The sequence below is a fragment of the Stigmatopora argus genome, chromosome 5 (genome assembly GCF_051989625.1).
Source record: "Stigmatopora argus isolate UIUO_Sarg chromosome 5, RoL_Sarg_1.0, whole genome shotgun sequence".
Lineage (NCBI taxonomy): Eukaryota > Metazoa > Chordata > Actinopteri > Syngnathiformes > Syngnathidae > Stigmatopora > Stigmatopora argus.
In genome coordinates, this window is record NC_135391.1 from 15,541,585 (window position 1) to 15,613,673 (window position 72,089).

General features: G+C 39.2%; 2 protein-coding genes across 3 annotated transcripts in view; both read right to left on the reverse strand.

Moving 5' to 3' along the window:
* Positions 1-24,172: 24,172 nt before the first annotated feature.
* LOC144074850 (uncharacterized) lies at positions 24,173-53,221 on the reverse strand. The gene is made up of 16 exons (XM_077601492.1): positions 52,797-53,221; positions 36,582-36,637; positions 36,382-36,494; positions 34,485-34,559; positions 31,492-31,629; positions 31,346-31,423; positions 30,597-30,748; positions 30,464-30,518; positions 29,967-30,041; positions 29,784-29,892; positions 28,367-28,897; positions 26,734-27,270; positions 26,549-26,638; positions 26,350-26,465; positions 25,232-25,283; positions 24,173-25,115 (listed from the first exon to the last, which is right to left on the reverse strand). Exons 1-16 carry the CDS (start codon positions 52,886-52,888, stop codon positions 24,979-24,981), a joined length of 2,406 nt encoding a protein of 801 aa, XP_077457618.1. The 5' UTR covers positions 52,889-53,221; the 3' UTR covers positions 24,173-24,978.
* Positions 53,222-63,757: 10,536 nt separating this feature from the next.
* The window catches only part of rhobtb4 (Rho related BTB domain containing 4), a 37,302-nt gene continuing 28,970 nt past the window's right edge, over positions 63,758-72,089 (reverse strand). For both annotated transcript variants that reach the window (XM_077600422.1, XM_077600421.1), the window contains 6 exons: positions 70,147-70,366; positions 69,237-69,355; positions 66,486-66,636; positions 66,307-66,395; positions 65,616-65,721; positions 63,758-65,545 (listed from right to left, as the gene is read on the reverse strand). In XM_077600422.1, coding sequence (XP_077456548.1) covers positions 65,367-65,545; positions 65,616-65,721; positions 66,307-66,395; positions 66,486-66,636; positions 69,237-69,355; positions 70,147-70,366 — 864 coding nt within the window. In that variant the 3' untranslated portion in view covers positions 63,758-65,366. The remainder of the gene's footprint in view (positions 65,546-65,615; positions 65,722-66,306; positions 66,396-66,485; positions 66,637-69,236; positions 69,356-70,146; positions 70,367-72,089) is intronic.

Below are 72,089 nucleotides of genomic sequence, written 5' to 3' on the forward strand. Positions count from 1 at the left end.
TTCTGAGAGAAAATGTGATAAATGAATAATAATGACTCAGTACCGCAATGCATCAATTGGCTTTATGCCCATTTTTTTTTAGAAAGAACCTACAGTACGTGTCCTATATGGCAAAAGAAAAACTAACTCCACACTGTAAAAACTCAACGGCCCATGTAGCAGCTAATGTGAAGTTTATGCATGTTGTCCTGACTGCACAGGGTGTAAGTGGGACAGAGGCGGACTTAAATTAAAGAGAGGGACAACAGTTGCACGCATGCACAAAACATTGAGGCTGGTTGCCTGGTCACAGCGGAACAAAGCGCTGCATCCTGGTCCCGCAGAGATGCTGACTCAACTGAATCCCTCAATTGAAGCCTGCAGTTGGCCTCCAGGAACACAGTCTGACCTACATAAGTCTATGTGAAACAAAGCATTGCCAGCGTAGCATAATACCGTACTGGAAATGCGATTAAACAATGGTTTGTATAGGAGCTTCTTACATACAATAAAGGTGATCTCATGAAAAATGAAAAGTGGGGACTAACAGCAGTACGTACTTCTGCATGCGAATCAAGCAATTCAAAGCTGAATTAGCCATCAGAGCAAGAATCATTTTAATTTGTCTCAGGTTGGCTGGTCATTGCATTTGGTATTAATTGAGTAAATTGGCTTCATTTTACTGTGAATGTACGGTACGTTCATCAGCACTCCTGAAACAAAAGCAGGGAAGAGACAGATGTGTGGCCAAAGGCTTTGAGCCCAAAGCTAGTACCCACACACAATCACCTCTAATTAACTCATTCGAAAGAGAAAAACACTGCAAACAGACAAGGGTAGATATTTTATATTTAGAGGTGTACAGCCAAGGCTCTGGTGCTGACCCTCTCCCATCATGGTGCATGTCTGAGGGCAGTGTTCACAAAATAGCTGCATTCTGGCAAGATGTTAGGACGGGGGACAGCAACAATATGTTCTGGAGCCGCTTGGGATACCTGGAGCTTTTTCAAAAATGTTTGCAAACATTCTTAACATTTTCCAACGCTGTAACAATGTGTAAAATAAATATTACATTTCAACATTTCTGTCAACAAAGATTTGCATCATAGCCTGCAACACATGTTTCTATCAGCAGGGCAAGATGGCTGGCAGGTCGCTGTTGTAAACGAACTGGCGACTCTGTGATGGGCCATGGATCCCAAGAGAAAAAGAGATAAAAAGCTGAGGGAAACATATGATTTGACATTTCTTGGACCATCATTTCCATTCATTGCAAATGCGGAATGAATGCCTAAATATTGAATTTGTTGCGAGAAGTTGTCGAATAACAAAGGGTCATGGGGAAAGACATTTCCAGATAAGGCATGCTACATTTGCAGCCAAGTACCCAGTTGGGAAAGAGAGAAAAAATGTGACTGCATTACTTCTGGAGAAATATATAAAATAGATTTAAGAAATGGATTACATCTGCAAACTCCTCTACTGCTACAAGTTTAGTTATAAACCCGGGAAAGAATAAAGCGTGAAAAAATGTTCAAAGATGGTTATGCACGTTCCATTTTGTTGTTTTTTCGAATACATAAAAATGACATAAATAATCGGATTTCTTTTGTATTTAATGTCATCAAAGCAATGAAAAGATTCATTAATATTGTAACTTGAGGTGACATCGTACAACAGCAGTCACGTTGTGCGTCATTCTCAACAGAATGCACTGCAGGGAAAATAAGCATTTAATCATGAATGCTCATGATATATTTGTAGCCTATTCATTTTGATAGTAGGCTAATATAGATACAGCATGTTTTACCTTCATTATAAGGCTTATATAAGGCTTTTAATTTTTTTGTAGCTCCAGGCATATTTATTTATTTATCTATTTTATTTTTGGGGGGTCCAATATGGCTCTTTCATCATTTTGGTTTGCCTACCTCTGGGTTAGCTATTTTGTTAAAGAACTATTTGCCTGCTAAATTCAATTCACTTAAGCTACTTCCAACGGCAAGAAAAGTCTCAGTGCAAGTGGTTGAAATTGCCTCCAACTGTAGAATCGAAGCAGGTGGGAAATGGAGGTCAAAAGCTCATTAGAGCATTAACTTCCTTTTAAAGGAATTAAAAGGAAAGAAAAAAACCTTCCTTGCATTTACTACTGTATCGTGTGATATTGAACTGGCCTGGATGACCACTTAACCCTTTTTAGGGCAATCATTTAACTTATCGGCTGCCATTGACAGCGCTAAACGTTCAATCAATTTTGCCTGGGGAGGTTGGCAGCAAATCATCGCTTGGAAAATACCCAGCCGAAATGGTTTGCATGGCTGCCACTTCCAATGCCACTAAAACGGGAACATTCACACTACTGCAGGTTGATTATGGGGGACATAATTATCTTCTTTTTTTTGTCTAACAACTTTTTTTAACCCATTTACTGGTGTGGAACTTAAAACTGAATTCAATTTTGGATATTTTTATTTACTATAAATCATGTACTTTATTATTGTGCACTCCCTTTCCCATTCTTCCAGTGTTTACTTTTGTGTACCACCCAAAAAAACTAAAGTTCAGTTTTATCATCTAACAAGCCAATTAATTGCCAACAGTTTGTTTGTTACTTCCTGAGAAGCTTTTTGTGTGTAATATTGTTCTGAAGGACATCTTTCCTTCCTTCAAATCAATAATTCAAGGTGTTGTTTGAGCAGTGAGTAAATAGGATCCAGATCTAATCGGCTAACATGACCTCCATTATCGTATCACGAAGGTCATCGATTGGTGGCGGACCATCAGCATACGTCAAGTACATTTATCAGCAGCTCATTTTAATAAGCACTGTTGCTTGTCAATGGAGAGTTGAGTACATCAAGCATAGAAAGATTGATACATAGAGCTGCAGCGTTAGTGAAACTATTTAAAGAGTGTTCTAAGAGCACTCCACAACTAATGCAAAACATCAAACAGGTAATGAGTGACATCATATAAACACTTAAAGTAAAACAACTAACTGTTTTATTTCTTAGTATGAAGCTTGGAAGCTTATGTGTACTTTTCCATGCCAAGTTTAATCAGAGTCCTCGAGGAAACGGTCATCTGGACTCTGTAAGGAAAACTTGTCTTAATTGTTAAAACTAACACTAACAAACTGGGCTGTGTTCTCCCAGGCTCGGCAGTCTGCGCCATTTTGTTGTCAAGCGCATGACGATGGAGAAAAACAACATGAACTTGTATTAGCTGCAAAAGAGAGGATACCTGGTATTGTTAAACTTTGCAGGCCCGTGACAGTGAACAGAAGAGAGCCTGTATGAGCTACCTTTTATTTCAAACTACCCCCCTCCCCATATATATAACACCCCCACCCCTGAATCCAATGAAATATGCACTAGCCAAACAGAGGTGGGGTTGATGCACGGACCTTGGTTCTCTATGACTAACCACTACACGTCCAGTACCATTACTTATTCATAAGGCATGCCGTGTGAGTGCCGGAGTGGCCTTGCCCGCTTCCCTCCACCCCATAAGGGCACTTTCATCACAACCCTGTTTACATTTAAACCTCCATAAGAGGAGTGATAACAAAAAAGGATCTCCAATTAGTTACAGTGTCCAGAGTACTGGCTAGACAGTGATCATACTGGAGGCACTGATAAAGACAGTAGTTGTGGAAGTCATTGGCCTGTGCTGGTAATCATCCAAATTTATTAGAGAAGAGGAGTTGAATACTTTTGTAGAGTATCTCCCTGTTGGATGTAAGACTAGGCAGACTAAGATCGGTACTTTAAATGTTCAGTTAGATTAAAGTAACGGGCTATTATTAGTGGGATTATAATGTTGTCGAGTAAGAAACAGTGGAAGTTAACTCTCTCATTTTCACTGGTGATGAAAGAACGTCCAATTATTTTGCTCTTTTTATGTGTATTTGTATGTTAATTTATATTAGTTAATTACTAGTACTACTAGATGTGTAAATGCTGCTAATGATTGCCAATGAGTTAAATGTATATATATATATATATATATATATATATATATATATATATATATATATATATATATATATATATATATATATATATACATATGTATGGAAAAAGTGAAAGTGGAGAAACAGACACAAAAAAATAATTTTCAAATATTAAACACTACACGAATTTTAGCTTCAGTAGAATGATGGCAGTTAATGAGTTTATATTGGATATTCATATTGCCGCTTGGTCTATAGTATTCTCATTATGCATGTTTGTACAATTATTCTAATGAACTCAGACAACATAATTTCATCCAATTCAAGGCATGGTACAGACCATATTAAAATATGAAAGCATCAAAAACCTAAACAGAAATCTCCATAAGTGAGCTTGGAAGCACTCCATTTAAAACCACTGGCATTAAAGTAGGTGGGAGGATTCATTGTTAGAGAGTAAACAAAGCCCAGTGACAAGCCAAATACCATTTCCTACTGTTTCTCTAACACAAAGAAAACAGATCACAAAGCTGAACTGCCCGTGGGGTTTTACTTGAACTATTCAATAGCAATCATCACCATGGTATTTACCATAAGGTGGCCATAATGATTGACAAAATTATTTTCAGGCATAGTATCACATGCAAATTTCACTTGTTTGAGTTTTCAATTAAGTTTTTTTTGGGGGTGCGGGAGGTCATTCCTTAGTCAAAAATACATCTGGAGTATATGTCTGGACCATTCACCTATTTCTGAGAAAACTTTGACTTTCTCTTCTGCTGGTGGCAGCTGCTGAAACTGTCGGTGGTACCCACTTCCATCTCACTTTACTATTTCTTTTTACTCCCCTTCACAAACCCCCACCTCCCGCTCAACAGAAGTCGCAACTAGTAACAACTCAGCCGAAAGCAACGCACACGGTTGGATTTTAAATCGAGTGACTTGAAATTGAATGACAAAATGTATATTTGGATGCAAAGAAGCGTGTCCTCTTCATATTTTCAAAGGAGTCGTGCGTCATCAAAAAGTGTCAGACTTCCTTTTGTAGACAACCATCCTTGTAAGAAGATTATGATTCAATTTTTTTAGAGGGAAAATAAAAAATGGAGCGGCCCGGTGGAGCGTATGGTTAGTGCGTCGGCCTTAAACCTCTGGGATCCTGGGTTCAAATCCAGGTCACGTCCACCTGTGTGGAGTTTGCATGTTCTCCCCAGGCCTACGTGGCTTTCCTCCCACATTCCAAAAACATGCATGGTAGGCTGATTGGACACTCTAATTTGCTTCGTGCCCTGCGATCGGCTGGCAACCAATTCAGGGTGTCCCCCGCCTCTGTCCCGGAGTCAGCTGGGATAGGCTCTAGCACCCCCCGCGACCCTATTGAGGATAGAGCAGTTCAGAAAATGAGATGAGAGAAATAAAAAATGGGAACAAAATGGATTTTTAGCAGACAAACTAACCACTACTACATCTTGGTTAGATTATTTTCTACGGTAAAAAAGATTGTGTTTCATACTCAAAATGGAAGTCAATGCGGTCAGGACTGAAACTGTTACCAAAAATAAACTCTCCAATATTGTCGTTTCCACTGAAAATTTGATTTTTTTTTTCAAAACCAGAGTAATAAAGTTGTGAATGTTCACTCAATATTAAATTGTCAAATAGAGAATCTCTTCTATAGGCCAAAATAGGTCACATTTTTCTTCAACTGTGCCTCTTGAGTGTCTCATTACGAGGCTAGTCTGGCCCAATCTCTGGACGCCACTAAACACAGACCTCACACTACCTCATGGGACGCACACATGTACTCTGACACAAGTTGAGCCAGGGAAGCCTCAGACATGTTCCCATACTGCATCACTGTCTGGAACCTGCATGGCCACTGTATCCCCAAACCACTACCCAAAGCCACGCCTCATCAACCCTGCCTTAGGCCCGACCAGACCCGGCTGACACGTCTACTCTCTGTCCTGTCAGCTGCTTGAAATCTCGCTCCAGATTTCACTAACCCCAATCTCTCTCATCACTACTGTCTCCAGCTTGAGAGCGGGCTTTGCCACCTCCGTCCTTGCCATCGCCATCTGCTTGGTGGGCCAAAGGAAAGAGAGAGGAATGGTTGTGTGCGCTTGCCAGCCAGCAAATCAGCGTCGCAAAAGGCTGCTGCGTCCAAAAACCCTGCGCCGTGCCACAGATCCTTAACACACTGTCACTGTGCCTTCCAGCATGATTGATCTGCTCCATTTAGTTGGAGCAACCAAATCTAGAGGAGGCCTGGTCATTCTTTAGCCCCATGACTGCCCTCGCATTACAGTCGCCGGGACTTCCCAGCTAGAAACCTGCCAGCTGGCTCGGAGACCTTAAAAGCATGTCTATTTTGGGGCTTCAGTCCTAAACAAGGCTTACGTGTAAGATGAGGATGCAGAGATTCATCACTTTTGGTTCTCCTTTTAAGAAACATTCCATAAATTTCAAACCTTACTCAAAGATGAGGGTACAGCACAATCAAACTAACAACTTCAACTCAGTTGCTACCATTGATTGTGAACGACAGACCAATCAGTTTCTTTAAAAATGAACCGTTGACCGCAGTCATTTTGGCATCTTTACAATTACAACACAGAAACTAATGAGGCACATCAGCAACATTCATATTACTCTAATGGCTGTAATATTATTTAATACATTAATTTACTGGATGGCGGCCCGGCCCGGCAGCCGAGTGGTTAGCATGTTCTTCCTGGCCTTGCGTGGGTTTTCTCCTGGTACTCTGCTGAGTAGGCTGTTTGAACATTCTAAATGAGTGTGAGGGTGAATGATTGTCCGTCTCCTTGTGCCCTGAGATTGGCTGACCACGGATTCAAACTGTCCCCCGGCCTGGTGCCCGTAGTTAGCTGGGATATGCTCCAGCACCCCTCGTATCACTTGTGAGGATAAGCAGTTCAGAAAAATGAATGAATGAATGAATTTACTAGATGCCAATGATAATGATAGACGGGCAATCCTTTTCGACAGGGAGCGTTTACTTCTATATATAACAAGAGGCATGGAGATACATTTGCTTACTCAACTTTAGGAAAATTGTCCAACATTTGATAGGATTCACTGTATATTCTTGTATGGTAAAAATGTTGTTGAAACAAGGTCGCATGAATAATCATATTTTAAATATGTTTATTAAAACCAACAATCCCACAGTTACAAAACAAGAACACAGAATGTGATAACATTGAATTTTAGCTGCTTCATTCCAGATCCAATTTCACGGTGAGGGTGCAATGAGAGAGAAATGCCATTATTTGTTATTTAAAAAAATCTGTTGTTGTTTGTTTCTCTTGAGTGTATTTTTGTCAGGACAAGTAAATTGATTCGAAGGATACATTTTTTTTTGTATTTTGAGGAATATTAAAAAATTAAGGGTGGTTTGTAGAATGTTCATGGATGAAATGCAACAAGGGTGAACACATGGAGTTTCTATATCTTGACAATGTGAAACTTCAGCACACTCCTCAGTGACTACATGGCTTTAGCATTGGAAGTCATATGAGGTCGATGTGATTTGTTGTCATAGATGCAACATTAAGCCGAAACATAAGCCTTTAAACTTTAACTGTGAACACTGAGGCAGCCCTTTTAGTTGAAGGCCAAGGATTGAGAGGAGAAATGGACTCGTGAGGTGAGTGGTTGTTGGGAAAGTTGCGTGTCCTCACACGTCAATATTTAAAAAGATCAGAGCTTTTTCTCTATAACTTTTAGGGCATCCTTTAGGACACTTTGGACATGTTTCTCTTATACTGGGACACTCCCTGTTCTCTCTCTCTCTCTCTCTCTCTCGTGCACATTCCTAACTCCGTCAATTGTCCAGATTCTGGAGTTAAAATCTGTGTAGAAGCCTATTGCTTTAATCCAGTGTGCCTAGACAGACAAAATAATAAATGTTAACATAAGATGTTGAGTGAAATGTCATTTATTTTCACTGTATTCTCCCTATCTTTACCAGAGCTGGAAGCCACACTGCTGTGTGACAAGGAAAGCAAACTCTCGATCCGACTGAGGAAGTTGGAACGTTTGTCTGCGAGCCGTCCAAAGACCACCACCATGGGAATTTTACGCAAAAGCTTGGCCCGAAGGATTGTGGGAGTGCAGTGACAGTTGGGGGACTTTTCTCATGTGAAAACAACCCAGTCATGCCATAGAAAAACACACCACTCCAAACAAAGAGGAACCATGACCTGATAATAAGGCACTCTGAGTTTGATCATTTTAGAAAGTAGTGGCACAACCCGCATTTTTCTCCTTTTCTCTATTCAGAATTTCAGCACGGTTAATTACATTTTTCCCCCCTGCCCAACTCCCTAGAATGTAATCATGACTGTTACACAAGCAGCAAGGTAATATGAGCTCTTATTTTTACTTTGGTGATGCTAACCATGCTGCTAAGTAGTTTTAAGCGTGTTTTCAACAGTGACATCTCATCACCGCACAGTAGAAAATGGTCCTGAAGTTGAATGAGACTCAAACAAAAGCAGGAGGGAATTAGCGCATGTGAGGCGCATTTCCAGAAAGTGTTTATGTTCTTCTTAAAGCCTTTCTCTGGCAGAAGCGATTACATGAACGTCTCCTACTTATTTGTTTTCATCTGAACATTTGGCTGAGGGGTTTATCCATCTTGACAAGCACATAATATGGCTTTTGGTGCTGTGAGGAAAAATGAGCGAGATTGGAGAAGAGCGAGGGAGCTGGAGAATATGTGAATGTTAAAACACAGGCTCTGTGGCGTGTATTTCTCACTTTCCTAGCTCTTCCCTTCCTCTCTTTTACAGCAGACTAAGATGTGTTGAAAGATCCCAATAATCCCCTCAAAATGACATTAGTCCTTACTTTCCTCTTTTGAGTAGGTGGAATGTATCCGAGCCAAATTACCACAGACACTCTAGGGTGTTGGGAGCGATGTGATAAAAACAAAGTTCCCGATGTAATTTGATTAAGTTGAAAAAGTATAAATATGGCATGTTTTCGGGATGCCATGCAAAGCCAATTAGAGACCCTACATTAACTACATTTCAGCTTATGGGATCGTCAAACTGGTTGGAAAGGCTTAAAAATTCATGCCGAGTGTTACGTCTTTGGCAAGACGTCATGGCAAGACCTCATGGCAAAGTAACGAGGAATTAGTACCCAATCGCAGGGAAGCAGGCGAGGACGATGAAGGTGGTGCTCAAATCAAAACTTTAATAACTTAAGCAGGATCTTAGAAAATAACAAAGACTTAGAAATCAAATCACATAACCAAACCTGACAAGGAAGGGCAGACACGGGAAAGCAAAGAACGAGGCGCTCGGGACATGGATCGAAGTAACAAGGAAACATGGCCAGGACAAACAAAAGCAGACGATCCGACTAATGACAAAACAATCAGTGGGTTTTAAATAGACTGACATGGGTTGACGAGACAATTAGGAACACATGGGAAACACACGAGGGAGCAAGCAGGGAATACACCAGGGGCGGAGAAAGGACAGCTGAACACAATGGGCAATCACTCAGACAGGACACCAGGAGGAAAAAAGCATAAAAACCAAGTAACGCGAACACCGGGTTAACTTTCGCTGCAAAATCCTCAGACTTCGACTGCTAGCAAGTTATTCCACCAGATCTTCGCTTTACAGTAAGTGGGGGAAAAAATAATTCTTTAGTTAGATTGTCTCCTGTCCTCTTTACTACTAACCCTAACACACACTACTTGAAACACATTTTAAAACAGAGCATTATAGAATACTTCTCCCTCCCTGCAACTGAGTGTTGCAGAAAGAGCAGCAATGTGTTGATTTCTACTGAAACTAATGGAAAGTCTTCAGAGACGGGCATCTTCAGGGAATCAAAATTATGGACCCCACTTCTTCATTTCTGGTCCTTTCCTTCTACCGACATACCTGCCTGACTCCATGTCTGACGCTGTCCTTGCCACACAGGCTCATGTGAGTGTTGCTTTGTGTTAGCTCATCCACTTTCCTTGGTGTGCAGACATGTTGGATAATTAGCCGCCTTATCAGCCTGGGACACGGCCACTCTCCCCTCTTCTGACAGGTCATGCAGCCCAGGACCAGTAGGGGGTAAGAAACAGGGGAGGTGTTGTGATGATAAGGCCACACGAGAAGAGACAAGCGGCAAAGACGGAGTAAAAGAGGGAGAAAAAGGGCTCGAGAGGAAGGGGGAGTAACCAAAAGATGGAGAGATGGAGCAGTTAAAAAGGGGTAGACAGCTAGGCCCCGCAAGGACAGAGCAGCTGCTCTGGCCTATCAGTTCTTCCATGAGATGTTGGCACTCATTAGCATAAATTCAAATGACAAATGTGGCCCGCTTTGGCAAAGACTAATTAATTCACAGAGGGGGGAAACTCACCAGAGTAAGAATTCAAATCATTCAATGCCACAGGCTTGAACAAGTACTAAGAGAGATGATGCAGAACACTATTGCGTTTTGGAAAAAGGACTGATCCTTAACAAGAGCTGAAAAGGTTTTCAACGCAGTACGTAGATGTTTTAAAAGTCAAAACCACGCAGTGTGTCCTAGAACACTCAAAGTTGCTTGAAAAATGACACTCTCCTCCATGTAGTGTGTTGACTTGGGTGTTATTTGATTGACTAAATTCAGTTTGTTTCCTCAAATGTAGAACCACTCATGACTTCTTGATTTAGAAGAGGAACAATGGGCTGGAAAGGATTGCTTCACTTTACACTGACAACTCATGTGCAGTAGCAGGGATAGGATTAGTGCGCCCCCGTGTGTTAACATGCGCATGGATGCATTTTGCCTCTGCCTAAAATTTCATTAGACTATGATTTGATCATAATTTTAAAGTTGAGATCAAGTTAACAAAATGTATATAGCATCAGAAAGCACACAATAAATTTGAATTCCCTCTCATATAGTTTTAATATTTCCACAATAGTGAACTGTTTTTTTCCATCTTTTAAATATTGATGTTGTCTGTGCTATATCGGTGGGTACAAAAACCAAGGACTCGCTACAGCCTTTGGTGAAATAACTTCCAACCTCTGCATTACACAATATTCTCTCCCATTTGATTGTTTTGTAAATAAAACAATTAGTCATATATACCGCTAAATGTCTTTTTCCTCCTAGAGTACAGAATACAGTGCATCTGAGACGTTAAGTGTCACAGTAAATGATCCATTAGAATGAGATTATAACTCTATGGACTCAGTTCCCTGACCCAACTTGGGAAATCCTTTTGTTTTCTCTTTGCAATGGCGCCAGAACATCTGGCCCTCATCAACTTCAGGTGTTCCTGGCAATCTCAGTCTCTCAACTTTCGCTTTGTCTACATCTTTATGTCTGTCTCTTCATTCTCGCTGGTCCAAAACGTGCGACGCTCAGCCAGGTGCAACCATTTGCGAGAGCAAATCCCCCCGTTGAAGAGTTTAACAGTTACCCAAGATCCCTCCCTGCTAAAGCAGGCTTTTCCTGCACCATAATTACATCAAAACAGAACATGTTGTGCAGCGTGAGGACTATTTATACATCCCCATCCCGAGAGCCAGCTTTCGCTCCTTCTGTTTCCAAGGAACATCTTTCTGTGCGTGTATGCACAAGGAGGAAAGAGCAGCGGTTAGCGGGAGCAATGTGATTCTCCAGGTGGCATCAGGGGGGCCCACTGCCACCGTCCATTACCAATTTTCCCTAGACTCCTTTACACCTGAAAAAAACATTAGAACTTGGCCAAATCGCTGGACGTATGTGGGGAGCTCTCGCTCTTGACAGCAGTGGACAATTTAAAGGAATTGAAGGAAACCCCCATAACCAACTGCTGTTTCAAAAACCACAACTATTATAGGGAGCTACTATTCATATCTCCAGGGTCATTTCCACATTAGAACTGCTCTCTGTCCGAAACTACAGCATGGTCCTTGTTGTGCAAATCTTAAAATGATGGCATGTTCTGAGCGGTGATGGACAATTAATATAGCATACACAGTAGTTTATTTTAGACTTGAGCTACCATGTCAGTGACATATTGAAATTTTCTGAAATACGGCAAGCGGATCGAAAAATGAATAATAAGTACAATAAGTAACGGGGGAAAAAAATCTGTATGTACTTAATAAAAATGCATGAAATTGGTGTGATGCTTAATTCTGAATTTAGGTTGCTTCACTGCAACAACCGAAATTTTTTGGGGTAGTAAATATTTCAACGTCGAAAGCACCTCGTTTGATGGCATTTTTATTCTGGGTCGTGTAACGCGATTGCGTCAGGTTAAAAGTCATAACATCACCATTACTTTTGCATGTAATTGTTCTCTGTTTAAAATGTTATGTTTTTTTTAATCAAGAGAAATTTAACCTGACCTGAAAAGAATCGAGAATTATTTTTTTAGATCAACTGACGCCTATAGACATTCAATTTATTTGCCCTAGTTTGGCAGAAACACATCATATTGCAATCAGAGCCATTGATGGCAAATGGCGTCACACTCCGTATGAATGCATTTTTTAAATCCGCCGTTGAGATTCCCCATTGAAAACTGGAACATCTCAGCTGGGATAGTGTAAATTTCACCCTGAATTCACCATGGTTACTATAATGTCAGCGTGTTTACTTTCTCACCATAACTTTCTCGAACTGTTGGCAGTTGCTCACGTTTGCCAATACGAACTTCAAAAATTCCCATTTTGGGGCGTCACCCTTACTATATAAAAATGCTGACTCTTTAAAGGCAAATAACAGTACAGTATTCTTAAAGTTCTGTAGTCGCTGGTCAGCACATTCAATCATTCATTCATTCATTTTTTGACCCGCTTTATCCTCATTAGAGTCGTGGGGGTCCTGGAGCCTATCCCAACTGACTCCGGGCCAGAGGCGGGGGACACCCTGAATCGGTCGCCAGCCGATCGCAGGGCACAAGGAGAAGGACAACCATGCACACTCACACCCATACCTTGGGGCAATTCAGAGTGTCCAATCAGGCTACCATGCATGTTTTTTGGAATTTGGGAGGAAACCGTAGTACTCGGAGGAAACCCACTCAGGCCCTGGGAGAACATGCAAACTCCACACAGGTGTATGAGTGTGAGCGTGAATGGTTGTTTGTCTCCTTGTGCCCTGCGATTGGCTAGCCACCAATTCGAGGTGTCTCCTGCCTCTGGCCCAAAGTCAGTTGGGATATTCTCCAGCACCCCCTGAGACCCTAGTGAGGATAAAGCGGTTCAGAAAATGAGATGAGAGACACAATATGCTGCACTTTTTAGCTGCTTCCACAAATAATGTTGGAGCCTACAACATTAAACAGCAAAACACTCATTTCAAGCACTTGATGTCACAAATACAGCTGGTTCAATTGAATAAGAATGTGTCACTTAAGGCAATGTCTATTCTGCTGCAGACTACCAGTCAAAAACAAAACAAGCTGTTGTATATAAATCAAAGAATCACTCCCATTCTTCATGCCAGCACCTCAGGCAGCACAGTAAATATGCTTGAGTTAGAATGTAGGCACACTAAACCAACAGCACACCGTATAATAAAATGAAATGAAAATAATAAGGCACTTATAGTATCAACGCTGAACATTTTTGGTCAAAATGAGATTGAACATTTTAATTCTGTAGGCCTGCTTCTTTTTGACAGTCCTCATGAAAACTTGGAAGCTCAATATTTCCCGCAGTTTGGGTCGCCCCAATATGATAAAAGGATAATGAAATGTGGACTTTGCCGACCAAGGTATGCTCCATTTCAGGATGCCCTGCTGACATGCGCACAGGCAGGAAGTCGAGGAATCCCAAGAGGGAATGGTTTCATGGTTACGCTGACTGTTTGGATTAGTCGTCTTGCAATGGGCATCGTCTGCTATCACTCTGACATGGTGTTGCTCTTGCCTTTGGCACATATCCATCCCTTTAGATACTCCTGCAACACACAAATCATACATTTAACGTGCCTTCCCCGACCACAGCACTCATGATCCTTTGCCTGGCGGACAGGGAGCTGCCATGCTGACGGGGATGAAGCATCCGACATGTGATGCAGAGAGATGGGATCAAATGTGTCATCGTCTTCTCAAACAAAGGAAGGAAGAATTGAGAAATTCCTTTTTAAACGGTTTGAAATGTAAGCCTGGAAGAGCCTTGCCAAGTCAATGTTTTTTTTCAGGCAATACGGATCAACAGATAAAGATTTTCCCACATTTATTTTCTGTTCATATCATTGATGGGATTGTGCTGAATAAAATGACTAATTACAAGGAATTCTTTACAATAGAAGTTTCTTGCAAGATAATGACAGCTTTACTAGAGGTTGACTTCAAAAACTCATTTTCTTTAGTTAATATTTTTCATTAAATGGGTTGTTAACATTCATCAACAAGTTTGTGGGTGCATGTCGAAATTTCTCAGTAAATGGTCATTTGTGTAAGTCCAGTTTGCTTAAAATGTTGAGTTCAAACTATTTAAAACTGAAGTCCAGCTCATTTAAAATATTGAGTTTAAGCGGTAACTTCACACCCCCATCTAACTCAAACTCTGTTTGACTTGAAATTGTAAGTACTGACATTATTTTTACAGTGTCGTGGTCTGACAAGCAGATAGCGGTTTGTTCAACTTGCCACATTTTGGGGAAATCTCACCATAGATCGTACATTATACTATATTGCTTGATTTGTATTACCTGTCCACCTTTAGTATTTTGCCATTTTACCGCCCAATCTTTGTTTTAATTACAGCACTTTTGCATTATCTTAACTTAGTCTGGAAATAAATCTATTTCACTGACATTATGGCCACCAAGGGGAGTGTTTTGGGGTCTTTAGTCAGACTGACCAGTCGCCCACTAAGCTCTTCCTGGAAGTACACGAGGGTGCTGTCATTTTCTGTTTGCTTCGTTAATTCTTCACAGGGTACCATTCAACCCAAGACTTCCATTACTCGTGGGTTTGGCCATTTTTTTGCCTGACTGCAACTTTCAGTTTTTGCTGAATGATGGTTGATATCTATAAACAGGTTTGCCTCCTACATTTTTCCATAATGTTTATTTATATTTTCTCCAAACTAACGTTCTGCTTGAAGTGAATTATAATCACAGCTAACACATGTACCGTTAATTCATTCCAAAAAGGCATTTGTACAAATAAAGACCTCCCATTTGGTAGGCATCCTGCCATGTGCAGTTGGGTAAATAAATGCCCGCGGGCCACCATTTAGAGAAATTCAGCTCAGAATCTTTGTCCAATGTGTCCTATAGTGTCCAGACCTGTGCTCTGCTAGCAGACCACACATCCACACGTCAGTTCTTTATTGTTCCTTCCACTGTGGTAATGGAAACAGTCAATGTGGCATGGAGGAGAGGAAGCTGTGGCCACGGGCTGCAGGCCCCGGGTCCTGAATGGTCCCTCCATGGTTGGCATCTCATTACTCTCTTTTACTCAGACACAACCTGTCTCTCTCTCTCTCTTTCTGTCTGCCCGCCATCATGAAGTAGGAAAGCCGCACTACAATGAAAACACATCCAATGAAATGGAAGGAAATCCTGGAAATGTCGAGCACATTTAGAAACACACTTGAGGTTTCAGAGAAATTGAGATCACCTCATCTTAGCGTAAGATGATGCCCCTTCTATTAAAAAGTGAAGGGGTCTCCATATGGAAAGCATTGTGGAGCCTGAGCATGCACATCAAAAACAAAGCAACTCTAGTCTGGGCGCTAATGAGGGTGACCGTAACGTGTTTACATTGTTATGCTGGCTTAGGTAATAGCAGCAAGGTTTCATCCACTTATACACATGGGGACTAAAGATATTTTATGCTCTTTTTCAACTGGGATTGATCAGTTTCTCGCTTGATTTACTCGAACTGTGTCACAGTTACCAACACTAACAGAAGGATCTGCCCTGTGTTTGCTTTGAAAATTCAAACACCATCTCATGACAACGCGTCAACACATGATAGGAACAATTTTATTGTGCTATGCTCCAGTTAAACTGTCGGAATCTGGATGTCATGGTGATAATTGCGTGAGCGCTTCCCTTTATTACTTTCAGGAGGTGCATATTTGTGCATCTGTGTGTGTACTTGCCTGCTCCTGCGCTATCAGTCTTGGTTAGGTTCCCAACCGGCTGTGTGGAGGTTTGTCTTCCCGTGTTGTTGCAGCTTGTGTAATCAGGGTATTAATTATTATCTGTTTGTCCCCCCAAGAGGCAGCGCACGGTGCCTGGGTTGCCCAGGGCTTGCCCTGCGTGTCTTATCTACTATCAATCCAGTCGATTAACTTCTAGTGTAGTATATCACCACCATAGCCATTTATAAAAGCAAGCACGTCGGGAAATATCATACAATTCCTTGACTTTTACATAAAGAGACATCCAATCATTCACCTCTTGATTTTTCTGCTATGAATTGGAATTAGATTGTAACTAGTAGAAGTCCAATCCATTCCACTTCAAACGAATTGGACGCTGACTGCTGCCATTTACAGCTAATGAGTTAAATAGATTAGATGTGTATTGTTATTATTATTTTTTAATCTCACAAACTATATAATTAATAGTTTTCATTTATTTCAGAATAGTTTTTTTCATTTTGTTTGTTTTAGTCATTGATAGAAGTCTTGGTAGGTATCGTCGCATTAACAGCTTTAAAACAAAGTCAACCACTAAACTTTATGTGTTAACTATGAAACACTCTAAACACACTTAGCTTTAATGAATAATGGAGAACAGGTCGTAAAAGTCAGTTTTAAAAAAAAGGGTTCTTTGATAAAAACTAATGGCATGTATAGCAGCTGACTCATATAGAAGATATTAGTAGCAGATGGTCAACAGAAGATTTTTTTTTACAACAACAACAGAATAATATTTTAAATTATAATTGGCATGGTGGCATTTCAGCCCTAGAATTTGCCTTTTTTTGCTGTTGACAAACTTCTGCTCCTCATTGAGTAAGCGCAGAGAAAATGCACAATTGAGTTGTTGAAATATCTGTCAGTAATGTAGTAAAAATGAGAGGAACAGTGGATATTTCTTCCCATGTCCATTTGCATTTGCTGAATTTTGTAAAAGGAAGGCATCTGCAAAATCTTAGTTTAAAAAAAATCAGATTTTGTGTACCATACGTTCTTTGGAATTTATGGTGCAAAGACAGAAAATGACACATTTACAGAATATTTCACCGCCCTCTGTATTTTATGGTATGATATTTCCTTTCATAAACTGACGTACACACACTGTATATACAGCCTGAGGTCATTTATAAAAAATAAATAAAACAATGCGTCCCCATGAGCGTTGCTTAAATGGTGTGAGAAAAGATGTCTCACATTATCCTGGTGTCCTCAGGCAAGGCTGTGAATGAGACTCAAGTCAACCTTATCCCACGTGTCCTTTTCCCGCTCCGCCAGTGGCGTACGGCCATCATTCACTAGCGCGCCTGTTTGTGTTCATTTGTCTCCCGCCAATACCACCGTCGGCATTGCCCCTTCGGATGTACTTGTGAAATGAATTGTCTTCGAGAAAGTCACAGCATCTGGCAGCATTTGCGATGCCACGGGCAGGGTGTATGAGGTTTCTTGAGTGTGTCACAAGGAGGACAGGGCTGATTAACCTTGCTGGTCTTTAAGGGAAGACACATTTCACCCTATTATGAGCAGTCAGTGCTGCACTCATGTTTTCGCAATGATTTTCATTTTAACCTTGAATTTGTATTTATTTTCATTTGGCTGTACTAACCATATTGTTTCAATACATGAAATAGATTGCATGTAACAGCAAGGGCAATTTACCGGTGACAAACTAAAGACCCGAGGGCCACATCTGGCCAGTAGCATCAGTTTTGTGTGATAAGGCAAAAGTAAACAGAAGATTACATAAATTACAGAATACTTGTTTTATATTTCAAACACACCCTGCAAGTTTTATAACCCCCTTTCAAAATATTGAAAACAAATCAATGACGGGATTCTAAATGTTTGTTTGTTTTTATAAAAGTAATGAAAATAATAGTTTATTCACACCTTTTTACTTTAAAAAAACACTAAAAATATGTGTACATACTACTTTAGTGTTTTGTAAAAAAAGTGAATATTTAGTTTTTTCCTTTCTTCATTCTAGTAATCAATCATTTACTCATTTTGTGAACTGCTTTATCCTCACAAGGATCAGGGGGGTGCTGGAGCCTATCCCAGCCAACTATGGTCATCAGGTGAGGGACACCTCGAATCGGTGACCAGCCAATCGCGGGGCACAATGAAAAAGACTACCATTCATGCTCATATTCATACCCAGGGCCAATTTAGTGTTCAACCAGCCTAGCATGCATGTTTGTGAAATGTGGCACAAAACCAGAGTACTAGGAGAAAACCCACACAAGCCTGGGGAGAAAACGCAAACTCCCCACAGGAAGGTCCAGACCTGGGGTCGAACCTTCGATCTCAAAACCGTGGGGCCGATGCGCTAACCACTTTACATCGGACCGTCTGCCTAAAAAATACCATCCTAAAAATCATTTTTTGTCAATTTACCGATAACAAAGAAAGATAATCCAAGTAATCCAATAAAGCTAAAAAGACTTTTTTTAAATTTATTTGTTTGGGAACCACAGCAGAGTTTCTCAAAGGAGCAAGATTTCACCATCCAAGATGAAGGGGGATGTGAATGCTCCTGTCGATGGATTGAATGAAAAAAAAATGTTTGTTTTCATCTTCGGAATCAGGAAAATAAATCATTTGTACAGAGTCTGTTGTATTAATTAACAACACCCAATGTTCCCCCGTGGTTCCCAACTGCTTTGAAGATTTTTCCACAATAGAAAGAGAGACTTAACCATGTATGCATGGTGGGGGATGAAATCCTGTGATTGGATCACAATGCCACATGTTGGCTGATTGCAAGCACAGCAATTGTGTCATAAAAAGCAAGAAAAAGAAGAGAAGCCTCTCGGGAATCCGAAGAGGAAAATGCTGCCAAACAGTATTCGCCGTGGACTAGTAAAGCTTTTTCCCTTCACTTGAAGATAGGGAGATCTTCTAATCCTCTGTTCATTGTCAGAGTTATGCGAGACTGGTCGAGGATAACAGTATGTTTGATGGCAATGGAGGGAGGTTTGCCAAGGAGGGCTTCATAAGTTAATGGAGCAGTTTTGAAGCTGACAGCTAAATCTTGGCTAGCGTTATCTATTTCAACCGTTTTGAAGATAATCTCGTGAAGAAACACAGAGGAATAACAACATGACGAACAAGAGAGATGAACAACAGCAAAGGCCTTAAACCACATGGAATTATCAGCAACGATGAAGCAGATTTATGTTGAGAAGCCATGAGAGTTTTTGGGCAATATTCTTCCAGGATAAATGGGACATAGCCTTGAGAAAGTGTCAAAAGTAAACAAACGATGCGGTGGATTTTGCAGCGGTGCCGCTTGAAAAGCAGCTCCTATTGGCTGGGTAATCTTTGATCCTGTGGATGACATGTTGCCTGAGGTAAACATTGCCCCGACACAAGCAGCCAAAATGAAAATGAGCACTCTCATATGCAGGTGCCTGCATGCCAACGCCAACCTTTACTCCAGCAAAGGAGAAGAACAAAACAGGAACTTCGTAGGTATTTTAAGAATACTGTGTTAGTGCCAAACAACAGCCGAGCAGAGTGGGAAGTGTAAATTCAATAGTGCTTCGTATCGGGGGTGGGAAAAGTGCAGCGCTTTTCCTGAAGGACTGGTTAACTCATTCGATGACATTGGCGGCGATAAAAGTCATACGCATTTAAAATGGGAGAGTTGGCAGTAAATTATATAAGGTTTTAAAAGCATTGGGGGTAATAGATGTCCAATTAAGTCGAACTGGGAAGAAGATGATCACTTCATTGACTGAGCAGAAATTTGAATAAGCAGCAAACGTGCAAAATATGCTAGAGAGGCTAAAAATCTGCAATATATATTAAATTAATCAAATAAAATTACATAAACTCATTGGCTTGCATTGACGCCTGTTGATTACCATCCATTTGAACTAGGAGGGTTGGCAACAAGTGAATATCTCCTGCCAACATCCCAGGTCAAATCGATAGAACGTCTACTAGTAACAAACTCATTTAAATATGAATGAAACACATCCCATGAATAGACATCAATTACATTCAACTTCACTGAAAGAGTTAAAAAAGGAAATGATGCAATACTGAATAAACAGAAGATTAAAAATGTCTATGTTAATAATTATTATGGGCGGCCCGGTGGAGTGAGTGGTTAGCATGTCTGCCTCACAGCTCTGGGGTCCTGGGTTCAAATCCAGGTCACGTCCACCTGTGTGGAGTTTGCATGTTCTCCCTGGGCCTGCGTGGGTTTCCTCCCGCATTCCAAAAACATGCATGATAGGCTGATTGCACACTCTAAATTGCCCCTAGGTATGGGTGTGAGTGTGCGTGGTTGTCTGTCTTCTTGTGCCCTGGGATCGGCTGGCCACCGATTCAGGGTGTCCCACGTCTCTGGCCCGGAGACAGCTGGGATTGGCTCCAGCACCCCTGCAACCCGAATGAGGATAAAGATGGTTCAGAAAATGAGATGCGCTGAAATGAGAATAATGATTATTAGACAAACACACAGACACCAAACTAAGCAGCCAAATTCAATGGGTCGCCAAATTTGGTGGGGTGGGCAATCTCTTTAATTACTATATATAACAAGTTCCTTTTCCGAACTATTTGAGCTTTTACATTTATTAGTCCAAAATTGTATCAACTCTTCCGTTTCACAATTCAAGTATGTTCGGCAAGTGTGAAAACACCTTTATTCATTCTTGAGTTATTGCGAAATTCCTTTTATGATGGTGTTTGACCTTTGACCTCATGACCCTAAAATAAACCCTTTTTTGAGTGTGGTTATACTAACTATGTTGTTTATTTAAAATTCCTGGTCTGAATGAAATTAACAAGGGGGCCCTATTATCCATCCATGACTGATATTGCAAGGCAATATGGCTGTAACCCACTTACTTACCTACAGTATTAAAGCAGGAGGAAGCACTAAAAGTCCTTTAAATGTGTATTTACGTGTGCTTGGTCTATTGCCAACGTTAGCTTCTTCCTTACACTCATGCACCTGTACGGATAGGAGATGTTTTTGCATGTTTGTTATTCATTTTAATACATTATTAAATAATTTTCTTATAATTTTCTCTCTTTTGTGTGGGTTTGCCACATTTTTCAAACAAAATAGGGACACTGATCATGTTTAAAGGGTTTAGTTGGTCATTCTTGAAGACCGTGGAACGAATTATAGAATTTAGATATAATGTCCTCCGCTACTTACGAAAAAAGTTACAAAACAAGTTCTGGAACCAATTAATTTCGTAAATAGAGGAAACACTTTACATTACTCAAGTTGACTGTAAAATTAAACAGAGTTAGAGAGTCAAATATATAATTCATATAATGAATTACCTAAACATCTATCACTATCGTTGGTGGCGAATGAGTTAAATGAGGTAAGGTTCCTTCCACTGGCCCCCAAAAAAGTGAAGAGTGCATGAGCACTGAGTTATGAGCATGCTGTTGTAAGCTAGTAGTGACATCTCTAGCAAATATAATTAATCACCAAAAGTTGCTGCAAAACATCACAAAGACAATAACAGGCCGGGGTTGAGGAGTGGCAAGGAGAAGGAGGTCGCATCTGAAACGCAAGCTAAGAATAGTCATGTCTGCGGTTGTGTGCGCATACATGCATTCCACGCACGTGTGCGCAAACGTATATGCTTATCCCTTCCCTTGTGGGTATCTTGGAGGCTTCTGGGGTCTGTTGGAGAGCAGAAATGCAGCCAGAGAGCCACGAGCCATCAGCAGCCAGGTCAGATTAGGTTGCTGTCGTTGGCCTTTGTGCTGATAAACAGAGCAATGAGTGGCACCTCCCAACCACCACTTCACCCCGGTCATCTCACACTTGTCAGCCCTCCACCGGTCAGATAGGCTTTGACAGTTAAGTAAGAGATAAAGGGAACGTCAGTCTGTGTGTGTGTGGTTTACTTGTAACAGATGAGGGTCAAAGAATGAAGGAAGAGCCCTTGGACAAAGGGGAAGGGGAAATTGACTGGCGCATTAGCCCGTGTCTTCCTATCAGTGGCTTTAATGAGAAGAGACAAGGGATCTCTTGGTTGTGGGGATGACCATGGGAACACGGATACGCGGGAGCAGGACACATCTGTCCAAAGCAATTTACCTTCTTTGTCTCAATGCCCCCTCTGTGTTGTCTTGGACGCATCAAAACAGTTTCTCACTCAATTTATAGAGTTCCAAATGCAAAAACTACAATGTTCTGACTCTTACGCGGCCCGACTTGCAAGTCTTAGGGGAGACCCTCATATTCCCCCTACTTAGAGGTCTTGCGCTAGGTGGCACATGATGACAGAATGACATTACAATAACAGATTAGAAAAAATCTCGATAATGGCCTAGGAGGAAGCAAAAAAAGTGTAGCCCATTCTTTGTATGACATCTGTTCTTTTTAGTGGGTGGGGCAAATGCAGCAAAAAACAAAGACTATAATTAGGATGCATCTTCATTAGGAAAATCGGAAATAACCTGATACCAAGGGGAAGTGACCACAAAATGCCCCCAAAACAATAGGAAGTGACCTAAAATCAACAGGAAATGACCCAAAATCTACAGGAGGTGACTCAGAAAAACCTTAAAATGTGATCCAGACAATATCGCCAAATGCACAGGAAGTCGTGCCGAATTCAGCAGGAATCTTACCAACAAGCATAGCAAAGAAGCTCCACAAAATTCTTAAGAAATATATTTTATTCATTTTAATATTAGTTTAAGTTTTTCAAATGTTATTTTTTGTATTGGATTGGATAACTTTATCCATCCCGTATTCGGGAAATTTCATTGTGACAGTAGCAGAGGATGATTAGACAGAACAAAAGCACAATATTACATATTATAGAACATTAAATATTATTTGTCTGTATTCTGTCAAGTAACGTTTTAATGTTGTCATTTTGAGGTCTGTAATTAAAGCTGCCTGGAATAAAATGCAAAAAGGAAGCGATGAAGTATCTTTAATTTCGATAGGTTTTACTGACTTTCATGAACGCACTAAACAGGGTTAGAGTTAGTTAGTTGTAGTACTCAGTTGTTTCTTCCTTGAAATTGTTATTTTTAATTGTAGTTTTCGTTCATTTTTTTATCACCTAAGTATGTCTTCACCTAGACCAGTCTTTGAGAGCTCACTGTGTCGGCCTTGGCAACAAAGCTTGGCTCAGAATCTCTTCGGATGCTGATGTCAAGGTTAGAGGTCAAGTTCTTCTAGTACAAACTGATCTAAGCATTCTTTTGCCTTATCCATTGGCGCAGTCATGGAACAGAAAAGGGCTTTCCAAAAAATTCACAGTCACAAGACCATTGTTCAAAATGTTTATGAATGCTGAATGAATATCACATTTCATTTGAAAACCGTGTTAAAAATAACACACAAAACATTCCTCATCACTCAATCATGTTCATTTGAGATTTTTACGGTGTTCTTGCAAGCCAATTAATATTTAATACGAAGCTCGTCACCTTTTCACACTCATCACTGATGATTAGCCTTGTTGAATAAGCGTGACAGGATAGTCTGCCGGATAGATGCATGCAGTCTGTCAACAAGTATCATTTCAGGCCAGGATGAGACCCATGTCGAACACTGACTTTCTTTTTAAACACAGCCGCATCTGCTAACACTCTTATTGAACTGGCAGCAAAGGAGCGTAACCTTCCTTCTGCTTCCCATAAATGTGAAAATTGTATGCTTAAGAAATATTAACGTCACATTCAATCAATCATTATTACCCGAGTACGGGGGAAATCCTATTTGAGGTGTAGCAGTATTAGGAATTTTTAGCTTTGAGAATTTCTGCAGGTAGCATTTATAAAGTGTGTCGAACAAAAAGAATCATTTATTCCTTGTCAAAATATTTGGTTTATTTGGTCCTTTCAATTCTGTGGGTGACTGTGGCTACTTTGTAAAAGTCATTGTCTCCATCTATAGGCCGTCATGTAAAACTACAATTGATATAATACACTGCAATAGCTTTTAGTAACTTTTACAAAAATAACCTTTTTGCATTTTTGCATTGTTGGAGTAATCAGATCCACAACTTATGTATTGGGAAGCAATGACTCTACCGCTGACCCCTTTATGTAGTTACATTGACTGACACTGGGGAAAAAAATCAGTTAATTGAAATTGATGAACATGTCAGATAGTTAAGAAAAAAATTTATTACATTTTTTTTTCTATGTTGTAAGTCTGAAGTAAATGCAAAGCAATTGACAACATACAATAAACAACCAAAGACGAAGTATTTGTTGCCGCTATACATATTTATATACACTGTGTGATTATATTTCAGCCCTTTATTGTGTGAAGATGTTTTTTTATATCGTCTGTGTTTACAAGATAATTAAAATCCAGAAGCAGCAAAGACAAGTTAATCAAACGATGTAAGTATAGACATCACCATGACAACAAAACACAGCATCGTCTCAAAGACTGATTCCGAACATTTCAACTCTGCTGTTGTTTCTCAGCAGTTAATCAAGGTAAGAAAGGCTGTCAGTAACAAATATAGTACTGTAAAATATCTCAGGAAACTTTGTGAGATGATTATAAACTGATGAGTACATGTATGTCAATCTTGATTATGTTGTATTGGTAAGAGCAGTGAATTTTTCAGGCTGGGAACTGAATAAAGACAACTGATATACACATGATAATATATAACGCAAGTTTGTGATCGTTTATAATTGTGATGTGATTCCGCCCACCGACATGCTTTCACTAACTCCTGAGGAAATAAGTTATTTTTGTCCAGAAAAAAACATGAAAAGTGTTGACTGTTTTATCTGAAAATATGTACTTTATACTAGAAAATATTGTTTATGCTCATTTGAATCAAATGTGAAAATACAAAAAAAATCTGGAAAATGCAAAGACTCAGAACATAGAGGTTAAATTGTGAGGGATGATGGTGTCCCTGAGAGTTTAAATATATGCGTGCGTATGTTCTATATGGTCTCCACGTAATTGGCAGGGAACAAGCCTTGACGGCCATCTTTGCTCCAGCCCCTCCACCAAGCTTTATCCACCGTTTCCACATCCCGGATGATGTCACCTGGTTCAAAAGAGATCTCGGAATCGTCCTCTGTGGGAACCGCAAGATAATATGCTGTGAAAACCCGCTAATCACACAGTCATTACGATAAGTGGAGGCACTTTATGTGCTCAGGATAGGAGATTATCCTATAAATGGTGCCTTACCTGCTTGGTAGTCGTACAGAGCCCTGACGCACATTTGATGCTCAGACGAAACCTGGAGTCGAGTGGAGAAATCACATTTGAATTAAAAAAGAGCATTCAAATTACATTGATGAGTTATATCAGTTTGTTTCTGCTATTAATAGTTATTTTATTCTTAAGATATGATTACTCTGTAATGTCTTTATCAATACATACAATTATAAATTAATAAAATGTTAATAAAATTCTATGATATAAACACAAATAGACTCATTATTTTTTTTGAATTTGAATTAAAAAAGAGCATTCAAATTACATTGATGAGTTATATCAGTTTGTTTCTGCTATTTAATAGTTATTTTATTCTTAAGATATGATTACTATATATTGTTTTTATTAATACATAAAATTATAAATTAATAAAATGTTAATAGAATTCTAGGATATAAACACAAATAGACTCATTATTTTTTGAATTTGAATTAAAAAAGAGCATTCAAATTACATTGATAAGTTATATCAGTTTGTTTCTGCTATTAATAATTATTTTATTCTTAAGATATGATTACTCTATAATGTCTTTATCAATACATACAATTATAAATTAATAAAATGTAAGTAAAATTCTATGATATAAACACAAATAGACTCATTATTTTTTTTCAATTTGAATTAAAAAAGAACATTCAAATTACATTGATGAGTTATATCAGTTTGTTTCTGCTATAAATAGTTATTTTATTCTTAAGATATGATTACTCTATAATGTCTTTATCAATACATAAAATTATAAATTAATAAAATGTTAATAAAATTCTATGATATAAACACAAATAGACTCATTATTTTTTTGTTTAAATATTATAGTATTCAACTATTAATTGCCTGCCAAATGAAAGACATGTTTATTTAAACTGCTGAAATGTCTGTGAATGCAAGTTATAGTGCCATTGACAATGCGAGGCGCCCAATCCCTTTGGACTGGGAGGGGCAAATGAGCGGATTGAGTTGCCCCTCCTAGTCACAATGGATTGGACGTCTCGCACTGTCAATGGCTACCAATGAGTCAAACAACTGCCAAATACAAAGTGTCTTTAAGAGTGAATTTACAAGGTTGGATATGAATATTGCATTATCACCTCTTGTCCATTTTCTGACATATCTATCTCATCACTGTCTGCTGTATTATGAAGGTCATAAGAGGCACTTAGCTCAGGTGAGCTGATTTCCGCATCAGACGGGCTAAGCGATCTCCCTGAAATAAATGCAATGTAGAAATAACAGAGGAATTTCAAATCAGTGCACATTATAGGTTAATGTGTTGTATTTGAAACTAACCTATTCCATTCTCCTGTTCCTCGTGTGTAAACCCATTAGTCGGCCGAACCAGTGTCTCAAGCTTGATGGTCTGACAAAGGTGGTCCTCATCTGAAATAATTATTTGACCTTCATCTTTTTATTAAGTAAGAATTTGTTTAGCAATAGAAAAGGGACACTGTTGCATAAACAGGAACCAGCGCTACCTGTCAACTCAGACTTTTCCTCTTTTTCCAAAAGATCAGCAGCTTCATCTGGGCTGTCTTCAAATTGCTCATTGTGCTTTGTTTCTTCAATGAACTCCTCTGTATCATCATGTACTTCCTCAGTTGTTTCCTCTAGGGATGCAGGCTTGATTTCTTTCTGGATTTCCTCCTCCTCCTCCTCCTCCTGTATTTGCTTCGGGGGTGCAGGCTCGATGTCTTGCTCAGATTCCTCCTCCTCCTGTATTTGCTCCGGGGATGCAGGCTCGATGTCTTGCTCGGATTCCTCCTCATCCTCCTCCTGCATTTGCTCCACTAAGACAGCGTGGACGAGTTCCTCAGCAGAAGCACAAATTTGCGGTTGTCCTTCAGCTTCCTCTTTTACATCTTCTTGCACCCCAGTCTTTTCTTCGTTATTCACCAGTATATCTTCTGCGTCCTCCTTCTCCTCCAAGTCATCTTCTTCTTCATCTACTTCTAGCAGGACAGCTTGTGCTTTGAAGCCAGAGTCAGTATGTACGAACAGGGTTGTGTGGAGATCTGTTGATTAGAAAACACGGGGTAAAAAATGTATTCATTCGGTTTTAAGTTAAAGTGGCATTTAGGTGACCATAGGTTTGTACTGTATTCCATTGCCCGGCACAAATGAATATTATGATTGATTAGTTCACAAATGACTGATTAATATTGCCAATATTTGACTGTTTATATAATTCAAGAGAATTTTGATAGAAGATATTTTTAATAATATAAAAAGCTATTTACTGCTTATTTGTCCCTGTTTTCCATTTTTAATGAATACAGCAAATAAAACAACTAATACAATATTTTTTGCTGGTATTTTGATTTTTTAAATTAAAAAAATTAAGAACAAAAAAAAAAAGAAGGCCGGCCCGGTGGTTGAGTGGTTAGGGCGTCGACCTCACAGTGGGGGACCTGGGTTCAAATCCAAGTCGGTCCACTTGTGTGGAGTTTGCATGTTCTCCCCGGGCCTGCGTGGGTTTTCTCTGGGTACATTCCAAAGACATTCATGGTAGGCCGATTGGACACTCTAAATTGCCCCCAGGTATGAGTGAGAGCCTGAATTGTTGTTCGTGTCCTTGTGCTCTGCGAATGGCTGGCCACCAATTCGCTGTGTCCCCCGCCTCTGGCCCGAAGTCAGCTGGGAGAGGCTCCAGCACCCCCCGCAACCCTAGTGAGGATAAAGTGGTTCAGAAAATAAGATGAGACGAGATATGATATTTGATTGATTGTCAATGACTTGAATGATCGGGGCTGCCCTAATGATGGCGATAGACCTGTCAGCCCTCCCGGTAAAAGTGGATTGGACATCTATCACCGTCAAAGGCAACTAATGAGTAAATGTTTTAAGTTGTATATTTTCACTGTGCCTGGCCTGTGGAGAAAAATAGCTCTGTGAAGAAGAACTCTGATTCAGTGTATTGGCAGCGTTAACGGTCTGGAAAGTTGTGGATTTAACTTTGGCACAAGCATCCAGACAACTTCAGAGTTTCACTTTTGAAAAGACAAAAATAGGTGACATGATTCTTTGGCAAAGTAGCTAGCGCTGCAAGTAGTTGGCTTAATGAGCGTCACTTATCAATTTCCCAGTTTATTTTCTACAGTTGTCACCTACCCGCATTGAGTTGGTGGATTTCAGGGAGGGGAGATGATGGTGGCTGTGGAGGTGGACCTTCAAAGCAAAAAGTTGAAAGCTCCTGATCAATTGGAGTATTTGGGGGGGAGGCTGGCAGGACCCCAGGAAGAGGCTCAGTGGGGATGCTTCTTTCAAAGCCAAATATTGGAGATGCTTCAGGATTAATGGTCGATAGTGGTGCAGAGGTCTCCGCAGGTGAAATAACTTCGGTCCAGACAACAGGTTGCTGGTTAGAAGGAGACAATGTGGGCACCGGAGCCGAAGCTTGAGGGGTGTTATGAAGCGGGGACGTGGGAGGTGTCACGTTCTGGACTTTGGTCTTGGTGGGAGAAGTGAGAGGACGAAAAACGGGACTTGTGGGAGATGTGGCCCCCACGCGGGAAGGTGAGGCCCGTAAGAAAGGGGAGACCAGGGGAGAGCTAAGTGGGGAGGGTGGCGTGTTGTTCTCTGCTTTAGAAAAGATGCAAGCGGTGTCAGTCAGGCTGCGCTGGTATCGTCTAAAAGGTTTGCCTGGAGGAAACACAAAGGTTCATGTGGTTAAACCGAAGTCAAGGAACCAAAAATGCTGAGTTAGCAACTGCTCAGGCCATTTTTCCACAGTACCATCTAAGCTGAACTCACTTTTAAGTACATGTCCTCAACTAATTTTGGGCTTTTCATTCCCCACTTGAAAAAAAATATCTCAGGAAGTGTTAAAAGGCTGTGGCACGCTAACAAACTACAACAGAGTAGCAGTTCCAGTAGTTGGTTGCAATTATACAACAAATTACCTTTAATGAGAGAATGAGTTCAGCTGTGTACTGTAAAGTCTAACAAACAAGCAATCAAGTATTTTATTTACATCAGGTATTTCAAACGTTTTTATAGCTCACAGGGACCATGTGTTATTACAACATATTACTCCATTTTATTGCCGTTAGGTGCAAGTTAAGTATCCACTTAAAATATTCACATATATCAACAAAAAGAGCAATATTTTTCGATTTTTTGACTTCCGATACATTTTTTTCTTCTAAATATGTTTTGCTCATATCGATTCAATGCCAAAGCAGCACCTATATATTTTTTTAATTTCATTTTCCGCAGCGCTTATTCTCACGAGTGTCGCGGGGTTGTGCTGGAGACTCGGTGGCATTGTGAGTGGTTGTCTGTCTCTCTGTATGCCCTACAACTGACTGGCAACCAGTCTAGAGTGTAGTCTGCCTTTCACCCGAAGACAGGTAGGATAGGCTCCGGCAAAACCCGCACCCCTTTCGAGGATGGGCGGTACGGAAGATGAATGAATGGATGAATAAACGACTGTAGCAGAATTATTTACACAGATTTTTAACACATGCAAAACAAGCACATCCAAAGGTTGAAGTATAGATCTGCTAGTAAACGCATGTATACAAACCAGCACGTGAAGATCCCGGACTGGTCGGACTTTGAGATGATGATGACGATAGCTGCCTGAAGAACTCACGAGGATTCATGGAGCGTTGGGACACTAACACTGCAGCCTCCTACAAAGACATAAAGTCACTAAAATGGAACATTTACCATTTAAAATAGCAATTCTGAGTGACTTTTGACTTACAGCAGCCTTTTCTATGGACTCACTCCTTTGCAAGCGAGCCCTCATGTCTTCTTCATGCTCTTTCTTCTGTTCTTCCTGTCGCCATGGACACATATTTAAAGACTATGTGAATTATCTTATTTTACAGCCATTGATGGCAATAGACGTTCAATCCATTTAAACTGGGTCAGGCTGTCAGCAAATAATCGCCATTTTAATTACATGAATGTTTTGCATTGGAAAACTTGTATTTTAAGGCACCAAGGCAGTAATAATGTCAATTATTGAAGCATAATTTTGTACAGACACAATAAATACAGTTACCAGACTTTTCTGTAACCTAGGAATGTAGTAGTAATGTAATGTATTTGTCAAGTCTTATGGAGTAATTACAGTACAGAAATTTGAAAGACCTTTGGTTATTAAAAAATATATATTTGGAGCCTCCAAAAAGGGACCCAAAAACAAATTAAAAAAAGATTAAATTGGAACTTTTTATCTTTGTTGAAAAAACTCACCCATCTAAATTTCTCCTTTGTACGCATCATTTCCTCTTGTTCTGCTTGCTTACGTCTGCAAGACAGTAAAAGTGATCAAAGAGTTGAACATTTCAAGTGTATGAACTTCACTTAGTCATCTTAGAAACTTCACCTTTGCTCTTCTATCATTTGCAGTTTCTCATTCATTTTTCGATCCCTCTCTTCCGATTCCTTGCGTTCCTTAAAAACTCGTTCTCGTTCAAGCCGCCGCCTCTCATCCAAGGTGCGCCTCCTCTCCTCTTCCTTCCTCAGTTCTTCTTCTCTCTGATGAATGATCAACAATGTACGATGTAGATAACTTTGTATAGGGCAAGTACCTATTTTTGTAAAGTAAAAAATGAACTTCCAAAAACCTGGTGTCCGCATATGTGGACATGAAGTTTTGCATCATGTGTGCTACAATATTAACATAGTATTATGATATATGTTTTATAACAAATATAACACCAATAATTTAGTTTATATGACATATTAACATGAATGTATTTTCAAAATTTAATCATTATAGTATAGTACTATATTTATAGTACAAACTTTATATAATTAATATTTTCATGATGAAATCATTTCATATATTAACCAAACATAATTAAAATAAAAATGAAACATAAAAACAGTATGGTTTAGGCCACACTTTAAATTTTTTTACTTGTTTATTTCTTCTTTTTATTTATCTCATTGTCTGTCACTGACTCCACTAGTTGTCTATTTCATTTGAACTGGAAGGAGTGGTTGTGAATGCCAATGTTACTGTACTGAGAGCGCATGAGATTCGGCAGCAAATGTTCATTCGCAACCCTCCTTGGCAAAATGGATTGAACGTCTACTGCAGTCAATGGCAGCCATCTCTCATAAAACTACCTCTTCACGAGCCCAAAAGGAGTCTCTGTTGATGAGTCTCATCTCCATAGCAGCATTCGTTTTCCTATAGTTTGTGCCCTGAAAGAGAAGAATTGTAAGTATTTGCCACCATCTAGCGGTTAAAACGAGGATTGCTAGCTACTCACAACTAAGTCTTCCCTTTCTGACGACCTGGAGCTCTTCTTGACCCAATGAGGATGCGTTTGGCTCTTGCTGAGCTCAGCTCTTATCTTCTCCTCTGTCACATCATCTGCATTGTGTGCACTAATGAAGGTGTGCGCCTCCTATATGTGAACATGGAGGACAGCAATTAGGGGATAACAGATGTGACTACTATGTTACATAGAATAGTTGCTCATACACGCACGCCAAAACATGACACACAAACACACAAAAAGGGCCTCTGGTAGTTTTCAGTTGGACAATTCTGAAGTTATTGCCCAACAATTGTGCAACTAAGGCTAAACCATTCCTCGTTTATCAGTGTGAAGATGTGAATGCTTATGGACAGTTGACGGAACAATGGAAAAATATTAGAGGGCTTGTTTAAGAATACATTTTGGGTTTATATGCTGGTCAAATATGATTTTAAAAGGACAACACCTTGTATAAATGACATTGTGAGGACCGGCGGGTAATTTGGCAAGGTTGATTTAATTGGCAAAAGTACCAAGATTGATTAAATGTCTGCATTCATGTTGGCAAGCCACTTACTGGCTAATGACTATTATTCTTCCACATTTACACAAAAAAAATAATGAAGTTCATTAACTTATTGGTTGCCATTGGCGCCGATTGACGTCCAATCCATTTTGCTAGAAGAGCAAGCAGTGAGTGTTCGATCAAATTGGGCTGGGCATCTACCAATGATGATGACTCAGTGTTAGTCATCCCAGTAATAATTACATTATTTTATGTCTATCCCTTTCAATAGCAATGATTGAGTTCAAAAACATTAGATTTGCTCGTTTTGTGTTTTTGCTGCTTTTCTGTCTTTTTTTATTGCATTTTGGTATTTAGTTTTTTTACCTAGGTCTTCAATGTCTTGTGCGTCTTGTGTCTGTCTTGCTACTGCAACCAATAAATTTCCCAAATATGGGATGAAATAAAGTTCTAACCTAACCTAACCTATCCTATCTGATGGACTGTGCATGATAAATGCAGTTCTTCAAGTATAGCCATCATTAATATTATCAGTGCATTTCTGGTAATGAACAGATTAATAATGTTATTATCAATATATGAAAAAATAATCTGTAAATATGATTCAATTTAAATGTATTTGCACAAACAAATTGAATGGTACCTAAATAAACACTAGCATATAGTTACTATATCTATTGTACTTGAGTTTAAGACGATTGAGCCTTAAAACCTCACAAATGCACTCTCGAAAGTAAGAAAAAAAAAACAATAAACAAAGACAGAAGTTCTTTTTTTGCTATTGACAAATGATGTTTGTGTGATTCATTAAATGCAGGAGGTGTACACATAAGACCAATTGTCGACAAAACATAAAGGTGTACCATTATTGCTAAGAGCACACTGTGGATATTGTATGTTTCATAGCTGCTAGACATATCCTACATCAGAGAAACAATGTATTGACCCTGAAGCTAGCTTTCTACTCAGCAATAAATTTCACCTTGCTTTTGCTCATGATAAAAACAAAGAAAACCACTTAAGTCAAATGCCCTTCTGGCTGGAATTTTCAGAGAGAGAAAAACATCTGAAGTCCCTCAAAGTCTGGATCACTGCCTGTGTTTGTCTTTTTGAGAAAGAATGGATGAATATGCGGTGAACTTTACTTAACATGTTATCATGTTGTTTATTTTCAATTTTTTTATGTAGCAGGGCCTAAGATACAAAAAATAAGTGACCTCATGCCAGGGTGCTACAATGTAGGAATGATAGAGTAAAAATGTCACCAATCATCCCATGCGCTCATTTTCTGTTTCTTTAGCCTTTTCATATCGAGGTTCTCATCGCCGACCTTTCTGCTTGGATTGTGTCTATTATTTGAGTTGAAACGTGCAACAATGAAAACACACCCAGGACTCGCCATGACCCAACTCCCCCTTCGACCAGCTGAAACATGCAGTATCAAAAGAAAGGAAAAATTGAGATGAAGTAAAAATAACCTAGACTTCAGAAAGGTGGAATAGTTTTGCTTTGTTTAACATTTGAGTTACAATTGGAATAATACATTTATATTTGCATTTATTTTGCTATAGTATCTAACTGTAGGGTTAATCTATTGACTGCCATTCATGATGATAGTTGTCTAATTCAATTTGACTGGCTGGCAGCAAATTATTGTAAAATTATCAAATTCACAGCAGAAGGATAAAAACAAGCACATGATGAGACGTTTATCATTGTCAATGTCACTGAAATAGTTAAAGGGAGTCCCAACTCCACCAAATATGGCGATGCTTTGAATTTGGCTGCGCTGGCGGCAGTCTGCTCCGCAATTTGGACAAACAAAAAAATAATAATTAAAATGTTCTCCCAACAAAATATAGGGATTTTTTTTTCTCCAAATGGAACATATTAGTATACAAAATATATATTTGTTTCAGTGTTGTACATGTCCACATACACACATTTCACACAAAAGAAGTTTGGGGAACTCAGACGGTTGCTCACAATGGGCCAGACATGACAAAACAACAACAAACATTCCAGAGTGTAGACTTGGTGATGCCTTTATATGGAAACTCATAAACTTTGGGGTCAGCTGCCTTCACGACTAAACAAACAGCGATCAAGATATAATGGTACAGCTACTATAGGACTTTTAGTTTCTGATGCGTGTTCGTCGTGCGCGTACTTGCTCTCTCATTCCTCTCAATCGTTCTAGATGAGGAGGAGAAACAATAAATCTTTAAACGCCAATGGTAGCCTAAATCTTCTCCTGGTATCAGTGGTGGCCACGTACCACCAACACAGGAATAGGACAGGATGTGCAGTCAACACAGGAAACTTGCAAAACAATACCTAGTCAACTTGAGAGTGTAAATATAGAGTACAAAGCCAGAAGGAGGGACTTAAGAGCCGCAACTGTCAGTGAAGCTAAATTGATTTGATGTTCGCATTGGAACTATTTCAAAATGAAGAAGAATTCATTCTACTGAACCTTGAAAAAGTGTTTGATGGCTGGAATGTGTCCGGCACATTCCGTCCTGCGGAATTCTTCCACGTGTTCACCAACCTGCAAACAAATGCAGGATACAAAGCCTTAGATACCAATTTCCTGGCAAGACTTCAAGAAAAAGGACAGCAGGAATTGTCATGGAATGACTTAGTTCATTCACTGCAAATGATAAGAGTACCCAAGTTGTTCTAAAAATGATATGATTTTATATTGACCACACATTGGCAACGTTGGCATATACCCACTTCCAACACTCAATAGAATCCTGGAGTTCAATTTTTCCTGTACAGTCTGAAGAAAAATCCTTTGGAACCCTAAAAAAGTATTAGCAATTCAAAACACCCATTGAGTTTAATTCCAAACATGAAAAAAATAAAAATAAAATCACAATATCTATAACAAAAAAACAAGCAGCTCAGCAGACGAGTGGTTAGCACATCGGCCGCACAGTTCTGGGGTCAAGGGTTCAATCCCAGGTCAGTCCTCACGGTGTGGCGTTTGCATGTTCTCACCGGGCTTGCGTGGGTTTTCTCCAGGTACTCCAGTTTCCTCCCACATCCCAAAAACATGCAGGTTGCGTTGGTTGAACACTCTAAATTGCCACTAGGTATGAGTGTGAGCGTGAATGGTCTCCTTGTGCACTGCGATTGGCTGGCCACCAATTCAGGGTGTTCCTTTCCTTGTGCCCGAAGTCAGCTGGGATAGGCTCCAGCGACCCCCCGACCCATGTGAGGATATGCGGTACAGAAAATGAATGAATTAAAAAATACTATATATATACATATATATATGGTGTGCCATCAGGGCCTTCAAGGCCTTCTCTGCTGGCCTAAGAAATATCTGAATCACAGACTGATGTTAATTATATTTTGTCCATGAATACTTATACTTGTAAATAATTCCAAATTGTCTGTTAGCTTCCTTTCATTGCTTTCCCCCCTGGTTGCACTGCTTCCAGATGTGTGTTTTCATTTTTCATATTGAAGCATTTAACCAATCACATTTCAAGTTTACATACACTTGTGAAGAACATAATGTTATGGCTCTCTTGAGTTTCCAGTTATTTCTACAACTCTGATTTTTCTCTGATAGAGTGATTGGAACAGATACTTCTTTGTCACAAAAAACATTCATGAAGTTTGGTTCTTTTATGACTTTATTATGGGTGAACAGAAAAAAGTGATCAAATCTGCTTGGTCAAAAATATACATAGAGCAGCGCTAATATTTGGTAACATGTCCTTTGGCCATTTTCACTTCAATTAGGCGCTTTTGGTAGCCATCCACAAGCTTCTGGCAAGCTTCTGGTTGAGTCTTTGACCACTCCTCTTGACAGAATTGACTGTTGCCCTTGGGACCTGCAGCTGCTTTGAAATGGCTCCAAGTGACTTTCCTGTATTGTTCAAGTCAAGGATTCGCTTTTTCAGATCCATGCTGAGCTCCTTTGACTTTCCCATTGTAGCATTTGTGGGCGTTTGCATCCAATGAGCCCTATTTAAATGGCCTCAGAGAAGTCACCAGCTGTCGTCACTCATAATCACTCACAAGAAGTTAAGAGGCCATGCTATGAAGCTTATTTCACTGACACAACTTTCTAAGTCACCAAAATTGCTCATTTGTGTTGCTGTATGTATATTTTGGACACAGCAGATTTGATCACTTTTTCTGTTAACCCATAATAAAGTCATAAAAGAACCAAACTTCATGAATATTTTTTGTGACAAAAAAGTATCGTTCCAATCACTGTATCAGAGAAAAATCAGACTTGTAGAAATAACTGGAAACTCAAGAGAGCCATGACATTATGTTCTTCACAAGTGTATGTAAACTTTTGACCACAACTGTAGGTTCAGTATTTATGTGTGCATTTTATTTATTACCCAGGCAATCAGAACGATTTGGGATCCTCCTGTGTCTGAATTTCCCAATCTGCACAGTCCATATTGTGGCTTAGATGCATGAAACTTGCTGGCCAGCTCTGCAACACCGCCCACTTTAACCAAAAAAAATGGGAGAATTTAAGCCAAAGTTAAGCTCCTCAAGAATGCAAAATGTGCATTTCTTCCGCGATCAAACTTACCTCCTGAGTCAGCTAGTTTGAGCTTGCTCGTGAGCCCTTCGTACACAAATAAAGCCCTGTGGATACACAGATGTACAACAAGTTAGGATACGCGACAAAAACATAGCAAACACATCCTTTGGATTGACCGTGTGACAAGATCAGCTTGACATCTTAAAATTATCAGCGTTCCGAAATGTCATCGCCATCGCATACGGACGCGGCACGTGTTTTATCTATCACTGCGTTCGTTCAATGCTCTTGTTTTGGCCAAAACATAGGGCATTGCAAAATCTCATCTCATCTCATCTCATTTTCTGAACCGCTTTATCCTCACTAGGGTTGAGGGGGGTGTTGGAGCCTATCCCAGGTGACTTCGGGTCAGAGGCGGGGGACACCCTAAATTGGTGGCCAGCCAATCGCAGGGCATAAGGAGAGAAACAACCATTCACACTCACAATCATACCTGGGGGCAATTTAGAGAGTCCAATCAGCCTACCATGCATGTCTTTGGAATGTGGGAGGAAACCGGACTCCCAGGGGAAAACCCATGCAGGCCCGGGGAGAACATGCAAACTCAACATAGGTGCTCCGGCCTGGATTTGAACCCAGGTCCCCCACTGTGAGGCCGACGCACTAACAACTCATCCGCCAGGCCACCTGCATTGCAAAATGTGTGCTAAAAACCCTGGCAAAAGACGTTACGTAGTTTCAAATTTATCACACCCACTTAATGCAGTGAGCACAAATACTTTTCTGAAGTGCCGCCATTTTTCAACATTTTTGCTTTGATAACAGCTAAAGATTTTGCAGCTAAAAACGTGTTTGGACGGCACACATCAGTCTCTCAGACACACTCACAGACTCAACTGAGCATCAAAAGTGAATGACAACCTTATCGGTGAGAGCAGTACTGACTTTTTTCTATTAAACATAAGAAAACAAAAGCTTGGACAAGGACTCGTTCATACAATCCTGTATTTGAGTATTCTTACAAGTTGTCGGACAAAATGATGAGCTGTCAAACATTGAACAGAAGTATCCCTTTATATGTATGAATGTGAGTTGTGGGTGTCCGTCGTTAGACAGAACGTAAATCTTTATGTAACTCATTAATTTTGGCTGAGAACTCATAGGAATGTGCATGTCTGCGTGTGTCAGTAAATTTTTTCCTATGACTCCGCCGGGAATGTCAATAACATCTGGAGCTGAGTAGTGACTATTATGGTGGGTCAAAGGTCAAGGAGATGCGTGGGTGTGTGCGTATGTGCATGTGAAAGGGTTTAATAACTATTTAGTCTTATGAAACAACTGTAAGAACTACTGTAAACAAAGAAGGGAAAAAAGCTCCTGAATTGTGAGTTATTACACTAATCTAGTATTATTAGTTCAATATTGGAGTACAATTAGGAATGGGCATTTGGCAAAATTTTGTACTATTGTAATATAGCTGGGGTTTTAAAACTACTTTAATTGCTACAGTATTACCATAATTAACCCTTTCAAATACAGAGGCACAGTAAGCTTGAGTGATCAGCAAAAATAAGGTAGAAGTTTAAGTTTCTAAAAATATACAAATTCTCCTTTTTGTAAGTCACTATAAAAATTCAGCAAAATTTGAAATTCAAATGTGTTATATGTAAAAAATCTGTAAAGGTTTTGTATGCAACTACTGTAAATAATTTGAGTTTGTTTAGGTTTTCTAAATTTCCAAAAAGAAGTGTATTCGTTCACTGGACTATTAATATTTGTCCACATTTGTATTTTGGTATTTTTATTTAGGCAGACATTCAGCTCATCACCCTGTTCATATTATTTAAACCACAGCAGGGTTCAAAAAGTAGAAAATATAGTACGAAAATTACAGTATAAAATTTGAAGGGATTCATTTAGTACTGTGTATTATGTGAAAATCTGTAGCACAATCCATTGGTGTGCACATCTGATTTACATGAAGTGTTCCTGGGTTTAAATTGCTGGCTTCCTCCCACATTCCTCTCACAGACTCCAAGTTGTCCGTCAGTAAAAACATAACACTGACTGGTTGTCTGTCGACACGTGCAATGCAATGGCTGGCATGGACTGATCCACAACTATAATGAGGATAAGTGGTGAGGAAAACAGGAGAATTTACCTCTGAATATTCTGTTCTCTTGAGCAGAATAACACCGCCTGTGGCAGTTTTGCCAAAGCTGTGCGGATGGAGCTCAACTTTCCATGCTGATGTCACAAACGAGTTTAGACTGCACCCACTGGCACAAGATGCTTGCGCTCTGTTTTACTTAAAGTTTTCTTCAAAGGATTCACAACCAAACAGAATTCTCTCCATTATGAATCAAATTAAAGCTCATCAATTTCACAGGTCTCTTCTGAGTATGCCACAAAACCTGTTTTAACACTACGCAATGATTTTGTCCTTATAGTACGTGAGAAAAAATAAGACGATGATACTAGTAAGAAATAAAAACGTGTTTGTTTGACTGACAACAGCTCCAGTATGGATGCTTGTGTCTAGGCAATCACACACTAACAGCCTGCAATAGCTTAATTAGCATCGGGATATAAAAGGTCAGTGTGAGCACAATGAACAAAGGGTGGCCAAAGTCAATCCTAGTCTATGTGTGTAGTTGCACAATTACCATATTGTTTGCTCTACTAAGCAAGCTGCATAACTAAAACCATGAGGATGATTCTTCCCACATAATATTCATTTTATAATTGGTGATAATTTTTCGCATTTATAGAATACACAGATTTATAGGGCACGATAATACTATAAAACTTTTACAGCAATGCAATAAATCTTGCCACTCGTAAAATGTAATTTTATAAAATGTCTTGTAGACAGAGGACCCACTGTTATATTGAATGTTTTGGAGGCAGCGATTTGTGGGTCTGCCAAATAGTTGACAATTCACTTGTGGGTTGAAAACAATGTCACGTGTGTGTCTGATCGTCTCAAGGATCAATAAGACAAGGTGTAAAGTACAACATTGATCATGCTGTTGTTCATTTATAAGAACATACAGTAATTGAGGTTTCATAACAACATGGAGTGGATTTTGACTTTTCACCCACAATAAAAAAATAATAACTGCAGGATCATTCCTCGGTCATTAAGAAGAGCCAGGAAATTTCCAGAGTGCATTCTTCACACGTCTCATACCATCTTAACTAACCTCATGTTTCCTGAGATCAGCCATAAAAACAACAAACACCACTCATGCATTGGTCTTTAAAGCATCCAAAATATTTCTCCAGTGCACTTTTACCCATCTTCACAACACGAGATATTCTAGAAGGTCAATGCTGACAAGATGCCGTTGAGGACAGTCGTGGCCAGAGTTCAGCATGCATTTGAGGGAATCAGAAATCCATGTCCGCATTTTCGACCTACAGTCAAGAGCTTGTACAAGACACAATGGGCCCTATTATATGGTGCAAATCTAGACAGATAATAGTGTACGCCAAGCGTTTTAAACTCAATCTTGGTCATTTTGTGGACACGCCAGTGCAGGATTCAGCGCTCATAGACATGAACACGGCCAGCTCTTGTGTAGTCATCAGGCTTCCTCGTTTAACACCAGATTAAGACTGTGCCTTAGGGAATGGAACTATGCACATTCTTAAATAAACATTTTAAAATCTTTACATATCTTTTATTTTATTTTTTTAGTGACAGAAAAACCTCTGAGAGCACTTAAATAAATCTGCCATCATGTAGTTGTACAGTACAGTATAGTAAAGTAAAGTACAGTACAGTACAGTAACGAGCAGTACAGTGCAGTAAAGCACTGAACAGTAATAAAGATGCAAATCACATCCGTTGCAGATGATGGAAAAGCAATTACATATAATGAACAAGAATGCAGGAAAAATCCCAGCAAGAAATGAAATCTTTCCTCGTGTAAGTCTTATATTACACCAACGATGGATTACATCAGTACTTGTTCCCAGATGTAATCCTGTTGCTCTCATTTTAAGTCGTAACTTTAAATAAAAGCAACTGCTGTTTAATTCTCCACGCACCTCCAATGATTAGTGTCATTATGAGAAAATAAAGTGCAGATGCAACCATGACAAGTCAACTTGCAAAATCCCCACCCAAAACATATATACAGTAGATGTAAATGTAGCTGTGCGAAGAGGAAAACAGTCATTAGACTGCGTAATGAAACCTAGCAGCTTTGCAGCGTGCCAACTATGACTTCAGAAGAGAGGAAGAAGAGAAGCAGGAGGGGCCAAAATGAGGAAAACACCGTGATGGCACCATATTAACAATGATAAATAAAACATGTAAATGTATGGCTTCCACCAATAGAGTCTATACAAATAACCAGCATTCATCTTGTTAAACAAAACAAACAAACAAACATAAATGCAATACACAAGCACATGTGCGCAGTGAGCCAGTAACAATCCGGATAGTTTGCTTTGGAATAAGGTGTAATACAGCAATTTAAATTACACTGCCTCCTTACCATTTCAAGATGAACATAACAGAAACAGATGTTGACCTGCAGTATTTGTGTTGGCATACAAAATAAATCAATTTCATAGCCCATGCTAAGCCTCTCGTCCATAAATTACACAATTCTTTTTCTGACCTCAATTGCCAGAGATCATTAAACCACCTTTAAATCTTAAATCTGTACAAGTGAAGTAAATCTTCATGCTCAGCCTTTAGAATGCATATTTCTCAATTACAACATCCTCTAAGTTCACTTAGTATATGATTCATTTAAGTCATATGTGCCAGCTAACGAAAAAATTAAGGGTCTTAGACCATTGATTGATTACATGTATACATGAAAAGAAAGATGTGAAAATGACTGCCAATCTAGTAGTTATGAAAATATCCTTCATTCACTTGGATGCCTTCATGAAGTAACTTTAGACGTTTATTCCTCCCACTCTCAAACCTAGTCACCTCTCAGTCTCGGTTTAGGGCCGACCTGAGTTCTCATCGCTATTTTTAACCTTCAGTCTACCTCACTGTCTGTGTTTCATTGGAAGTTTGAGACATCCCCAACTCCCCCTACTCAGTATTCATTTCCTCTCGCCAAACATGGGCAAAAGAAGTCCTGCCAAAATCCTACGCTGTCTTTCCTCTTTTTGTCCAGTGTGTTGCTCATGAAATGCCCCCTGTGTCTCATATAGGGTGTCTAGTATTTGGCAAGCCAAGCAGCTCATGCATTCCTTTCTGAACTACACAGAAATATGGTTTGAAAAATGTGAAGGGTAAACATAGATAACAGAGGAATGGGACTGATATATTTTAAGTTATGGCGGAGCCTCCTGTAGCATGCATCCTGTCACACAAGATTTAATTTAGAGGGCATCAAATTTATTTGCTCTTTGATTTTCGGGGGTTTTGTTTTCAAAGAAACACAAGTATAGAATAAGGAAAAAATAATTTACATTATTTTTCATCATATACATTGTAGTTGTATAAGATACGCAGTGACACACATGCACACTAAAATTGGTGACTATAGAAATAAATATGTAGATCTTCGCCGTCATGCATTTGTTATGAGGATTTTATGCTACCGGATCCAAACTTTTTTTTAACCTGATAGTTTCACATGCAGTATCAAGGATGTTTACCATTGCTTGGTTTGTGTCTCTTGTTTGTTTTGTCAAACAGAAGTACGTATTTCTCTTGTTAATGACGTATAGGTTTTCATTCATACAGTTTTGCGTTAATTCTAGAGAAGAGGCTGATAGATAGTATCTGATTTTCATTCATATATGAATGAACCAGGTTAGATCAGAGGAAAAAAAATGGCATTGGACTGTTAACACTACATGGGAAAAAAATGATTTCTGTCGCCAATGGGCAGAAAAATCAGAATTGACCTGCAGCGTGAACGTAGCCTGTCACATTTTTGGTTAGATGTATTTTCCAGAGACACAAATCAAAATAATAGATTGGATTGGATTCGATAACTTTATTCATCCCATATTCGGGAAATTTCATTGTGACAGTAGCAGGAAAAGGCATAGTTATAAGTTAGACAGCACAGTCGCAAAGGCCGCAGAACAACAAAGCAAAAGCACAAAGTACTAAGCAAATCAAAGTAAATGGGATCATTAAGAATCACCAAATCGAATCATTAAGACAGAAAAGCAGCAAAAACACAAAACGAGCAAGAGTGGACGGAGCTACCGCCGCTGGCTGCCACTTGAACGGCGTCATCTTGGTTGCGGTAGCTAAAACGGATACAGACTCAAAAAGACGTTGTAAAGTTGGACTAAAAATGGAACCACACACAGGAAGTCTTCCACAAGATGGGGAATATAGTCAGATAGATTTATAGTCATAACAACATAATTAAGAACAACAGGGAAACTAGGTGTCTGAGAATGTTACACATTAACAGTTATTCAGATTACTATAAAACAGAGATGTCAAAAGTGCCGTGACCGGACGTTTGGTCGCAGGACATTTGGTCGCCGGACGTTTGGTCGCCGGACGTTTGGTCGCCGGACGTTTGGTCGCCGGACGTTTGGTCGCCCGGGTGAATATAATTTTGAGAGCTGGTTTCAACAGTAGATATTTAGATATTAAACTCTCTCTCTCATGAATATAATTTTGAGAGCTGGTTTCAACAGTAAACTCTCTGTCATGTTGTGAAATGTCCGGCGACCAAACGTCCGGACGACCAAATGTCCGGCGACCAAACGTCCGAGTACCCAAAAGTGCAGCCCCAGCTCGCAGGGTTGTTCTGCCGGGCGAGCACTCAGTTTTTTGACAAGGGCCCCAAAAACAGAAGTTTGGGAGTTGTGTGATCAAATGTGTGCACTATACTGCACTTTCCTCAATTTCCTATCAGCAATCACATTCGTTCATTCGGCCCCCTGCCGTCAAAACAGCGCCTTTAATGATGGCCAATCAGTTAATGGAGAACCTTGAAATGGCCCAAAACTAACAGGAGGTAACCTGGAAATGGCCAAAATATTGGCAGGAAACGGCAAACAAACAATAAGCATGTGCAGTGACCTGCAAGTACCTTAAAATGGAAGTGAAAAAAAAAGTGATGCAAAATTAACTAATTGTCTGCTAATGACAGTGTTAGATGTCCAATTCACTTAAACTGGCTGTGGATGCTCATCTTTCAGTGTCATTGATGGCGTTATTTTGACTGGGAAAAGCGAATGAACATTCATTCATTCGCCCCTCCCAGGCAAAATGAATTAAATAAACGTCTAGTGCCGTCAATAGCGGCACGTTAACTTTTTGGATTGGATTGGATTGCCAAAAATAAAGTGGTTCGGCCCACATGAGATCTACTTGGTATTAATGTCAAATTGAGTTTGACACCCCTGGTATAAACTATATAAAACAACCAAACAACTTGTTTTGTAAACTCTCAAGCTCACTCCAAATTGCTACGTAATGTCATCTTTATTTTCTCGTTGCCATCATTGTAAGAAAAAAAGAAAGAATGGAGCTAGTATAAACTATGAAAAAACTGAGAGTACGGAAAATTGTGGTACACCAAATCACTGGATGTGATTACCCGCCTTAAACCTTCTCAATCGAAGCCGGAAATGTTTTACTTCACTCTTACATTCTCTTGCATGAATGAGCTGATGAAATGTGTATTTCAGAAGATGTTTGCCAACAGATGACAAACTTTGTTGCCAAATAGCTGCCCTACATCCAGTGAATGACAGCGAAAAGAGCTGATAAATTGCAGGCAGTACAAAGACTGAAAATGCGAGCAAAGGAGTGAGAAAGCGAGCGCCTCTTTCCATTGAGTCATTGACAGCGATTGAGGTGCAATCCATTTTGAATCGGAGGGATGAAAGCAAATAAGTGCCTACCCCACTCAAAGTAGATTGATCTCTATTGCTGACAATACCACTTAAACATGATCATACACAGCAAACTATCCAAAATAAAATGGCAGTAAATTTGTTTCACTGTATAGTCAATGAACTGCAACATGTCTCAATGACCCATAAGAGCTGCGGTCCACCCATTTGCTCACAGTGATTGATATGCATGATATTTGAATGGGTGGAGTACATAGCATCGTACCCTGGAGACGTTTAACCGACCACAGAGGCTCTTTGAGGCAAATGGTAATTTTTGGAGGGGCAGGGATGACAAAATTGATGCAAGATTGTAAGGAAGAAGAAAGATCTTTAAAGAGAAGGGAAATGTAGAAAATTGAACTGTGTGAGCAGTAGCATTGAAAGGGATTCATTAGAATGCTGTGGGGGAGCAAGAAATGCCTTTTTGGGATAAAATTAGTGTTTGGTAGCGGACAAAGAAAAAAAAGTAAATGTAAAAGTAAATGCCATTTTAAAATGTGTCTAACCAGGATGGCGATAAAATGAGATCTATGCTCTATTAATACAAGTCAAGTGGCCAATTGTGAGGCTATGCATGCCAAGCCAGATTTCAAACAGGGGCGCTTGTGTTTTCGCACTGAATTAATCCTCATTGAACAGAGAGGCCTGCGATTGCGTAAGAAAACTTTCACACGGACCAATTAAAGAGTGCACACATTTCTTTCTGAGTCATCCAACGAGGACGTCATATTTGTTTTCAAAGGAAAATGGACCATTGTGTTATTGTAGATTCATTTAAAATGGGATCAAATTCCACTGGCTACTCACTGATGCCTCCTAAAATCTGACATTCTAATAAGTCAACCACCACAGTGCCACTTTAACTCAGATAATATTGTACCTTCAAAAGAGGAAATGGGAGATGAGTGGGAAACAGAAGCGATAAACTCTCTAAAATTGTAATCTTCTGGGATTACACTGGCATTTCCTGTACATGGTGTCCCACACAGCTCACACACGCACACAAACACATCCTCTGAAATAAGATAATTAAGACATCTTATCTTTCGTCATTTCCATGTAAACAAACAAAATGTCTTCACTTCTCCCTAATCTTCCCTTCCTCCTCCACCTGCGCCCATCTCCTCCATTTTTTGATCGGCCTCACATTCCCTAAGGACCACCCAGCATCACTTCTCACATGTGGTCCTTTTCCCCACACTTTGTTACTCAAGTGTGCATTCATTTTACGACCCTGCTCTCACTCAATCTTCCTTAACAAACAACTTAATGTTACCGTAAGGGTCGTCACGACAACAGAGATCCTCAATTCCACCAGAAGCAAGTTGCGGACCAAACAACACATTGACCCCACTTCGCTACAGTTAAATTTTGCTGCATGATGACAGTTTTTTTATATATGTGTACTATGATACTTAGATACTATTTTGGATGATGGAAACTGTAATATCACATTGTTGGGAGGAGATTTCATCTAAACAAGTCCGAAAAAAATAATGTCTCATGCACAAATAGGCATACACATTTAAAAACCACATTTGGCAAGTTTAGATAGACTATATCTAAATGACAATAAATCAAGTTTTCTAGCAGAGAGCCTCAGTTTTGCTCTGCAAAAAGGAAGTAATAAAATTAAATTGTTGTTGATCTAAAAAGGCAACGGGCTATCATGGGCAGAATGTACAAAATCCAGGAAAATATGGGTCTTTGACATAGATTCAACCAGCAACAATCTGTAATAAGTATGCGAATGATAACTAATTATTTGTTTTATTAATTGTTGGTAAGTAAAGCTCAAGAAAGAAAATCTGTTAACTATCAGCCACTTGCACTGTTTAAGAACTGTAATAAATCTCAGTCTTTCCTCACTTGGCAGGAGCTAAAATTGAAAGTTTATTTTTTGTAGACAATAATGTGCCAAAATGGTTACGTTAAATACATTTCAGTAAGCCTGCTTTTGTTAAAACAGATAACTGCGACGCCTTTGTGGGAAAGGAACTGGTCAACCACAAAGATAATTTCCTGTTACACTGCTTAGCCAGCCCATCATTTTATTTAATGCATCAGCCAGAGCTCTACTGCTGAAAAAGACATTGAGAAGATAATTTAATCACATTGTTTGCTTTAATAAAAATTCAAAACCCTTCAAATGTAACAATTGACATATTATATATAAGACAAAGAATATCATATATGCAAATCATTGTGCAAGTGTGCCACTCGTTCAGATTGTGACCAACCCATAGACCTACACTCAACAACTGTCAGGAGCCACGCCCACTTAGGGTTAAGACCTACCATTATCCCACACACCTTCGTCAGAAGAACCTAGATGGATGTAATTAGTCTTTACGACAGAAAGTAGATGTTTAATGATTACGGTTGCCTCTGTTCTCTCTCTTCAAATAAACTTACATCTATAAGTTATCACAGCCATCACTCATTGTCATTGTTCTCCAAAATGCCACCCACATCTCATACAGCCATTTAAGAACTAGAGTTTAGTTCGATGAGTTTGATCAGGAGTCAAGAGAAAAGTCAACATCAAATCAACAAATACTTTTGGTAGTCAGTAATGCTATCCCTTTTTCAAATAACTACTGCCAACCTCCGTCGACCCTATTTCAGGAGTAGCCTTGTCCCATTTCAGGAGTTTTCTGTTTTCATCAGGAGTGAATGCAATTCGCGCAAATTCGATATAAAATGTTTAAAAAAAATAACAGACAATTTAAATCAAACTGTTAGTATCGTGCTCAGATGATTCACAATACACTTGTGTTACCGAATCCATCCGGTTTATAGTGCAGTTGAATCAAAAGCGTAATTAAGATGGCGGAAACCGTAGCGATGGTGTGAATTTCGAGGCATTTGAATTGGAAATTTGGCACTTTTCCGAAATGGTTGCTTAAAAAAATGTAGGTGACAACTTTTTGGATTTCCGGAGTTTAGGGAGGTTGTCAGGAGTTCCGGAACTTGCGTTGCTTGTCCGGCGTAAAATCCTGAAATTCCGGAGAAGTTGGCAGCTCTGGAAAAATACTCAAATCTCAAATGAGGGGGTGAATTTATTTTTTTTCCGCTACACTTTGAAACAATTAGTTTATAAATTATACAGTAAGCATGGCTATATGTGAGAAAAAAAATACACATTATTATTATTCTCATCTGATCGCGGGTGGTGCTGGAGCCTATCCCAGCTGACTCCGGGCCAGAGGCGGTGCACAAGGAGACGGACAACCATTCTTGCTCACACTCATACAATTTAGATTGTCCAATTAGCCTACCATGGATGTTTTTGGAAACCGGAGTACCCGGAGGAAACCCATGCAGGCCCGGGAGAACATGCAAACTCCACACTGGTAGACGTGACCTGAATTTGAACCCAGGACCTCAGAGCTGTGAGGCCGACGCGTTAACCACTCGCCACACCGGGCCGCCCTATATTATTATTATTATTATTATTATTATTATTATTATTATTATTATTAGACTTGTTTACCAATGTTTGGGACGCCTACTGATTTGAGATCATTATCATCATCATATCACTCAATGACGCTGTCCAAGCTGCACCTTCTGAGTCAAAGGTCAACAACATGGCATCTACAGGCACCAGGTAACTCTCATATGAAAAGCCCTAAGGCCTGTTCTTTAAAAAAAAATCTCCACAGTGATGGCACGTTGCGATAAACTTGAAAAGGCATTTTGAAAGTGATTTCTGTTTTCTAGTTTGTTAAATTGTCAACAACTGTGAGTAATCATTCACATGATCAGGGTGGATTTCAACCTGTCAGCCTTTAAGCAAAGAGTTTAGAATGACACGGCAGCTCTAGTGTCATGTACGTAACGCTCTGACAGGTGGATTCATAAGGAAGTGAGACAAAGCAGAACGGGCATTGTCATTTATTCTTCCCCATAGTTGCTTCCCCCTCCAGTGAGGAAATTAGCTTTGTTTGTGCACGCAAACGTGCTGATGTTACCTTATTTGTCCTCCCTTGCAGGTGTGTGATCATCCGACCTGTAACTTTAGACCTACTTCTGCTTAATCATGCATGAACATGGAAAATCTGGCACACAAACACCTCAGCTCAAAGAAACGCTCCGGCATAGAGAATCACCAACAACAACAAAATTGATGAGCATTTGCATGATGAATAGACAGTTGTACCCATTATCTGGTATTGATGGATGATAGATGACCAATCAGTTTGCAATGGGAGGCCTGGCAGCGATCAGTCACTACCAGCTTCTCCCTTTATAAATGTATAAATGGATTGGATGTCTATTACCGTAAATGGCACCAAAACATGAATCCCAGGCCAAACTAATCAGTGGCCTGAAGTGACACAATGCTACAAACAATTCTCTCAGCTGATTCACACATACGCACATTTTTTAAGGATTGACTAATCAGCCGTTGGACTGAGTGGTTTGCACTTGGCAGGAACATGTCTCTATTGGCGGCTGAGTTGAAAATTAATACAATGTGCAGAACAAACCGCTTTCCCAGGAATTTCAGAGACATGGAAAGTTGAAGAAAAGGAACTGTTTGGACTTGGGGTACTAACCTTGCACCATCCATCAGCCAATTCCTTGCTGGCATTGTGGAGTGTTGATTAAGGATGGAAATGTACAACTTTAGACATAATGAGGCATTGAGATCTGCACCTTAACCTGGATTAGGACTATTACAATTAACGATAACATAAATTATCAAACTGTTTTGATCGTTGATTAATTCATGAATTCATTTTCAACACTGCTTTTGTTTATCAGGTTGCGGGATATTGGAGCCAATACCCAGCTGACTGCAAGCGAAAGGCAGACTACACCCTAGACTGGTCACCAGTCAGTCGTACAGCACACATCTAGACAGACAACCAACACCACCGAGTGGGAATCGTTTCTGCGCTGCCCGCAGTGAATTCAGGCAAAAGAACCACGCCGCCATCAGACAGCTTTGTCGAATAATTCTTAAGAAAAAAATTGAACAAAAAATTGTGTGAATTCTCATTTTTGAGTCACTTAGTACTAAATAATCTTATCTAATAAAAAATGTTTTTTTTAAATAAAAATAATCAAAACCAATCGATCTTTTAATTTTTTTTTATTTTTGTATTTTTTTAATTGACATTTTTACAACAAAAAAGGAAAAGGTAAATATAAAGTTTTTTTTATTTTTTTTATTATTATTTTAAAATATACTTATACACTAATGGAGAAACACTCCTAGTGTTTTAACAGAAGTGGCCAAGAAAGGTGATTTTAATTTTGAAAAGACCCCCACAGTTTATAACTAGAACGGTATATCCTGAGAAATTGTCCTTAACTTACAGATGCACAATTTAGTTACTTCATGTAAAATGTATGTTTTTGGAACATGCATGTAAACACGCTAACAAATTTGTAAATATACAAAGGAAGGAAAGAGCTGATGTTTGACCAATTAATCTAGAAAACCGTGAGTCACATGTTAATCACATACAAAAAAAATACTCCTGAATCAATTCAAAAAGGCTTAGTCAAATTTATCCGTTCTTCTTTTTAATCATGAACTTGTGCAGATGTGCTTCATTAAGTGTCCTGTGAGTGTAATAAAAGATGAGTCATGAGACTCAAGTTGCTTCATTGTCCGAAGCAGCATATGCGAGCCCATCCCTTCTCCTAACCTGCAACCTGACCAACCTGACACCTGCACGTCACTATGGTTACACATCAAAACAAACAACAAGCTCTAATTCTTACACTCTCATCCCATCTTTATTTCCCCCTCATTTCCCATTCATCACACACAGTTTCTCCTCACGTGTCCACTCTTTTTAATACCAAAAGTAGCCTAAATTACAAGTTGCATCTCAGCCAAGAACGGCAGAACATGTGCGCTCTTGCGGGATTTAAACACGGATTACGTGCATCTCTTTTAGAAGTCTACCAACTAGTTCACTTTCCGTTCTTTAGCGCATTTGAGATCATCTTTTCCGAGAACAACGTCCATCATCATGTAGGCGAGCGAATTCTATGGGAATGTATTGAAGTTCCACTCGGCCTCTCATTGGATTGTTTGGCTTACAACGTCCCATCTGTTAAACAATTCCACGAACACAAACATCTTCAAAATGCTCAGAGGACACAATGTCACAACTCATCTCTCAAACTAGATAAAATATCATACTGTACTTAAGTTCACTTCAGTTGTATTAGCCTTTTAAATTTAATACGTGTCTTTAATCTCAAGGTGCATGGATCAATTTGTTGGCCAATCGATCAGAGCTGATTTTACCAATGTTGGGTGATCAGTTGATTGGTCAGCAAATAAAACATAAGAAATATTGTCCACTGAGTGTATCAAGACTCTAGGCTTTTAGCCACTTTAACTCCATAACATTTGACATACATGGTCAAAAATATGAGCATATAAGTGGATGTTGGATATTTTCATACTTTTGCGATCCAAACAATAATGTTTATTGTAATGTCTGTCCCTCTTTACAACATGTATGTGTAGTAATGAAATTTGTCTTGTTTCACGTAAGGTAATATCAGTATTTTAATTGGAATGTTAACAGTGCATGCTATTATTTATTTTAAAAAAAGATAATAAAAAAACAAACTCACACGGCATCCAATAAATTTAAACTGGGAGAGTGCCCATTCGTTGCCAAGCCCTCCCACTTCAAATGGTTTTGGTGTGTATTGCTGTCATCTGCAGCCAATGACATAATTTAATCAATCAACCAATCAATCATTTTCTGAACCACTTATCCTCACAAGGGTCAATGAGTGTGCTGGAGCCTATCCCAGCTAACTACGGGCATCAGGCGGGGGACACACTGAATCGGTGGCCAGCTAACAGCAGGGCACAAGCTGACGGACAACCAACCATTCACCATGTTTTAGTATCTGGAGAAAACCCACACAAGCCCAGGGAGAACAGGAAAACTCCATACATTGAGGACCCACCTGGGATCGAAGCCTCAACCCCAGAACTGCTAGGCCGACGCGCTAACCACTTGTACACTAGGCCTCTGAGATAATTTAATCTTTTCGCTGAATAAAAATGTCTGACTATTCCAAACAGTTGGTGCCATCAATCTACATAAGTCCGTTCAGTAAAGATTGTTCTCATGAATGATTAAAATGACATCAGTGTTTGCACAATTATATGAAGCAAAAAGGTGCATACATGTCATCATGATGTTAATAATATAGTAATAGCTGATAAGCCAATAACGTAATTGTCAGAGGTAAAAAAGATTGACTTCTTCATTTTAAGTATTAACTCATTGGCTGCCGTTGATATCAATAGACAATTTGTTTTTGCTGCAAAGGCTGACAGCAATCGAACCACGTCAAATTATTACTACTGTCTATTGCTGTCAATGGCAGTGAAACATGAACACTCACTGGTGGTCTTCGAATTTGACATGGACTTGAAGTCTATAACTGCAAATGCTGTGACTGGCTTAGCCCGCCTACTGCCCATTGTTCGCTGGGTGAGGCTCCAGCACCCCCGTGACCCTTGTGAGGATAAGCGGAATGGAAAACGAATGGCAGTAAAAGAGTTAAGGGCTACAAGTAACAAAATAATCTAGAGGTATGAGGGTATTGCATATACACGACTCCCTCGTTTTTCGCGGAAAATTCTAACTGTCAGGCTTGGACATGGTTGGCGAAGAGTTTCAGAGACGGAAGTTCATGTATGTGTAATTGGTATTGAGTTCCAGGTATGCCCGGCGCGGACAAAGAAGGTGCTTTGGCCAAAAGCACTCTTTTTGAAAGGAACTACACAGTCACCTCTAGAGCCAGCCTTTGTTGATGTGTTGGAATTTTTTGTACAAAATCTTGCAGTGGAGGAGGGGCTTTGTGTTTGCGTGTGTTTGTGTGTGTGTTGGTATACTATGTACAGACAGTACATTTTACACTATACATTACTATTAACACTGCTGGAACAAACTTTATACCAAATGTGTCTAATATAAAAATGTCCAATATAAAAAGTTTCAAAAAATAAATAAAAAAACTTAATCTTTCCTTAATTCCTTTACGATCTATTGATTTAGGATACTCGGATCGGCGGGACGTCAAAATAAGATGACTCAAATGCAAAAATATTCAATATGCACATCCCTACAAATGGGGGTTAGTGAGTCATGCAGGACTGCGCTCTGCATGCGCACTGGACGACCATCACTTCTCACGTTGGAAAACTTCAGTTTCATCTTCAATGTAGGACAATGAGTTATAAAAATAGCGCATGTTGCGTGCAGAGTTTTGCAGCGCAACACTTTGCCCAGTGGATTATTCAAATAAAGCCTCTAATTACGCAACAGCTCCCGTAGACGTCAGCGAACGCCTCATTCGGTAACACGAAACTTGTAACACAAAGGGATGGCTATGTGTTGAATTTGTTACCAGTTCGTTGAGGAGCGATGGTTGAGGATGTCCTCCTTGGCCGTAAGCAGTGACAGGCTGTACGTGTCGAGGTTCACCGTACGCATGCTCATGATGCCTTCAAGTGTCCAAACTTCGTCTCTTCACTGGTCCCCCGCTTGTGCTCGGGGTAGGACTATTTGCTCGGATCCACTGCGGGGGAGAAGACGACCAGAGAGGGAGGGAAAAAAGAAGGGGGAAAAAAGTCCACGGAAGGTTTTACACGCAGGTTGCACGCAACGTGAGATCAAGTTTCAAAGTGGAACGATCCGTCGTGAAGGGGGTGCGCACTCCCAGCGTGGATGAGGCGAGTTTGAACACTCTGTTGGGCTTTGTGTCAGACCGGAGAGGGGGCAGTGGAATAAGTTTGCAGCAAAAAAGCCCCACCTCCTGTTGAATGAGTGGAAAGCCTAATGACTTCAGTGGCTGGGCACACAGTGCACAATGTCAATGTGAGCAAGCATTTTTTTGTAGTTCATTTGAGTTCAAGGGTAATAGGTATTCATATCAATAGTTAACCCATTGGCTGTATCTGATGGTGATAGAGGAACCAAAGTGGCTCTAAAAATTAACTGTTTGTTAGGATTGACAAATATTGAAGTATTGATGCTGAAATGTTGTACATATTTGATTTTTTGATGGCAAAGTTATCCATAGTTGTTTTATTTTGGGCTAGATATTTGTTGTTATGGTGTAAATTTGATTCTGCACGACTACTTGCTTGTAATGAATGGAAAGGGGAATAATTTTGTAATTTTCCTTTTTAACTCATTGGCAACCACTGATGACCCGATACGTCCAATCCATTTTGATGAGGAAGATAGAATGACACCATAAAAGTAATTTACATTTCTGCCTCCAGGTTCTAAACAAGTTTGTTGCCTGATCAACATTACTTCGCATTGACAACAACAAGAACTTGAAGTCGTAGGCTAATTGGTTAGCGCTTCAGCGTCACAGTTTGGAGGTCGAGGGTTCGATCCAAGGTGGGTCCTCACTGTGTGGAGTTTGCATGTTCTCCCTGGGCGTGCGTGGGTTTTCCCCGGGTACTTCCATTTCCCCCCTCATCCCCAAAAAGATCCAACGTTGAACACTTTAAATTGCCCTAAGTATGAGTGTGAAGGGTTGTCCTTCTCCTTGTGCTCTGTGATTGGCTGGCCACCGATTAAGGGTGTCCCCTTCCTGGTGCCCGTAGTTAGCTGGGATGGTCTCCAGCACCCCCCTTGACCCTTAGGATAAGCAGTTCAGAAAATGAATGATAAAAAAGAACTTGAAGTTGATTAATTGCTTTCCCATTCCCAGAAGTCTTTCAATTCCTGTTTTATTATAACCACCAGTATTGTCACAAATGGCTGAACATTAGCTCATTGGCTCCCATTGGCAGTAATAAATGTCCAATCCATTTTGACTGAGAGGGGGATAATTACGTATATCACTGTTAATGTTAGTGGATGAACTCAAAACTCTCATCACTATGTTGACATTACAATGTATGACATCTGCATTGTATTTTACATTTACGCTTGATTTATGTGTGGTTTTAATTCAAGTTAAAATTAAAATCATGTTTTGTGAGGTGGCCTGGCGGAGAAGTGGTTAGCGCACCGACCTCACAGTTCTCGGGTCGAGGGTTAGATCCTAGGCCGGTCTTCACTGTGAGGAGTTTGCATGTTCTCCTCAGGATTGTGTGGGTTTTCTTTGGGTGCTCCGGTTTCCTCCAACATCCCATAACATGCAGAGTAGGCTGGTTGAACACTCTAAATTGCCCCTAGCTCTGAGTGTGAGCATGAATGGTTGTCCATCTCCTTGTGCCCTGTGATTGGCTGGCCACCGATTCAGGGTGTCCCCCACCAGGTGCCTGTATTTAGCTGGGTTAGCCTCCAGCACCTCCTGCCACCCTTGTGAGGATAAGCGGTTCAGGAAATGAATGACTGAATGTTTTGTGAATAAAGTGTGCAACATGAAAAAGGGGTATCATTTCAAAGGTTAAAAGGGCAATGTGGCCACTTTGAACTGCCAGTCTTTCTGGGGTTTTTTGTCTTCATCTTTTCCAACACCCTCTAACCACCAGAGTAACCACAAACATGCCTAAATGAAGCCATTTACTGAAAAAGGAGCAATTTCATGGGAACTGAGTACGAAGAAGCCCGTGTGTGGCACAAACAAAGAAAAGGGGGAGGTTGCGCGGGAGTCCGATTGTGACACATGCAAAGGTTGCACAACCCCGCGCAAACATTGGCATGAAAGAAAGTAATACAAACACACAATCCCACACACTACTGTTGGAACATTGTGTGGGTCTGAATGTCCGACTTGTGGATGAGGAAATACTTTCCAGAGCTGTCAAAGATTATTGATGCCTGTCTAACCTCAGGCAAATTGTCAATAATTACATTGACAGTTTTTTTTTATTTCCCACTGGAGAGATAAACCTTTAAATTAGTAATGCTTCATCGATTCCTATTTGATGTGAATTGTCAACCTTTTTTAAATGACTTTTTAACTTATCTAATAACTTGAGCTTGTATTTAGGAGATTAATGATTTTTCCAGAATCAGGGGAGCTAAAAAGCACTTATTTAAATTTGAATGGACAAATGATGTATTCTGTTGTATGCATGGCAACGAGTGGATTTACTCATTTATTTTACATTTAACATTTAAATCAATGATATTTATTAATTATGCGTGTCACTATTAGGCCATGGCATAATTAAACAACTTCACTTATTGGCTGGCATTGATGGCAGTAGACATCCAATCATTTTGACTGGGACAGGAGGCAGCGATCATCAACCTATCCTTATCAAAAATACATTAATGCATTCAGTTCCAATTTAAATGAATTAAACCTAGCCTGTCATTTTCAATTGCAGGCACTGATTTTATGGAGAGTATTCTCTTATTAATATTTCTAATTCATTTGAACCAGGGTACTGGCTGTAAATATTCTCTTTTTCAGTGATATTTAAACTTTTACTTCTCTTAGTGAAAATGGATGGACGTCTGGTATGATCCATGGCAGCCAATGAGTTAAAGGATTTAAATGTAAGAAGGGCACTTCATTACAGGTGTGGTTGTTTTCTTAAGTGCTGTAAATACAGTAAAGAGTGAGTGAACATGCCTTTAGTGTTTTCAATCAGTGAAACAGGTTTTGTAACATTTTATTAATCTGAATAATAGTAGTAGAAATGAAAATAACATAAAATAGCATACCAAACCTCCAAAATGTAGCATCACGTTTCCATGCATTCATGTTTTCTATTTTTTTTTACCTTTATTACAGTTACAGGTGTGGTGGTACATTCCCCACCTTCAAACACATGATGAACATACAAATGTTAAGTCATTTTTCAAAGCTGTTACCCCACTAAAAAACAGGAATTCATTATATTGTCATGCAAAAAATAATGAATAAATTCATTTCCGCATAAACTGTATTCACAGGTGTGGTACTGAAACAAATACTACGAAACAAATAACTCAACACATCCACATGCTGCTTTTGTGAATCAAGCCCGCGGGGGATGCTGGTTCTGGAGGGCGTCCGTGACATCCTCATGCTGCTATTATTCTTACAACTTCCTGTTATTAGAGCCTCTACTGGCCTTGCAAGCCTCTTGGTCCATATCTGGACATGTGAACGACACTGTTAGACTCCACTTTAGAGGGCTCTGGCATTTCCTCTGCAAGGGTGCGGCGGTTATTGGTCGTGGGGTCTGATGTAGGAATGTGCTCGGATGTCCAGTGGGGGCTTTGTCCACGTTCGTGTGTATTGAAATGGCCATTAACTTCTAATTTGGTCCTTTGCTAATTGCCACAAGCTCTTTGTCCAGCCCCCTACTTTCCTAAGAGTCTAGACTAACAGCCTGTGGTCGACAGCTTGTCGAGAGCTCCGTTAACTCACAAAATCCTCTCCTGGCCTCTTAGAGTACACTTAATTTACTGTCCATTTACCAATAAGTCGCTCAGATCAGTTAGTTGACTTGCACTAAGCTGATATACATGCTTCTATGGTTCGGGATGGGGTCTTTGAACTTTCAAATTGACACTGTTGAACACTGCATGTCAAGTTTAAGGGAAAAGCTTAAAGTTGTGCTATTGCAAAGCGGTTCAACCTTCTCTTTCTCATGATGTTGTCATTAGTCTTTACTAATTATGTGTTGTTGTTGTTTTTAAATATATTTTTATTTTTTTAGCCTAAATTACTGTTCTTATCTAAGCCTGCAGGAGGTGGTTATATAATTTTCGGTATAAATGTGGCATTCCTGCATTAGCTCATAGACCCGTAAGTTCTCTTATAATTATTATTATTAACGTCTAACGTCCTTACACACAAATTGCACCCAACTTAAACGCCACTCAAGATTGACCTATTGGGCTTAATTTTTAGATCCAATGTTCAACATCTTGTTCCTTACCTGCAGGGGTTATTAACTCACTCGCTGCTCAAAATATGCACGTTTTTAATCAATACATTTATTTATTTCACATTTTTGCACCCAAATCCAAGTCACCTGATTTTGAGGATCTAATGATACAGAGCCAGATATGGCAGCTATTTATTGAAGGAAATATGGCACATAAAAAAATAAACTTATTTTCTAACCTTCCCAACATGAAAGTCATTGAAAACAGTTGGTGCCCCAATCAGTTATGTTAGAATGTAATTACACAAAAATAAAAATAAAAAACTACTAAGTATTAAAAATTCCACAAATTGCACTAACAACAAAAAAATCTGCAAAGATCAAACAAGCAAATTTACAACTCTGACCAAGTAAAACTGAAGTCTTAACTCAACATAAAAAAAAATAATTTAAAGCCCAATATTTTTCATCATATCCCTTTGATAATAAATAATGCAATTGAGCCTGCTTTCTGATCAGGTAATCAGAATAGGGATTTTCAATTTGGGAAACCTTAGCATATTACCACTTACGACATTGAAACAAAGGAAACAGATCAACAACCTTACGACTGTTCAAACCTCATCCATATTATTTCAAGAATTAATTCATTGGCTGCCGTGACATTGAAATCAATTTTGACTGGGAGGGGCGACAACGATCACATTAGACGTCTATCGCCACCAATGGCAGCTAGTGACTTAACAACTCCACAGTTAAGATTTTTAAAAATCATTCTTCGATACTTTGGAAAATCAAAAATGAAATGTGAGTGAGCACATTCATCTGACATTAGTAGACATTTATCCCGTGCATGTCCCAATCATGTCAACAGCTGACTCCAGATGATGAAATGTTGCATACATGTGCATGTCATAGAGAACATGTGTATGTCACTGTGCCCTTGTGCATGTGCTTGCCTGCGGGTATGAAAGAAGCAGAGTCAACATGTGCGAATATGTGTGTGTGTTCGCAACAGTATTCCAGATGAGGTGACTGCTCAGCTATGCGCCTTGACAACAGCCTTGAGATATCTTCCCCTTGGGCCTATGTGTGCACCTCTTGCCAATTTACACACACATGCGAACGATGAGTGTATGTTATTAGTTTAATAACACAACAATACATTAGTATTGTTAATCGTCAGATGTGTCATTGCTACTAAGCAAATGTTTAATCCCGCCTTTCAACTCAATTGTCGGATGAGCATTTCCATGGCAACCTCAATAACAACAATATCTTGGGAAATTCCCCCTCTAATAGACAAAATAGCAGGACTCTGTTTTTCTGTATAAGGACTTTGTAGAATGATTCTATGGTCTAAAGGTGTGTCAATTTTGTTCGAAACCCCCATGTTTAAAGCATGTATTTTCTTCTGGGTTTTTCACCCTCAGAGACAGAATTTTTTTTTAATCTTCTACAGAGGAAACCGCTAGAAATGAGAGCCAGATGTGATGATGTCATAGCCCACGTAGGCGAGGCGTTTGAACATGGAACAGCTGACATTGAACGAGTCAGTCTTCCTTCATAAAAAAGATGCAGTAGTTAACTCATTGGCTGCCATTGACCCCTATTGCTGGTTAGCTTGTTTTGACTGGGAGTGTTAACAGCGATCATTCGATGGTCAAATTGGATTGGACATCTTTCACCGTCAAAGGAGCTGAAACACGATCACTCGATACCACACTCTTAAATGTGATACTGCAAATGACTTGGTAATTAGACACTTTGACTCACCAATGTTTGCTTAATGCCCTAAAATCGGGTCAAAGAAAGTATGAATAACGATACTAGTAAAGTCCAAGTAATATTTTTGAGTACATTCTGATTGAAGTGACTTGGCTCAATTACTTAATATAAATTAAGAAAATTGAACTGAACTGGTCTCCTTGTGCCCTGTGATTGGCTGGTGTCCACCGCCTCTGGCCCGCGACCCTAATGAGGATAATGGGGATACCCACTAAAACAAACATTAAAAAAAATATATAAAATATATAAAAATATATTCAGGTTACAAAAACTCTCAATGGTTAACCCTTTGTTCCAAGCTAGGAAAAAAATGTAAGTTACAAAATGTCAAATGAAATCAAACATCCCCCCAAAATTAAGAAAACTTCCTGTGTCTGGTATTTTGGTTTCTCATTGGCTTCCTCCCAACAACGCACTGGCCTCCCATTGGCAAGAATGAAGTTGAATCTCCAGGATGTAGAATCCGATGTTAACGTGCTGCAGGTGAACATTACAGCTGGAGTATGAGTGCGAACATACGACCAAAATCCCCTTTTTTGCCACATTTTTTCTTTTTTCGGGGCCATGGAGAAGCATCTCTGGCGGTTGGTGAGTTCCTGATTCATTCGTCTCTGAGTTTTTCCCCCCGAGTTTTTCTTAATGTCCAGAACATCATCTTAAATTGTAAGTTAACGTACATGTGTACTTATGTTTCACTCAGCTGCCACTTGGAATACAACCCCATTGGAAAATGTCTTCGCATTCCCTATGAATTATAATGGCTGAATAAATATTATTCTCACCAATTTTGAATACATACATATTTCGTACAAAATGGCTATAATTTTATAATTTTTTAGGCTTTTGGGGGAATTTTTGAAGAATTAATTATACTAAGGCAATGTAACTAATGTATCTTATTCCAAAAGAAATCCAAGTTATGAAACCACATCTGGAAAAAAATCATTTTGTAAGTAAGGTACCACTGTGTACTTAAATTCTACAAGTTTTAAGACATTGATTTCAACGTCGATGTCAAGTTTTGACCCCTGAGCTAATAGAGAAGCACTGTTTAAGTGAATAATTTCATCTAGTGTTGAAGTTGAGAGGTGCAACATTCTCGGCTTCTTTTGGTGGCCATATTCAATGCTATTTTCATAATTTTCTGCTGGCCAATAAAAACTGGGCAGCTGGCCGCAATTGACGTGGGCTGCACTTTGGGTACTCCAGCTCTATAATTTCTCACCAGTGTTATCCTTCATACGCTATTGCGTTGTAATGAAAAAATCCTCAGTAAAGGACATCCGTAATTTCACTCTCAAATGAAATTATATAATAATTTATAATGACTTCATTACTTTATTTATAGAAAAAAACAACCGAGGAATAACATTTAAAAATAAAACACAAACAACACAAAACTCCAAACTTCGCAGTAATGAATAAAGCCAATAAATACCCTATTAGTATAGGTTTTAAGAGGCCATGTTTAGTTCTCCCGATTTCTAACGCTATCAACATGGAGTGAAATTATGGTTCAACAGTTCCCTCTTGTGGATAAAAAGAGCTATTAACGTTTTCTGTTGGAAGACAGAGCAATCTCCTCTCCTTCATTAATTTGATTGGACGTTTACTTGGAAATTTCCCTCATTTCCTGAACCGCTTTATCCTCACTAAAGTCTCGGGGATGCTAAGATCAGATGAGATTAAAACAGAAAATGTTTACTCCTTTGCCCCTTTGTTTATTGATGTCAATAAATAAATTAAAAATGCTATATTTACAGTTTTTCCCCTTTTAATCAAAACACAAACGATTGAAAGATTTTTTTAAAAAAATCTTGGTAAGTTAAAAATAAATATTTAATGTTTTCCCCTGTAGAAAAAATGATAACAGAAATATTTCCTATTAAAAGGCCCAAAATGAAGATTTGGACAAATCATAATGTCTATAAATGATCTATTGACCATCAGAAAAGTGGTAAATTCGTTAGTCTTTTAATTTTGGCAGCCTAGTTGTCAGTAAAACAGCCTGCTGAATGAAAGCGTAACTTTGGCATGGCCCATTTTTTTTTTTTAAATGACTTAAACACCTGTGCTCTAAAAGGTGATAGCTGTGTAGCAATGGTGATAAATGTTCAATCCAAATTTTTATCCCAGTTCAAAATGAATTGGACATCAGGTGACATCAAATTGAGGCAATCATTCAGAAATCACAATAGACAATTTCAAAAGATTAATTGTTTTAATAAAATCCATGTCAAACAATACTGAAATGGCAAAAGAAAAGAAATTTTATACAAATCATAGTATTTCAAAAGTATTACAAACTGTTTCAAAAACAGCAGCAAACATTCTGATTGTTTTTTAGTTGTTTTTTTTTGAAAGCCCTTAATTGCTGTAGTTGAAGGTGTGCTCTTTATTATACCGTAATACACATGGTGGAGGTTAATAATCACATGAAAACCAAAGTGCACAATTCTAATCAGTCAAAACAATCCTCCACAGCTCCATCCACCTCCCAAAACACTGGACTTAATTTTGGATAAAAAATGATCTTAATTCATTAAAGCATCATATTATACATGTCACAGCGAATGTTTACATGGTATAATTATTCACACTCCCTCTAAATAGCGGTTTAATACTGAATGTGGAGTCCCAATGTCAGAGTAAAAACAGTCCCTAAGTGGAGAATGCTTGCAATATAAAGACTTCAGCGTATTGATCACAAAATATTTCATTATAGGCTACATAATAGAAAGTGCAGGCACCTAATAAAGAGTGCAGAGGCCTCATTTGAGATCTGCTGGTGTCCAGGGTTGTTTCACAATTGTGAAACTTGAGCAAATAATACAAAACAATAATCTCCTGTCACCACCACTGCTTTAGCAACAAATAAAACAAAAAATACGTAAAGCTGCCTAATGTTAGTCTCCATGTCTTGACTTTTTGGCTTCATTAATTTAAGTGGAATATGGTATTTAGTGGTCAGCCAGCCTGTACAGGGCTACAAGTGTGAATGTTTCACTGAAGGCACATGAAAGGAGACCCACCACAACCACAACTACTATTAGTATACAAAAAGTATACGATGACGACAAACCACTAAATTTAACATCAGCCAGTGTACAGTAGAACCTATGACCTAAGACAGCTCACCATCTACCAATGGCTGACTGGCACGCACGATATTCGACTTTTTTCCTCCTTTTAATCAGGATCATTAATAAAGGTGCACTGATTGATAAACCGATATAAAATTTAGGTGCTGTGTTCATAACTAAAAATAGAACCTATCTTTGCGTCTAGTGTCACTTATGCGCTTCTAAGTGCACTTGTTAGGTCATTTTATACTTTAGCAACTCTAATATGTTTCAAATTGGAACATTTGCGACTAAATTAATGTAGGAAGGAATTTATTTTATTTATTTATTTTCCGTTACGTGGAGTCTTTTGCAGGCACTAAATGGCCTCATTAATCTGTATTTCCTTTCTGTGTCAATTCAGTCTAACAAAACCTGTTCAATCGAAGCACACATTCGGCTTACATCTAAAACGTAAAAAGGTGATACGTTCTAAAAAAAAAAAAAAAATTACAAACCTGATATAATTTAGTAGTTGGCTTCTCCAGAAAACCTATGAAAAATTACTCGTTCGTTCAGTGTTTAAAAATACAAGACTGCATGGTTTTCTGTTGAAAAAGATCGTCAGGATCAGGCTTTTTAAAAATAGTTGATCGGCAAGAAAATTTTGATTGGTGCACATCTAATTATCATCCATTAGATATTTTTTTGTGCCTTGACTTTAGAAATAGTCTCTGGTGTACTTAACAATAAATATTCTTGATCACATGCAAATCAACTCATTTAAACATTTATAAATGAGTCTGTAATTTCCATCCAATTTAGGAAAAACAATTCCGCTCAAATGTTAGTTAAACATAAATTACTTGCAATGTTGAATTGAAAAACAGTTACACCCTGTATTAATAACTGCACAAAGGCCAAAAATATTATATCATGTACTACGATACAAAGCCTATTGGTACCCTAGTTTTGAAGCATTTTTATATTGCTCTTAGTAATGTAAAAATGATCTGTAAAAAAATGGACTTCAATTAATATAAAGTGAAAAAATGTGCTACAATCAAAGTCATGCTAAGCACAGAAACGACAAAAACAAAGCAGTATCTGTGATATCAAATGCAAAGTGGCTGTCCGGGAATAGAAATCATATCCATTTTACCTGCGTTTGGAATTATATCACCATTAATGGTGGAGAATCATTTGAGTTTTTTTATTTTATTTTTTTACTTACACAATATTCAACCTTGTTTTCTCCCCATCAGAGTCACTTTTAAACATGGCCTTCTGTGCATGAAGCAAGTTCTTTCTTTCACCAAATAATTCACACAAAAACAATAATCGGAGGCCTTATGGACTCATCATGGAATTAATTCAAAATTATCTACTTGGAAAAACAATTTCTGGTTCTTGTGTGGGCTGACCTGTACCCAAAAATGTTGACTTATTTTGTCTGTTGTAAGGCACGTGGACTGAGAGAAGAGGCTAATTGGGCCAACAAAAATTAATAAGACAAATAGTAGCCATCAAACTCTGTTCAATTCACATCTCTTTGGGTCACCATCATATGACCATCCCTATCCAGGATAAAATCACAGAAAAAAAATTAAACCAACAGATCAACCAATCTTCCAAAGCACTGTGTGGGTGTCGAATGGGAACGCTACACATTCTAAAAATCAATGACATACTTCCATACACAGTTGTCACATTTCACTCAAAGGTCTTATTGAAAAACGTCTGTACTTTTCCTTGAAAACAAACACTGGAAACCAAGGACTTGGTTATTATACGTGTGACATGAGCACCATTTTTAGATTACAGTGAAAGGAACGGAAGGCAAAGTGAGTTTTTGTCAAATTCCATCACATGCCAAACTCCTAACCACTTGACCGATGCACCACCCTCTTTGCAGCAAGGATGCAAAGGAAGCAAAAATGAAGCAAAGTGAGGAAGAAAGAGAATCACAGCTTTGGTATTCAGAGTGTGGCGAACAAAGTTCATAAATGCACTCAATATTATGTTGTGTTTTCTCATGTTTCCTTTGAACACGCCTCACATTACACAGCTACAAAGGAGTACTCGGGCCGTGATGAGAACAAAATAAAAAGAAACAGTGGAATTTTATCACATAAAAAAAGTTCTGTTGTGAGTGTAAAGTCCCTTTCCAGGAAAAAATATTAAATTTGAATATTACGAGACAATCTCAAGATTAATTGGTTTAATTGGACATGCCGTTAATGGCAAAGACACATGGGCATCGAATGCCAGTGCTACCAGTTTAAATTATTTGTAGGTCTGTTATTTATGGTAGGCTGTGAGTTAACAAAATACAAAGGAATTGCATGTTTAGGGTTTTTTTGAGTGTCTGTGTAATGCCACAAATTAACTACTAATAAATGACTTCAAATTTCAAGCTTTGCCTTATTAGTTTTCTTTACAGTGTACTTGTTCAATGTAGCTCTAATACTCCTCTGAACATACTAGAGTCAACAAACGTATAAGTCACAGGCATAAAAAGTGTTAGCGTGTACTGTAGTGGTGGGATCCTGAGCAGTGGTGCAGTGGCGTAAAGGCAGGCTTGCTGAGGCGCTTCCATGCAGCCCAGTGGCGGTGATAGACGTGAGAGATACTTTTTGTTTAATACTGTATTCCTCATGCCTCCAAGAAGAGGCGTTAAGTAAGGCTCTGTATCCCTATCAATGCTTTTGAGTGGTCGCTTGGTTTTTCCGGAGTGCAGTTTGGCGAGGTGAGCTTTTTTGGGGCGGTGGGTTGCGGGATTGAAGACAGACTGGATGTCTCCAATTCAAAATGTGCTCCGGTTAAACAGTCAAAACAATCACGGTCACTTCCTTGAATGACAGTCATGTAAAAAGGTGCAAGGGATTTACAAAAACTTTTATCAAAATACTTACAGTTACGTGGTGTCATTTCCTGGATACCCAGTGCTGGTTGTAGACAGGTGCAAGCTAACAGTCTGTGTGGGTGTGAAGGCAAAAGTGAACCCCTGCTGAAGACCCCCCCACCAAAGTCAAACACAAAAGTGGGGCTAATACGATGGAAAGTGGAGAGTAGGAGAGATTGACAGCCCTTACTCCTGGTACGATCAATCAATGGCTGGGAAGTGGGGAAAGGAGGACCGAGGAAATGTGCCGCTGCCCCTTCGCGGACCCTCGTGACCTCAGGGAAGTACTTTGCTGCCTAGGCGTGAACTGCACTCCCGTGTTTAAAAGCTGGCACAATCCAGCACTTTCCCTCTTAACACTGAATCGGGCCTGCGTGGAGAGAGAGGAAAAAGTCGGAGGGTCCAACAAGGACCTCTCTTTTGGATGCCTAGGAGACGTGTGGTGAGGAGGATGGGTGTCTCCAAAAGCACCAGCCTCGCTTGATGTGCTGCTTGCGCAAGATCTCTTCCTCGTGTTGGCGCTCTTTCCGTGAACGCAAGTAGCGGTCCTCCTCTTTCAGGAACCATACGGGAGGCCAGCGCTGCTTCTCAAAGTGCCTCTGGTTGTCTGCACGGGTAAAAGAAGATGTAAGACCCTGCATGGTGTTCCAAAGGAACGCTTCAAAAACCGGTTCTACCTGGAGACATGGCCTTCATGTCTTTGGGAAACTTGCGGCAGATGCTGTTATAGTTGGTGCAGATGTGATGGAGACACCAGGCTGATAGCTGCTTGGCATTGTGGAACTAAAAAATACATGAAAAAAAATGAAAATGAAAAAAATGAATCAAAATATATTTTTATAGTCGATTCACTCTTTGGGCGGCGGGGAATTGTTGCCCTAAAAAAACATTTGAATCTTTTTTTTGATCCACGTAAAAGCAAATGTTATCTCTTCATTCATGTCTTTAATTACAAAAGTAAAAAAGGGGTACCAAGAGTAAATATAATGATCCTTATATTTATTTTTGTTTTTTACTTGAAAAAAATCTGTAAATATTTTCAGTTTTTAATTTAATTTTATTTTTAAAAATCTAAAAATTATGCACCCAATTTTTCTCATTATTGTTTTTAATAAAAAATGAAAAAAATAGACAAACATACATTTTCTCTTAATCTAAGAAGAAAAAAAGCAGCTATTCTTTTGAATTCTGTACTTCTAGACATTTCACTGAATACAACTGAAATGTTATTTAAATTTAATTTCAACAACAAACAGAAAAAAATATTATATTATTTGCTTTCTTGAGCTACACAAAATGAACCCCAACCTTCAACATTGACACCACTGCTATAAACCAAACTTTTCAAAGATTCTGTTATAAACAGACCTGTGCAAGCTCCAAGAAGGCCAAGACATGCCCATCAATGTCAACTCCTTTGACTGCCAACTGCAGGAGCTCATCGACAGCATGCTGCTCTGGAGACGCACATGCATAATTCAATGTTAGCATCTCCTGTCATTTTTTTACCCCCCATTCATTCCACCATCACTACAGCGAATCCTTACCAGTGAGCGCAATAAGGCGTGGTAAACAGAGCCGGTTGGCCACCACTATAAGTTCAATAGACTCCAGGTCAGGACACGGTGTCAGCATGGCACAGTAGAGGAACTCCAGCACGCCTCGCATGCATGATGTACTCGTGGAAGGGATGGGAACCTGCATTGATGAAATCATAAATTTGCAGCAAGCAATATTTCACAGCCTAAAATGTGACTTCCAACCAAAATAATTACGATCAGTGAAAATGAATGAAAAAAAAAGACTTTTTGAATGTCACTATATTCTATTTTTTAATCCTGCACTTGACATACCAACATGCACATACAGGTTATCCTCACAAGGGATGCAGAGGGTGCTGGAGCCAATCCCAGCTGACAAGAGACACCCTGATTGGTGGCCAGCCAATCGCATGGCACAAAGAGACAGACAACCATACAAGCTCAAACTCACACCTTGTAGCAATTTAGAGTGTTCAACCATCCCACGTGCATATTCTTGGGATGTGGGAGGAAACCCACGCGAGCCCGGGTAGAACATGAAAACTCCACACAGGAAAGTTTGGACCTGAGATTAAACCCTTGTTCTCAGAACTGTGAGGTCAGCAAATAACCCAAATTATGAAAAACTAATAAAATCTAAACTAAAATGTATCCTTTCAAGTAACAAATACAATGATTAAAAACAGAGAGCAAACCTCCAAATATTTCTGACCTCTCTGACCTTCTTTTCTTCTTACAACACCTATGCTGCAAATTTGAGATTAACAGGCTAATCTGTTATTAAATTGTAGCAAAATTCCTTTGCTGATTCTGTGACCTCATTGCCTCAAAAATTCACCTCTTGCAATTTATATTACAAACATATCCTGCAAATTTGAAAATCAATTTATTCTTTCTCTCTGTGTCTTGAACACAAACTAAAACTGGGTAATGAACAGACTGATTGAAATAGAGGAAAAAAATAATTGCTCTCACCACACTGTATGAGAAACCTACATATAAATCCATAGAGATGTTTTTTATATCATGACTACCATGTTATGTTAATATTCCGCTGTCACTTCCCGTGGAGCTTGAACAAAAACTATTAACTGATGATCGAGACAACCTGAACCCCTAACATGACAACTGAGTCTACCCAGCAAGATTTTTTTCAACCTTCACTAATCCATGCAATTAAGAAAATGTCATACTGCTCATTAGTATCGAAAGTCACAACCTGGGTGGTCTCAAGAGGGTAGAGCCCCCAGCAGAGGCTCCGTTTCAGTAATGAGTGATCATATTCATGATTATATTTCATTGCCATTGACCGCAATAGATGTCCATTCCAATGGATTGGACACCTATTGCTGTCAATGGCATTGAACTACCTGTTCATATGTCCACATCATTTCTAAACATCACCAAAAATAACTAAACTTAAAGGGACTGAATAGTTGGACACTCTAAAGTGAGTGCGAGCGTGAATGGTTGTTTGTCTCCTTGTGCCCTGCGATTGGCTGGCCACCAATTCAGGGTGTCCCCAGTCTCTGGCCCGAAGTCAGCTGGGATAGGCTCCAGCACCCGCTGCAACCCTAGTGAGGATATAGTGGTTCAGAAAATGAGAAGAGATGAGAAGTTAAAATGAGGACCTACATATTTTTTTTAATCAAAGCACAAATGTCAATTTACACCCTTTGTTGTGGAAATGTCACGGTTGACGAAACTGGGGCAACCGATGAAGACGAGGTGGCATCGTGGCGAGATAGCAGGTGCTATCCCATAACAAGCATAAGGTAACACACGAAGCCCTGTTACCTCTGCTTGAAGCTAACATAACTATCCTTCGTAAAAAGCTTACTGAAGATGCGGTTTTGGTTGGTGATTGAAGTGGTCCTACCGCTTTTTAACATTTTTGAACATTTTTCAGTAAATTGAATGAAATCATTATCTTCCATATAGTGCGACAACCAGGATTCATGCATTATTTTATTTTATTGTACTTGTACTTGTTAGTACTTGCCAAAAACAAAAATGGACTGACTAACCAGGAAAATCCACTCACGGCATGCTTGCTCTCGTATAGTGATAGAGGAGAGGCAGAAAGCAGGAAACCACTTTGACGACGCAGTTAAATTTTAGAGAGGCCCCAAAAATGCTGGCAAAAATCCAGACAAAGGCTTTCTGGCTATAACTCTAAATCATTCTTAACTTTTGTCCATCTTTCCAGTGCTTAACTTCGAGGATATTCCATGTTTTTGAAGCAAATCATCAACATGACTGGACAGATCCTTTAACACAGTTGAGCACGATGGTGTAAAAACATGTTATCACACAGTGAAATGTGTGAAGCTAAAAATACAGGGAAGGAAGTGTGACATGAGCCTGAAAATAGAACTGATCACATGCAACGTTCACAATTTGAGGAGTTTTTGTACTCCACTACCTTTGACTGATTTTTGCTATTATAACAATAACTAGTTTGTATTCAGGTTTAATTAGTAACAAAGCTATGGTAGTTATAATAAAATGGGCCCATGTATAGGTGAAAATAGTAAAGAAGTACATTTGGCCATTGGGTTTGAATTTGCAGTGATTTACACAAAATTAACATGTCACAGGATCAAAGAAAATATCTGATATTAAAATTATCCAATAAAGAAAATTGGGACAATTTTTATGTCAGCAATGTCTCAAAAGGATTAATCGGCGAGCCAGTTTTATAATAAATGGGGGAGTTTTTGCAATTGATTGAAAAAAACAGTAATTGAGTCTCACCTCCTCAATGTAACTTTCCATAAAAGAGCCGCGGAACATGGCCGCCATCCAGTCGCAGCTGGAGATCAACAGAGGCTTGTGCGCTGGAAGGTAGCCGTCGTCTAGCTGGAACACCACATCTAAAACCGGGGTGGAAAAGAGCATTCATCTCTTGGAATGCCACAGAAGCCCCAAGCTACAGAGGGGGAAAGACGGACGAGGCAGACGAAAGACGAGACACACAGAGACACATGTAGACAAACAGAGAGGTAAATTGACAGAGGGACAAAACAGCTTTCGAAAGTACGGGAAGGAGAACACACGTAAGGTATAGGAAATGGCGATAGAGTTTCAGCTGATCAATATTGATCGGAACAACTTTGGTAGCGTTTTCATTTAATTACAGCGAGAAAAAATTACTAATCTCTAACATTCAATACAAAGTAGATAAAGCAGATCTTTTTGAACAGCTCATTAAGGGCCGCTCTTTGTTAGTGTTATGAGTGAGACTGCCATCATTATGTTGATAATGATGACTGTGAATGAACACAAAGGAATGAATGGTAGACAGGCCATGTTGAGACACAGCAGATGCATGGCACTGTCTGTGATATCATGCAATCAAAACAGCTTAGGGGGACAGACAACACGAGGAGCAAAGACAAAAAGCCACGGAAGGACCCAGACGAGGCAACCAAGCAGACTCAAGTGACAGTTAGTCATCAAGTCAGTTGATGACTTAAATCCATCATGCGTATTCTTTTAGTAGAAATACAAAGTTAAAAAAATACAGTGGTATCAAATGTACAATTAGTGTACATCGCTAGATAGTGACAATATGCTGCAGTTGACTTCTGCATCATTTTATCAGATGCATGATGCCTATATGGAAAGCACCTGCAATGAAGGGTTTATTAGCCTGAAGAATTACCAGCAAAGGTGCCTTTGTTGAGACACTCCTTTATACGGTTGGCCCTGCGGACATGGAAGGCCTTGGTAATCTCTTGGTTCATGAAACTCTCCCGGTTCAGAACATTGGCCACCATCATCCGCAGGTCGAATACTTCCAGGAGCTCAGCGATGGTTGCCACCTGCATCAGGTCTCCTCGACTTTCGTCCAGGTTTCCAGTGTACAAGTACTGTAACACGGCCTAAAATAAGAGACGAATGTCAAAGAAATGTATCGCAAAAGAGCCAATTCAACCAATGAGTTAAAATATGGGAGATAACCCTAGTAAAAATGAACTTCATGAGAAAGACAATTGCTTAAAGTATTTAGTATAGGATACTTTCTTTAAAGTCTGATCATGGAAAAATCATAAACACAGAAAATTGCTATACTTACATACAAACCCAGCCATTTTGTTATCAGTCAGTTGTACTCACGCATATACCGATCGACTCAAGCACAGGTGGATGTGATAATGTGTATTAATTTCATCACAAAGAATGGCGGACAATCTTGGATTCTTGCATTTAAGTGGCTAAAATAGTACCCTTTCTACCTTCCTTACTATTCGTCAAGACTTCTTACCAATGCCCAGTGAGCTTGAGTATAGATAACCAGTTAAAAGCAACGAGTACTAACAATCTTCATTTTTATTGAGTCTTGTTTTACCTTTCATTGCCTGTGCTTTTGTGCCATACCTTTTTAAACATTGTTTAGTTTTTTTTGCTATAGCTTTAAAGCAGAGTTGACCACTTTAGCCACTAAAATGTGTCCTGTGCCAATATTAAGTCATGGCTGCATAAACATCCTAATTTCCTTAGTTGACCTCTGTTTTGTGGCCAGATGTGTCCTTGAACGGTATCGTGTACCTCTGCACGTCATCTCATCAGTTGACCTTGCTAACTGTCTGCTGGAAACTTTGTAGTAATGCCTTGGGCATAGGAATGTGCCATTTAATACCAGCAAGAGCCGGTTGAGACAAGAACTTGCTATAGGGTGGAAAATCCAATCCGTTGAACAGTTTCGGTACTGCCCTTCTGATAGATAAAAATAATTGTAAGTTCCTCAGTCTACGCATTTGTGAACTACTACAGCCATTGTCTATAACTCACTTATGATTGGAATATTCTGTAAATAAAAGCTTCAAAGAAACTGTTCAATCTCCAGCTTGAATTCAGATAATCAACATTCTCACTACTGAAATTAATCGAACCCGCAGAGGAAGGAAGAGGTCTCTTCCCCAACACCAAATAATGCATTTATGCCACAATCGTTACATATTACACAATATTTTCTTAGTATGTTCTTCCTTTGTGCATCTGAATGAAACAAGCTCGGAGCGCACCGTACTGCTACTTTGGCTGTCAAATTTACCTCCGGTAGGACGTTTCGCAAAGGCATTAATAAAATCACCATCCGTACTAAGGACAGTCCCTTCCTGGAAATACTAGTTTTGATATGTTTTTCTCCACTTTATTTCACATCAGAAAAATCTAATGCTGATGCTTTTTTTCCAATTCTACAACATTCTTTTCACACATTCTAGTATGAAGGTGATATGTTGTTGTCCCCTTAAGATATGAATTTAAGGCTAAACTATAAACTTAACTATGAGATGTACTAAACATTGTGAAACTACATTTTTTTTAAGAACTGCATGTTCACTATTTGCCACCATAGAGCCCTCATTACCACAATTTTACTGACAAATGAAACCACAATCAACTGAATGCTAACTTGTACCTCGAAAAACTCAATTTGTAGGCATGGCTAAATTGCAGTTCTAATAGTCAAGAGGGCCATGGGCAAACATGGCATATATTATGTTCTGAGTATAACCCAAACTAATTATAAGAGGACTGTGGTTATATTCGTGTAATAGTTCTGGATGTGCAAGTCATTCAAAAGAAAAGCTGAATTTGAAG

Coding starts and splice junctions, on each gene's coding strand:
- LOC144074850 (XM_077601492.1), bottom strand. CDS start 52,888: ATGAGCATGCGTACGGTGAACCTCGACACGTACAGCCTGTCACTGCTT. Junction 36,638..52,796: donor CATCGCTCCTCAACGAACTG/GTAACAAATTCA, acceptor GTGTATCCACAG/GGCTTTATTTGTGTACGAAG. Junction 36,495..36,581: donor CAAACTAGCTGACTCAGGAG/GTAAGTTTGATC, acceptor TTTTGGTTAAAG/TGGGCGGTGTTGCAGAGCTG.